Source organism: Anas platyrhynchos, chromosome 2 (assembly GCF_047663525.1).
Source record: "Anas platyrhynchos isolate ZD024472 breed Pekin duck chromosome 2, IASCAAS_PekinDuck_T2T, whole genome shotgun sequence".
In the NCBI taxonomy this organism is placed as follows: domain Eukaryota; kingdom Metazoa; phylum Chordata; class Aves; order Anseriformes; family Anatidae; genus Anas; species Anas platyrhynchos.
In genome coordinates, this window is record NC_092588.1 from 37,360,877 (window position 1) to 37,432,965 (window position 72,089).

At 38.1% G+C, this 72,089-nt stretch overlaps 1 protein-coding gene across 2 annotated transcripts; it reads right to left on the reverse strand.

Annotated features, from left to right (window-relative positions):
- Positions 1–32,971: 32,971 nt before the first annotated feature.
- On the reverse strand, positions 32,972–55,062 carry YTHDF3 (YTH N6-methyladenosine RNA binding protein F3). Of its 2 annotated transcripts, none has more exons than XM_027452283.3 (5): positions 54,901–55,062; positions 53,135–53,159; positions 47,871–47,956; positions 45,086–46,678; positions 32,972–33,940 (listed from the first exon to the last, which is right to left on the reverse strand). In XM_027452283.3, the coding sequence occupies exons 1-5, from the start codon at positions 54,922–54,924 to the stop codon at positions 33,917–33,919; spliced, it is 1,752 nt and encodes a 583-aa protein (XP_027308084.1). In that variant the 5' UTR covers positions 54,925–55,062; the 3' UTR covers positions 32,972–33,916. The 2 variants fall into 2 exon arrangements, with proteins under 2 accessions (XP_027308084.1, XP_027308085.1); XM_027452284.3 differs by lacking the exon at positions 54,901–55,062 and adding an exon at positions 54,487–54,726.
- Between the last annotated feature and the right edge of the window lie 17,027 nt (positions 55,063–72,089).

Here is a 72,089-nt window from a genome sequence, read left to right on the forward strand (position 1 = left end):
TATCTTCACACACACACAAGGACCCAGAAGGGGATCCCACTAGACCCCCAGTAGTTCCACCCATTGGCTGATCTTTGATACCATACTTCACCCAAAATCAACAGCCCAGACCTACTTCTGGGAGCAGGCACTTGCACCCTTTCCTTCCTTATGGAGGAGAGCTCTCCCTTATTTCTGAAGCACTGTAGAGTAGGAAAGAAGACTTCCTGTCTTTTGTGGAACAGCTCAGTGATGCATAGTTGTATCAGGTTTAGAGTGTCATCACCACACTCAACGTGGGCTGTAGCTTACCCTCTACCCTGGCCGCAGAGACTATCCTACACAATAAAAAAAGAATTAAAAAGTAATGGAACTAGAGAAAGAGGTAGTAAGAATGGAATTGTCTCTAGGACATACCTGGACCTTTCCAAGGGAAGGAGTTTCATTTGTGTTCCATTTTAAACACTTTACTTGGTCTTCTGAAGGAAACCTTACCTAATGAAAGCAGTCTGAGGTTTTCCAGTTTCCCATGTGTGTCAGGCCCAGATCCTCAACGAAATGGAGAAGGACTACATTGCACCTTATATCGCATATTACTCCTGAACCCTATCTCTGTTTGTCACATTGCTGCATCAGCGTTACAAACAGGAGATAAGTCCCCTGGGAATCTGTATCATTCGTGATCCTTTCAACAGAGAAATTTGTGAAAAGAGTTTGTTGCTCCCAAAAATATCCTGGAATATATTTTTACATTAGTGTTTCCTCTGTAGATAAAGGGGCACAATTAAACCTTTTGCTTTCCAGATATGTCCCTTATATGGAAATTACCACCCAACTCCCAGGATAGCAATTGTGTTCAGAGGCATATTGTTCCCAAACCTATTGCAAATATGTGAGGTAGATGAGATTAACTGCTTTCCTAACCTTGTCGGCTTCCTAATCGAGGTACTTACTTCACTGCATAGAGAACACAATTAGTGTTGTTAACTTTAGTTTTGTGGAAGTAATATATAGGTTTCCACATTACCACTTGGGAACTTTAGAAACCATTCTTGACTTGTTTCAAAGTAACCTTAGGTTTGTTCTGTCTGTGCTCCAGACAAATCAAATCAAATCATTGGAAATCATATAGTCCTGTTGATATAGGATCACACCTAGATTAGTAAACTCTGAAACAAACTGCAAAAGACAACCCAGATATCCCTTAATTTAGGTTACTACTAGATTGTTATTAAGCTCCTTGACTTGGACATAGCATAATCTTTACCATTTAGGGATGAATATCACTTTCAGTCCTAAAGAGTGCAAATCACAAGTTTCCCCATAATATGTTTGACAAGGCTTGGATACTGCATGAGGCAGTAGCAAAAATCTCACATTAGGAATTTCCTCTCTTTTTATACCTGCTGCTGTTCACCACCAACCCTGGCCAGATGAAAAGATGTTATTTCATAGGAGGTTGCCAAATTTTGCTGATTTTGCTGAAGCTACTGAAATTGGCTTATGTAATTTTGATCTTTTTTTGCAAAGCTAAAAATACTAAAAGGGAGGGAAAGGGAGGTGATGAGGGAATTATGCTGAGAGCTTTAAATATATAGAATAGAACCAAGAGAGCAATACTTGTATTTAGTAGCTGGAGGAACCTTTCGGAGCATGGGGGAGAAAGAGAGAGACAAAGATTTAAATTCAATTCTTTTCTTTTCCTATTATGCAGTACTGCAGCATCAACAACCAGCAATTGAGAGAAGAGATACATCATTAAACTTATTTATAGCATTAACTACTTTGCATTCATCCACACAAGTGAAACTGTAAAAAGAAGAAAAAATTATAAAGGGAGTGTGTGGTTCTTTCATTAGCTTGTCTGTAATGTTGGATTGGTCCATAAATTAATGTGTAAAAGAGGACAGAAAAAAAAAAAAAAAAAGAATTCAAAGCTTTGCCATTGTAATTACAGCTCTTTAAATATCAAAAGACACAAAGAAAGATTCCTTTTGAAAAGAGTACCGATTCTCTTGGCAAGCCACTATTAAATACTTGCATAAATCTACAGTCTGTATCCTGCAAGTTGAGGTGACATTACTATCATGGCTTACAGGTTTTTGCATGTGACTATTGGTGCACTTTGGGATTATTTATTCATTTTATTAGGACACCTTGATGGGATAAGACACCTTCCTTCTGTTGAGGGTGAAGGGCTAGGAAGCAGCAACTGAAGTTAACAAGAAAAAGGACCTTGATCAAATCTCAGCTAATTGACTTGAGCTGTTCCAGATGCAGACTGAAGGAGTCTTTGGTACAACTCAGACATCCAGGTGCAGTTTCATCAGATTTACCAGCAGCTCCTTCATAGCATGGTCCCTGTACTGGTACCGTGTCCTAGCAGCAGATACATAGCTGCATCCCTCTGTGTTTGTTTTTTTGTTTGTTTGGTTGGTTGGTTGGTTTGGTTTGGTTTGTTTGCATCTGGCTCCAGAAAGTCAGCAAAGTTTGCAGACAAAATGTACTAGTTACACACCCTGTAGCACACACAGCAGAGTGGATCACTAAGCATTACCATGTCTAAACGAAACACTGCAAAGCTCAGCTCTTAGCCCCCATTCACTCACTCACTCACTCACTCCCAGGAAACCATTCCACAGTGTCCCATAGAGAGAGGCTCTGCCATCCAAATGGTGCTGTGAAGAAGAAGATCTCGTACTTGACACCTGTCAGGAGAAATCAATGCCCTTCAGTTCTATACATTTCTCAGACTGCAAACTTACCTAGGTCCAGTCCCATATGAGAGCAGCAGCTTAGGGTATTCCTTTTAAAAGGACAAATCCTACACTGTACAATGATTCCTAGATGAAAATGGAATCATAGAATGGTTTGGGTTGGAAGGGACTTTAAAGATCATCTTGTTCTGACCCCACTGCTTTGGACTGCAATGACACTCACTAGGCCAAGTTACCCAGGGCCCCATCCAACTTGGCCTTGAACACCTCCAAGGATGGGGCATCCAAAGCTTCTCTGGTAAACCTGTGCCAGTGCTTTACCACCCTTGCAGTGAAGAATTTCTTCCTGATGTCTAATCTAAATCTGTCCTCTTCTAGTTTAAGAGCATACTCCCTTGTCATATCATTATCAATATAAGAGTCCTTTTCCATCCTTTTTATAAGCCCTCTTTAGGTAGTAAAAGGCCACCATAAGGTCTCTCTAGGGCCTTCTCTCCTCCAGGCTGAAAATCTCCAGCTCTCAGCCTTTCTTCACAGGTGCTCCAACCCTCTGATCATCTTTGTGACCCTCCTCTGAACCCACTCTAACAGCCCCACGTCCTTCTTGGGCTGGGGGCCACAGACCTCAGCACTCAATTTGGGGCCTCACGAGGGCAGAGTAGAGGGGGACAATCCCCTTCCTCACCCTGCTGGCCACTCCTCTCTTGATGCAGCCCAGGATGCAGTTGGCCTTCTGGGCTGCAAGCACACACTGCTGGCTCATGTTGAGCTTTTCATCCACCAGAACCCCTAAGTCTCCCTCCGCAGAGCTGCTCTCAATGAGTTCTTCCAGTCTGTGCTCACGTCTGGGCTTTCCCCAACCCAGATGCAGCACTTTACACTTGGACTTGGTGAACCTCATTAGGTTCAGATGGGCCTACTTCTCAAGCTTGTCCAGGTCCCTTTGAACAGAATTTCTCTTCCTTCTGTTGTATCAACTGCAACACTCAGCTTGTCATCTGCAAACTTGCTGAGGGTGCACTCAATCCTATAATCATGCATTGCACATGAAATAATTCAGAAGCAGGATTTTTTTTTTTCTTTTTATGAAGCTGAACAAGTGTTTCCTCAAGACTGAGGTCAATGTCTGTGTGAGCAGCTGCAGCTTTTAAGGGTTTTTCAAGGGGCCGGTTGTTTCCCCACAGCTCTCAAGCTGCCAAGCAGAACTTGCCTTATTGATGCTCAACAGCCACAGCTAGACCCATGTGGAGCATAGCACCATTAAGCCCTGGTAATAGCACAGCCTGTCCTCTGACTTGACACTTTCAAGCAAAATACAGGGCACAGCTCATCAAATACGCAATGAAAGGCAAGAGTGCTTTCATGAAACTCAGCATCTTTTCCCCAGCTGCTACAAAAGTAAGCCAACTCTGAGAAGTAGAAGTTTGCAGGACAATTTTCATGAAGTTGGTGGAACTGTTTGCCTAAGTGCTCTCCTCATCTTCATCCTCAAACATGCAGTTTGAGTAAAACAGATGAGGTAATATCCATCCTAACACCCAGGTATGTTTTAAAGGTAATCCAGCTGCAGGGAGAGAAGCACAGAGTACCTCGGTTGGTCTTCCAATGGGAATGACCTGGACAGCTGGATGGAAGCAGGTGAGGATCACATCAATATTCACTGCTGGGACATGGCTGAAATTGAGAGCCCATAAGGAGAATGGGACACACCACAGAGGACTTCTTCACATTAACTTATTCTCAGATACTGTGGGTGAGCCAGCTGGTTACCAGGTGCAATAAGTTTGCAAACTCTGCTGCACAGCTTGGGCAGTATCTCTTTTAATGGCTCTTATTTGAAGCAAACTGGCTTTAAGATTCAGTAGAAAGTAGGGAAGCTCTTGTCACGTATTCTCTAAAAATCATAAAAAATACAGATTTTTTTTTCCTTGCTAGTGACAAAGAAAAGGTTTAAGAGGAGATCCTTGAGGTACTCTGTACTGGCTGCTTCTAGACTTGACACCATTTAGTACAACCTATGTGCATTCTTCTTTGCAAGCTAACAAGCCAATTAATTATGAAAGGCAACAGGTTTTGGCCTACAGCCAAATTACAATGGTGTCATTAGTCTCTGCTCTGTAACAAAGTGAAGAGTCCTGCCTGGATTACATTCTCTGAACTCTTCACTTCAATTACGCTGTTCTGTAGGACTCCAAGTAGGTGCAGACACTTACACACATCCTTATAGTAGGCACAATGATAGTAATAACAATGCCGTATTTGTAAAGGTCTTTTCACATTTAAATATTCAGAATTTCTTTGTAAGAAAATGACCTAAAACTTGCAAGCCTCTTCTGTTCGACTACCTACCCAAAGGGACCTCACCTAGGGTAATAAATAAATATAATCCTGGAGGCTGCTCACTTTCCAGCAATGCTCCTATCCCAACCCATCCACCCAGAGCCTATTACTGCTCTCAGTATAGCCCCTATCTCCGAAAGTCCTTGCCTCTGATTTTGCATGGATTAATCCTGAAGATTGATTGCTCTCAGGTTTAATTTCAAGAATGGTATTTTTAGAAAACTGGTAGAGGCTGTACATACGCACACCAAAAAAAAAAAAAAAAAAAAAAAAAAAAAAAAAAAAACTTATATTTAAATTAGAATATTATTCACACTACAAAAGTAGATCTGATTGGTTTACAATGTACATATGTAAACTATACACAATAAGAAAAGAAGAAATCAGTGAAGTCTGAAGCACAGACAATTTCAGACACGATGGTGGTCCCCTGAAGATTTTGTCCAATTTGGCTGCACCTCTACCACAATACTTTTAGGTCTCCCTCCTGGGATATCTTCTCTTTCCACCCCATTTCATCCCCCAGCACCACTGTGCCCCTTCTCTCCCCCCCTCCACCCCCCCCCCCCCCCCCCCCCCCCCCCCCCCCGAGCTGCTGGCTGAATTGCTGAGCAGGCTGGAGAAGCTGCCACGAGCCTCCCAGCCAACTGAGACACAATGCATGGCCCACTGATATAAGCGAACTGGCTGCTGCAAGCCAAGCAAATTGCTTTATTCATAAATTGTGAAAGCTGCATCTAAATTTCATTCAGTATTATTATAAAGTGCCATAGTTTAAGCCAGTAGGATCAATGGCTCATCTAATCTGATTTCTGTATAATGGGAAACAATGGGAATTCACCCCATGACTTCTATGTTGCTATTGCTACTTCTGATAAAATATTATACAAACATATTAAGGAAACCAATAGAAAACACCTGAGATGTCTATCTATGTTAAAGCTTTATTACTTCTGGGATCTCAAAAGGCTTAGGAAACATCACTGAACATTGTTTCATACGTACTTGTGAAAGGGTAGCATAATAAAAATAGGTCAAACAATGCCGAACATTAAATTTAATGTAAAGTATGTAAGAGAAAGAAATACAGGAAGTGTCAAAAGAATTATTAAAAGAGGGAAGAGCAAATAATTGTACCTGTGATTGTGTGCATATTTTTGCTGGCAGACAAAACCATTTTACCTCCAAGGAAATATACAATTAATTTTCCTTTTTTTTTTTTTTTTTTTTTTTCCCCTAACAAAATTTGGAGCAGCTGAGACTATGGCTATTTCTAACCATCTTTAAAAATGGACTTATAATGTTGCCATCTGTTGGCATATGACAGATATAGCATCCGTCGATTCCAGACAGAGTCACAAAGACACAGAAAATTAAAGGGACAGATGTGAGGAATGCATGCTCTCATTTGGTTTCAGTGTTCACATCTGTTCTCCTCAAAGATTTTAAAATCATATAAATCAATCCTTGGAAGCTAGTACCTTGAAATGTTATGGCATTTCTGGTAATAATAAAAAGCATATTCTAGTAGAGTTTACTACATTCCAAAACATCACTGCATTCATAAAAACTGGTTTCTGTCAACAAGATACAGAATACATAGCAACATTATCTGTCTAGTTAACTTCCCTCTCCTTCACAAATCATGAGCAAAAAGGTGGGTGATCGATGCTACTGTAACAAAATTATAAGCACACAATTTCAGCAGTTAACTGCAGATACTTTATTTTTACACATCACCTCAAAATGAAATTGGTATCCCTTTCTAATGGTCACTGCACACTAGACTGTCCCTGTGAGGCTCATACAGAGCACTACTCCTGTTCTGCTGGTGTAATGGCATTTCTTTTCACTGAATTGGTTGCCTGCTGTTGCTAGCACATCTGTCTTCATTCGCAAAGTCACTCATTTCACTGTGCTTCTGCCCCTCTACTCCCACAACACCAGCTCTCTGTGGCCCTGTAAGACCCTCTCTGAGTTGGATGGCCTGACACCCCCCCCCCAATTCTCACAGATGAAGTAACTACATAATCAGACATACTTTTTTTTTTTACTCTTCTTTTTCTTACCTTCATTTTCTTTTCCTGTTATTCCTTGACTCCCTTTGGAATTGAACTTTGCATATCATTTTCATCCAACAGGAATTAGAAAGCACATTTTTTCACCATTATTCTGTCAGTTGGAGCGGGTGCTGAGGGTTGCTGCATATTTGTGAGATATGCATGTGTGCTTCTATGGGCAAACATGTACCACCACTTTCTATTCATCATTAAAACCTATGTAAATAAGCAGAGTCTGTGAATGACAAATATTTTTATTTTTCTTTGCATGCAGTGAACCCTTTTTCACCTAAAGTACAGCATACCTCCTTCTTTGTAACACACTGCACAAATTCTCTCTCAAAATGGCACTGCCATCAAAAATTAAAAGGCATAGAACAAAGCAAACAATATTGGAGCTACATAATCATGCTGATAATTCACATGAACAGTTTTCAGTATTTACAGAAAGCATTGACTGATACAGTTCACTGGCCCCATGAGCACTATGTTAAATCATTAAAGCGTGAGCAGTCTTTATTTGTATTGCAATAATATTCCATATCCCCAGCCCAGAACCCTGGTGTGTTCACTGCTGTACAAACAACCACCAGATCATGATCTGCATTTGTGCATGATTTTTGTCTTTAAAGAACTAGTTTCATCTTTGATAACTCTTCATTTTTCCACACAATTTCAATTATTTTGAAACAGAAAATGACCTGCAGGCTACCAAGTGGAAGTCAGAATTCCTCCACACAGTTCTTACATTAAACGTTGAATTAACCTGAAGAGCCTAACTATTGCATGTTTCAGAAAGACCAGTGGCCTATATGAATTTCAAAACATGTGAATATGTACTTCAGAATACATGCTTGGCTTTAGCTGATAGGAGCTACTTAGCAAACTGACTGTTTGGTGCCACTTACTCCCCAGGAAATTAAGTATGAAACTGTAATGGAAAAATATTTCCCCCGAAGCTTCTGATTATAAGACATTTTATTTTATTTTTAGCAGCTGGTACTTATCTGTCTTTCTAAACATGCTAGAAGCCTTAAAAAAAAAAAAAAAAAAAAAAAAAAAAAAAAAAAAAAACAGCAGAAATAACCATGGCTTCTTAAGTCTCAAGTGCCAGTAAGCAGTCGGACCAGTGATTCAATATATTGCTTCTGTGGGTTGACCTCATCTGTGGCCACATCTTGTGGACACACAGCAAGTGCCATAGCTTGTATTTCCATGAGAAAAAAATACAGGGGATAAAGAAAAGACAGTAAAATTGGGGCTATTATGTCTAATGTGGAGTCTCTCAGAAGTATTTTGTCTCACATCTAACTACATTTAAAAGTATATTATATTTACGTGCTTAGTGCAATTCAGAATGAAAATGGGTGTAGCGTAGGTTTTAGTTCAGATTAACATTTCTCTGTAATATGTGGCATGAAGTTTTCAAATACCTTTTCCTTGTAGATAAAGTCAAGGTATTTTTTGGCAAGTTAAAGGAAGAATATGTAGGAAGAATGTATTTTCAGCATATTAAAGGAAGACTATCTCACCTATGTCTTCTACAGAAGGGAAAAAAAGAATACTCATTAGCACAACTGCCTCCTACTTGAATTCCTTAATGACATCACTTGCTGTTTCCTTCCCAGTATACCCAGTCATTTTTTCCAGTTCCTAAAAAGATTCTTCTTGCAGGTATTTTGACCTCACTCACTCAAGTCTTTGCCCCATCACCCCTCTGCTGAACTTCTGGTCCCTTAATTTGAATATCTTCCCTACTTTTTCTCACCTATTGATTTAGTCTTTTTTTTTCTTGTATTCCCCTTGTATTCTTGGTGATAGCTTCACAAGTTGATCTCTGTTTAGCCATTTCTCATCCATTTTCATGTTTTCATCCATGCTGATAATTCTCTGCAAGTCCTTTCACTTGAGCCAATTACTTTTACTACCATCAGTCTTTGCAGGAGATGTTTGCACATTCCTGAGACCTGAGCCATGACTAGAGACAAAATCCTTCTTTCCCTCCATTGACAAAGCAGCGAGCTGCTACCACAGGTATGGTGATCCTCAGTTGATATTTTCAAGAGTTTTTGAAAAATTCTTAATGCAATTCAAGAGTAAGGTATTAAATAAAGAGAGTCATCATGACATCAGACTTCAGCTGCATTAAAAAGAAAAGCAGAAGCAACAACTGGATTTATGAGGCACCCTATTCTGTCAGCTTGTGTTAGTCTCACATCTCACCTGCTGTATCAGGGACGTAAGCAGAGAAACACTCAATTTTCTGAATCCTGAAGGAGCTCAAGCACAAGTAAGATACTGGGCTGCTCAGAACATCCTGAACTAAGACAATTCTGGCCTTACACTGCATGCAATTTTATCATTTTTAACTAACATCCAAAAATCAATAAACTTTTAGAGCTCAGGTATCTTCAATTTTGGAAAGCAGTTGAGTAGGGGGGTTGAATGTGGGGCCAAGCTACTTTTTGGTACATATACGTTGACAGGCATGACTCATCAGCCGAGTGTATTGGTAAATAGGCACCCCCCCCCCAGCCCTGATCCGAGTGTGAGGAGTCAGGATCACATCACAGGAGATGGAAGCAAGACCCAATTCTGGTTGTGCAAACCATGGGTTAATAGCTCATTATATCCTCCTCCAATAGAGCCATTTCTGATAAATGCAGAGTGATGCATCATTAGAAATGAAAAAAATATTTTTAAAAAGGTCAAATTCAAATCCTGCATCATGGCACAAACGGATAATTCAAAAACTAACTTACAAACCAGAAAGCTGTCACCTGGCTATTTACAAAAGTTAAAATGCTTAAAGATACTTCAATGCTTCTGTGTCACTAGGGAAAGGCTGTGTAAAAATTATTTCTGTTTATTATATTAGCATCCATCTTCATTAATACCCAATATGGTATCATTTCATACACTAGAAAAAGTAATTGTTAAAAATGTGATTTCCAAAATGTATCAATTGATCAGAAAGTCCAAACAGGATTAATCAACTTATGCAGACCAAGGAGAATTGTTTTCATAATCTTCTTGCATGTCTAAAGAGAGAAAGTACATAGTTGTAGCAAAGACCCTTTCTTTTTTTTTCTTTTCCCTTAAACTATGTTCAAACACTCCTACACCACTGCCATCTGCTGGCAAACAGGAAATAGAAGTTTTACTTTAAAAAAAAAAAAAAATTAGTAGGGTTTAACCATGATGTTATAAGGCTAGAACAGGAAGCATGGCTGGAAGTAAGGCACCTGTAAGGTCCAGGTCTGCAGCAAGGCACTTGCTGTCACCACACTGCTGGAGATTCCCCAAGCTTGAAAGCACATGAGCTTCTTCTGCCAGTGGCGTCATCAGCATTAACAAATATTGCTGTTTCCTCTTCAAAAGTATTTTCTTTCCCATGAGAAAATCAAGTCTTAAAAATGACCCTTCATGAAATACACAAAGAAGTCCCACTTGGCTGCTGTGGGAGCTATAGGAAACATAACTCTTGGAGAACTTTTTTCTTTTTAACTGTGAAGTTGTATGATCAGAAGAAGAAACAAAAAAAGAAAGACAAAGCACAATACAAAGCAGATACATCCCAACAGTTTCTTCCTCTTGCTAGTCAGTTTAGGTTTAGCATGAAATGCAAAGGAATATCTTGTGACAGGCACAGCAATACATGACAGAGAGCTCAACAGGCTTTTCTGCTACCTTCCTGAGTGCCAAAATGCTACATGAATTACAACAAATATTTACAGCATAAGTGCCTTGTGATTTGCCCTGGCCAAAGGGTGGGTCAGTTGATCAAAACAAACTGGAACAAGAGCAGCAAGCTTTTATAAGCATTTGATTGGGATTAACTGATGAGGAAGACAAACATTTGGTTCTGAAAATTCATCTACCAGCAACCATTCCCCTGCACCCCAAGAATCAACATCCACCACAGCTCTAGTACTAGTTAAGACTTCTCAATAAATGAAAAAATATTGAGCTTTTGGATAAAGGTATTTTTAAAAGGTTATTATTATTAGTGAAAATTTAAGATAAACTCTGGGACTGTTTTGGGAAAGAATGTAGATTTTGTGATTTAAAGTTTTCAGGATTTCAAAAAGAGCAAGATTGTGCCTTAGAAACAAACAACACCCTCAAAATTTTAATCTATGCATTGATATATTTATATTATTGATATTATGAAAGCATCCAGAAGACTTGGCCTTGGACCAGGACTCCTTTTAACATTAGGGCACTGTAGAAACTCAGATCAAAAAAAAATATATAGATAGATATATATCTCCTTGCCTTACCGTGCAAGGTTTCTAAGGTAACAGAAGAAGAAATACAAGGAAGTCACAAATGGCGGAATTAATCCATCAGTTGGCCAGGAAGTTATCCTGGTAGCTACATCAAGAAGTTCCTCTGGGATGTCTTGAGTTCACATCTCAGAATGCAGTGAGTCATCCTCATAATGAGATGGTAGAGAGGTGGGCTGGAAAGAATATCACAAATTTCAACAAGTCCTGCACCTGAGGAGGAACAACCTCAATCACCAGCACGTGCTAGAGGCCACCCAGATTGAAAACATCTTTGCAGAAAAGGACCTAGAAATCCTGGCAGACATCAAATTGAACATGAGTCAACAGTGTGACCTTGCTGCTAAGAAGGCTAACAGTGCTCTTGGCAGCATTAGGCAAAGTATTTCTAGCAGATTGAGAAAGTTGATCCTTCCCCTCTATTCAGCAGTGGTGAGGCCACAGCTGGAGTGTTACATCCAGTTCTGGCCTCCCACCCCCAGTACAAGAGAAACCTGGGCGTTCTGGGAAGAGATCAACATAGGGCCACCAAGATGATGAAGGGATTGGAGCACCTCTCCTATAAGGAAAGGCTAAGAGCTGGGACTGCTCGGCCTGAAGAAGAGAAGGCTCAGGGGGTATCTTATCAATGTCTATAAATACCTGAAGGGAGGGTGCAAAGAATAAGGAGCCAGGCAGTTCAGTGGTGCCCAGCACCAGGACAAGAGGCAATGGGCACAAACTGGAACACAGAAGGATCTATCTGAACATCAGGAATCACTTCTGTGATATGCAGGTGATGGAGCACTGGCACAGGTTGCCCAGATTTCCTCCTTGGAGATCTTCAAGAGTCACCTGGATGTGGTTCTGCGAAGCCTGTTCTGGATTACCCTGCTTGAGCAGGGGTGTTGGACAAGATGGCCTCTAGAGATCCCTTCAAACCTCAGCCATTCTGTGATTGTGATGTTGTGCCATAGGTAGTAGGCACTAATTACAGACAACAACCTTAAACTAGACAACTGAAAAAAAAAATAATCCAGTTGAACCTCATCTCATGTCAGAGGAAACACAAGGAAGCAAGGTGCTGCTGTTCAGCATCAACTTTACTGGTCATAGCATGTAACAACCCTACATAAGGGCATAGAGGAGATGGAAATTTTGAAGGAGAGTATGAAGATTACTTAGTAACACGAGAAAGCACAAGGGCGTTTACTTGAAAAATTAAAAGAAAGAGAAATTGGCATCTTAGGCTACTTCAGAAGTAGTTGGCATATTTGCAGTAAAAGTAAGAAGGTGGGTAGGCTGGGAAGGAACTGTGAAATGAGGCTTGAGTGTGATGTGCTAAAGAAGTTATAGAGTCTAAGCAATGGCCTTGAAAAAAAGAAAATCTTTTCAGACGTGTCCTGCACAGTTGAGTAGACCAAAATTGCATTTCTCATGGCCAGATAGATGTTACAATAACTGACACAGAAAATTAAAAAAATGCTACTTACGTAAAATGGACTGAAAAAATGATCAATCTTGAAAAAAACTGCAACAATTGGCTTTAACATGCAGGAGAGGGAAACATGACATCCAAAGATATACTTTTATAGGTCTGAATTAAATAAGAAAGCAAGGTTGTCTTCAGAGACAAAAATAGGATGTGAATGTGTGAATATATGACAGAAATGGAGGACTGTCTCCTTTTTATATATGTATGCTTTGTATATATGTATGCATAAAATAAAATGTGTATCCCTCTATATGAAGTCTATATACATGTATAAATAGCCCTTTTGGTGACATGAGTTAATGATTGGACATTCTTGAAGAGATATCACGAAGGTGGAATGAGAGTGGATTTTTTGAGGGTGGAGGTAGCTTGACAACAGAGAATAGGATTGCAAGTGTAGAAATAATAGTCATCCAACAAATACAATTCTGAGATACAGAGAGAGAAAGAAGATGAAGCAAAAAGGAGAGAATAAGAACCCAAAAGATACAATGAGGGAGAGAAGCAGCAATTGACAGAGGTATAAAAGTTAAACCAGGTTGGATTTCCAAATGACATGTAGTCAGCCTTAGCACTTCTAAAAACAGACGTAGTGAGGAATAATTAGGAGCTTGTGAGAGTCACATTTGAGAGGTAGATGGAAAAGAGGCAGAATAGGAAATAGCATAGTGCAGAACTGGAAAATAAAAGCAAAAGGGGTAGCAGGCAGGACTTTTGGTGATTTTGGAGAAGCCAAAGCAAGGATGAGAGATAAAAACACAAGAACTGAGAGCAGATGAGGAAATCAAAGCAGATTAATTGACAGAGAATGAGCAAGGGAGAGGTACCCAACAAGCAGTACTAGGGAAGACTCCATGATGGCTGGAAAGAGAAAATGAGGCTGGGAGATAGAGGGGGACAAGGGACAGGCTGCTAAAGAATAAGATAGGTAAACGGTCTTTTGAGAAAATTTTGGTTTGATCTACCATCTTGTTTCAAAATGTAAGAGAAAGGAAGCATGTAACCATCAGAGTAGGTACTCGATACTGTAGTTAAATCTGAAGTACTAATTCCCATTTAAATCAAAGAAAAACATATCTATGGATTAGTTTTTTGGCCTATGAACTAGGCAATCTCAAGAGATCAAGCCTTCTCTTTGCCCAGGAGCCCAGCTTCCATGATCAAATATTAAAGCATGTGTGGAACATAACTAGATAAGTGGAGCATCATAGAGAAGTAAACAAGCAATATGGCATTGAGCAGAGATCTTGCAAATGAAGGAGGAAAAATACCAGCACTTCCTTTCAGTTTGGGTCTAGAGTCTATCCTGCGTTTGAATTAAGTGTCAAGATCAAATGTGAGTGTTGTAAATTATTTAAACATATGATGCTTTGGGGGAAAGCCTTGTTTTTGATAATTTGTGACTAACTTTTAATCTTGACTTTTTTTTTTTTTATTAGTGTCTTTTGAATCATATTTTAAGTACTACATCCTGTGAAGTTCCCATGAGCTCCAATTTGAGTGTGGTAAATAACATGTTTTGGAGCTCAGAAATAATCTTCCATATTCCAAATATTGTCATCTTAAAAATGTTTTAGCCCATTTTTTTCTCCTTTGTGCAGTTTCTTACTCTTCTTTTGACCATGCAAGATTTTTTTTTCCCCTTATTAGTGTCAAAGCAAGTATGGAATTTGGCTGATAATTTATTTCTAATACTGCTCATTGAGGGATTAGCTCACTCCCCAAACCATTATGCATTGCCATTTCCATTGAGAAAGTGGCTAATCTAAGGCCTAAAACTGTTAAATAATAACATGATAGTAAAACTAGTGTACAAACTGCACCTGCTGACTCTTCAGCTTCTAGTCTGTCCATAACCTGACATCCAATGGGATGAAACTGTAGTTTTTTCACCCCACTTTTCAAAAGGTAGTGCCCTATTGTTCTAATAAAAGATCCCTGGATCAAGTATTTAGGAAGCAGTTGTATGTGATCAGAATCCTTTTTCAGGCAAGTAGTGTAAGATAGCAATAGTAAGTACCATAACAATAATTAACATCAGGTGCATAATAAACTCTTTAACAGTAGCTGGTTTATACCTATTATTTGTAGTTATTCTGAGAAAGAAGGTGAAAATTCTCATTCTACGTGTGAATGTACTGGGTATGGCTGGGATGGAGTTAACTTTCCCTGCAGCAGTCTGTGCAAGTGCTCTGCACTTGTAGCTAGAATAGCACTGATGTCACACCAATGTTTTGTGTATTGCTGAGCAATATTGGCACAACATGAGGACTCTCTCCATGAGACTCCTGATGGTCTCATGAGTGTACATTTACCCACTGGAATAAAAATGCCAACAAGCATGGAGAATAGTCAGACTTGTTAGCGTCACTGATAAGCACTGGCCTTGGGCAAGGAGGGAATTGAGCAGCTTTCTTCCACTTATTTCTTATGCAAACTTTGTGGATGGAGGTCTGAAAGCTTGGTGTGAGAGACTGTCAAAGGAGGGAGTCTTTCAATGGTGGGATGGCCCTGTTTTGGTGGTAGAACAGGTCACGGTGCCCAGAGTGAATTTTTTTTCTTTATTATTTATAAAATTAATATCAAAGTTAACACACCTATAAAAAGCTTAAAATTAACACACCTACAAAGAGCTTAATGAAGTAAGTGCTAAACATATACGACTATAGTACTTGATACTTCACCCAAATCATGCCAAACATCACTCGAGGGGGAGAAGGTCAGGATATATAAAGAAAGTGGGGAAAAAGTGTTAATGCTAGGAGTTAGTATTAGCATTAGTTACATAAGTATAGAGAGAAGTTAGAAAAGAGAGAGAGGGAGGGATAGGAGAAATTGGAGACCTAGAAGAGGCTGTGCTCCTTCTCCACCAAGAAAGGAACACTATCTTGGAAAGCTCTGCACCTTCAACTTTTGGTGAGGAATACCTCAGATAAGATTGCTGGTAATCTCATATTACATTAGCACTACTGCAGTAAGTGTATTCATCAATGGCAATTCCTGATCTGTTATATCTGTACTTGGGAAGGCTCTGAAACAGGCAAACACTTGACTCAACTTTGTGAAACTGTCTCAGCAAAAGTCCTTGGCAGGGCTCTGAAGCAGACAAGCGTTTGACTACCCTTTAACATGACAACCAGTTAAGTTGTTTATCTCTGGGCCCCAACGGCAGAACACAGCTATGAAGGTCAGACATTACATTTGCAAGAAGTGACAGAGTTTCAGCATCAACTTCATAATTTTAGAAGCTATAACTGAAAACTATCTAGACATCTGAAAGGCAATAAGGAAGGACAATTAAACATGGGAAGATCAAGGTCATTGCAGTGTATAATACTACACTGTAGTGCATATTACTACATGACAGTTGGAACCTAACAAGGTCAACCTGTCACCAAAAAAAAAAATTAAGAAAGTAATTACAATGGACAGAGATGCCAGAGTGCCCCAGCTTTCACTTGATGCTCAGTCTAGGAATTAAGAACGGCATGATAAGTTTGCAGAGAGAAAAAGTATTAACTAAATACAGAAGTCAAAGGAAAGGTTAGTTATACTGTTCTATACTAGAAATCTATGTATTAACCTAAATATTGTTTAGAACAGTCACCAGAATTACTCATTCTGTTCTTCTCATTTATAACCTGGAAGATTATTTATTCAATATTGGAATTTATTAGGTTTAAATTAATTCCAAGTTCTTAGAAATTCAGATTAGATTTTTGCATTTTCAGCTAAGCAGACACTTTAAATCAATATGAAAAAAACCTGTAGACAATAAACAATTACCATAATTCAAAGAGGAAGATAAAACACCCAGCCATCCAAAAAGATAATTCAAATGAATGAGAGTGGGTGCAACAGTGAAAACAAACCATAAAAAAGTATGACGTTTGTTTTACTTGAGGACAGTTTTGCATGGCATAAACCTACATTAACCTAAGAAGATTAAAGGAAAAAAGAATTTCTCTTTCTGTAAGTCTCATTTTATTTGCACTAGTAAAATAAAGGCATCAAGAAGATGACAAGTATCTGCTGCTTGACTTGTAAAAGGTCTTGATTGCTTTGTGAAATAAATACACTTCCTAAATGATACTCTAAGTTCAGGTGTTATACATTGAAACTATATACATCAATAATTTTAATTAAAGAATTAGCTGGTGTATAATATTACTATAAAGAATGTAAATTTTAATTTTTATTCAGTGTCTTATTTTGCAGCTAAAAAAAAAAAAAAAAGAAAAAAAAAGAAAAATAAAAAGTCCTTAATCTGAAAATTGAGTTCCCCAAACCTCTGCACATCCATTTATATGAACAGCAGTAGAAAATCAAAAATCTGTCAATCACAGAAAGGCTGGGGTTGGAAGAGACTTCTGGAGATCATCTGATCCAACCTCCCTACTGAAACAGGGACACCTACAGCTACATCATGACAATTTTTGAACATCTCCAAAGAGAGAGGCTCCATAACCAGACCTCCCTCCTTAGAATAAGTCCGCATACCACCTCCTTACAGTCCTTTTATCAAACTGCCGATGTGGGCCTTGTCACAGATGCAAGTGACAACAACATGGTCAGAGGCACAGGTCACTATGCAGGTCACAACAGCAACCCAAGTAGAAGCACAGTCTGTGGAAACTCAGACACCAGGAAGCAGAAGAGGATTAAAACAAATGTTATTTTAAAATATCCCTTTTTTACACCATCAAGCTCTGCACGACAAGCCTTGAGGGCACAAACACTACATTGCATATACAGCACAATTTGCATAGGTCTGGAAGCTGCAGACAGTAGATTTGGCTGTACTATGCACTCCAAGAAGCTTACAGTATATATAAACCCTTTGGCAGCTTGGTTTCCCATCTAACTTTATATGGTGTAAAACCACTGCCAGAACAAACATACAGGGATTTGATTGCTGGACAGAAGTGAGAGGATCAAATCTGTCCCTCCCTTACATACATTTAGTTCTATAGATTGCATTGAGGCAGAAATGCTAGAGTGAAAACAGCGCTGGGCTGTCATGTTTGTCATCAAATGATTGGTAGCTCTAGAAGGTACACAAGAACACCTGCCAAGGTAGGATGGCAAGTAAAGCAAGAAATTTAATTTTCCCTTCACAAAGATGCAATTAGTGTTGAAATATTGAATTTGTATTGTACCTTAGGTATTTTCATAACAACAAAAAGGAAAGAGAAAAAACAACCATGGAACTGAAGAAAAATACCTGCTTTTTGATGCTGATATGTATTCAGCATATAGCTAAGCAGGAATCACCATGAAGAATGTACATGTTACTCCTCCTACTACTATTCAAAACTAGAGAACAGGCATCCTGTGATAATGAAGTCCTGCTGCAAACAAAATGCAATAAGCATGCAGAACACTGTTTCTAAGACAGACATTATAATCTAGTTCTAGTTTATGGGAATAAAGATGCCTGAGGTAAAGTCACAGTTGGCATCAGGCTGCTCTAGGCAGCTGATTTCATCTTCCCACCTCTGCTTTCTCACCCCACGTCACTGTTTGTGCTCTCCTGTTTGACTCAGGGAGCACGTGCCTCCATGTGTTTGTGGATACAGTGTGTACAACCATGAGCTGGCATTTTTTGCTGTCATTTCTAGCAGGTAAGAAGGGTAAAGAATAAAAATGTCCTTTTCTTCTCACCCATTTGCCACAGTCTATTTGTTAATACAGTTTTGAAAATATGGAAACACATTTTGTGCACATATATTTTGCTTTTGGAAACTTCTGTTAATGTTCCTGCAAAGCCCACACAGCTCCAGGCACTATGCAAACATATGGGAGTACATAGAGTGAAGTAAATATGGAACAGTAGAAATAAGGCTAGATATAAAAATGAGGCCACTAATAGCACAGACTAAAAATAGCTCAGGTTTATAGTATGGATTTTAATAAACAATTTTTCACATTCTAGTAGGGAGTGCATGCATGTAATTAATATCATTCATTGCTCCACAAAATTGAGTTCTCAGAATTTATTTAGAAAGCTGCCCAAAACACTAATATATTCAAATCTCCGAAGCACATCAATGCTGCCAGTGACCATACTGTAAAAGGTATTGAACTGTCATGGATTTTTTTCTCGTATTCCCATATTGAAGGGAAATCAACTTGATTTTTTTTTTTTTTTTTTTTTAAGTGAAGCAAGCATACCGAATCTCAATGGCTCCCTCTGCTGTCTTGTCTCAGAAGTTTCCGGTTCTTTTTTCCAGTCAACAAATATCTGGTGTTTTCACATACCATAGAGTGCTCCATCTCTGGAGAGCCAAAGAGACCTTTATTCAAAAGCAACTTCCTCAAAGTGCGGTGAAACCTCTGCTTATCAAGGCTGGAACAGCAGCATCCCTTCAAGTTTGCACATCAGTATCAGGAAGCAATATTTATGAATAATTTATTATCTTTGCTGTCAGCTTTGGGATCCAGCTGGATTTAACTGCTAACAGAGAGATGGATTTTGCCACTAGTGATGCCAGACCACTTTGCATGATTCAACTGTACCAGAAAATAACAAAAAAAAAAAAAAAAGTATTTCAGAGCTATGGAAACAGTCCTAGAGGCAGAACAAAAAACAGTCCACAGCCTTGCCAAGCAGCTTGCGATGACTGGCCTGCCTCTCAGCATTTAGTTTAGTGACATGTACTCCATCAGAGACCTAACTCTAAGCCTCAAAAATCAACAGGTCCCTCAGAAGAGCCAGTACTTCACCCAAACATCTGCCAGTTTTCTGCAGCACTCAGTCGAAACCCGGCAGTGTAAAATGAAGAGGGAAGCAAAATACTGGAGTACTTCACTCTTGACCACCTCTGAAAACCTTCTCAGGCACATCACATGCATACAGAGCCAGTGGAGGGGGGACTCATCCACCTCTCTCCCCAGCAGTGCTCCCCTGATCTCAACAGTCCAGCAGGAATAGGTGATGCTTATAGACACATCCTGCTGTTGTTCCCCCAAAGCATATTTGGCATGCGGTTAATGGAATGACTGCAGGGAATATTTCCATGCTAGAATTTGCCCCAATTGCTTCTGTCTCCCTTTCACTCAGAATCTGATACCTCCACTCCAAAACCGGGAGCTATATTTACCCATCACACACTGCAGCATCTGATGGTCTCATGGTTCTAAATTAAGCAGCTTCTGTCATGCCCAAGACCAGCCATAGCTCTTCTCTATCGACTCTCAGCATCTGCATTCTTGGTGCATTTGTCTAAATCATACTTAGATGCATGTACTTAAATAGCTGGCGGGCATCTCACTCATCTGATCGTGAAACTGAGATTGCTGGGTGTTGTACTTACACCCCTTTTTATTTGGTATGCATTTAAACTAGTGGAAGGCAGGCTTTCTCTCCTCAAATAGCATTAACACAGCTAGTCTAATTTTGCCTAAAAATTATTCCCAGACTCATCTTTGCATCACCTTCTCCAGGAAACACAAAAATCATTGTGTTTCTACTCTTCACACATCTTTGGCATAGAAAAATTTCCCTCTAGATTTCAACTTTTGTTTTGTTCCATTTTTATTTTTTCTCAGAACATTTTTATCATGGCAGGCTAGTTCACTTCCAGTAAAACAAGTCTAGTTTATATTTTTTGTAAAGCTATATAAGCATTACTCATTTATTACTACCTCTGAGCATGAAAAGGCCATGCTCTCTAGTTTCAACAAGCTAGACTCACACATTGAATTCTACCAACACAAATTTAAATATTTCTAACACTTCAGATTTAGCTTGGAGGGGAAGCATCATAATCTGACAAGAAAAAAAAAAAGAAAAAACTTCTGAAATATTTCAAGTGAAGGATGCCCAAGTAATATTGATATATTTGCTCCATATTTAAAATAAAACTTTCCAGTTATCTCCCCAATGCCTTCAGTTTACAGTCATGGTTATCAGCAATCCAAATCTCATATCCAGTGAACTTAAGTTTGGTCTTATTTGCTCAGATGAAGCTTATGAAGTCATTTGTATTTGCAGAACTAGATACTATATAATCATATAGTGAAAACATATATATAGTGGTATGTAAGCATCAGGGGAAAAAGTTAACTTAGAATATTCAAAAAAGTTAAAGTAAGATTCATCATAAGGCATCTTGTAGTGTATTGAATACACAAACACAACAGAGTGGTCCACCTTTACTTACCCTCCAGATTAAAACTTTTGACATTCATGTTTGTATGTAGTTGCATCTTTATTTCCTTTGGTTCAGTTTGAATGCTGCACGCTACCAGTAGACTTTCCTGACTGGCAGGGTTGGGAAGACCAATTTTCATGCAAGAACTGCTGATATTACAGCAGTTATTACAGATTTTTTGCAAAGGAAAAAAAAAAATTGGTACACTTATACCCTGACACTTCAACATACTGAATGGTGGAAGGCAAGGGGGTAGAAGAGGAGTACAATTAGTTAATGCAAGCAGTTAACAAGACCATCCTCCGTGTTTTTTTTAGAAACCAGTGAGAATGTAGCCTCCAAAAGCTCCTCTTGCATCTATTCCAAACTCTGCCTACAGAGCTGTAATAATTATCCTGACTCGGGATCAAGTGAGCGTCAGAAAGGCTGAAACAATAGAAGCTCATGAAACTTATCTTTAAAGAATTTGCATGCATGATTAATTTATTTCCTAACCCCTGCTAGGTCAAGAAGCCTCTACATTACTAACATGAAACCAAGGCATGAAGATAAAAGGATGTTTGCTGTTCAATGTCTGATGCACTTTTTTTTTCCTGTAACGCTCTCAACCAGTGAATTAAGCCAGAAAGTTGTGGATACCAAGTCTCCTATCACACTACAGATACACCTGCTCGTTCTGCATAGTTATCAGCTGAAGTGGTCATTTTGTTGGCTTGTATGGTGGAGGTGGACTTGTGCAATTAGAACTACCATGCTCCAGACTTGCCAGATGTGATCCAGCTGCAACTCAGAAGCTTGCAGCAGGCTGGGGTGCTGCTGAGCTTGCCAGCTTCCTTGAAAGCAAGGTGAGTAGCAAACAACATTACTGTGGCCCAGAACCATGCTGATCCTTCTTCTTCAATAGCAGGTAACTCGCATGGGGACAGCTTCTGGCCAGGAGGAGCAGGGAAGCATGTAGCAGAGAGGCACAATGAAGTTTATGACCAGGTGATCATTCACACAGATAATAACCTATGACATCAATGTCTAAAAATTACTTTTTCCACACTATCCCTCACTCTTTCACAAGCAGTTGACTTGGATAAAGATATCTTTATAGGCATTAGAATAACCTTAGCTATGCCAGAATTCACACAGAGCTCTTGCTTGTGTTTCAATCTCTTCCAAAAAGGCTCTACCTCTGTGAAGAAGGCTGAATACTCAGGTTAAAATCTGCAGCACGGAATAAGTAACATCCAACAGCATCTCAGCCCTTTTCTGGAAAACAGACATTGCTGGAAGGAAAGCATAGAATTCAAAGCATGGTTTCCATATTTCAGAAAGTATCTCTTCCAGCAGCTACAGTTCAGCTAAAAGCAAAGGAACTGACTTTCACCTGGGAAGAGGTTTTCCTATGCTAATTTCCACATGCACTGCCACGAGCATGAGGGAAGAAGTGAACAGGGAAGAACCTAAACCAGTAACTAACCCAACATCAAGCACATTCTGTCTCTGTACAGGGACAGGAGCACTTGATTCAGTGGGAGTGCAGCACCTGCCCCCATCTAACTGCTAAATTAAGTCCTCCTGGAGGTTGCTTTAGCATGCTTCCTCTGGAACACCAAACATTTCAAGCTGGAAACTTCAACCCAATTCTCTCCCAAGGTAACTCATTGCAGGAGTGCTGCGGTATTTTTCCAGGGGAAAAGTCTGTGCAAAGTCTGTGGACAGTCCATGTAGACACATCTATTTATTAATTGAAACTTTCTAAACATACTTCTGTCATATACAGTATAGATTTAACTTTGCAAAGCAAATGCCACTTTGCCTGGAACTAACCTTCAATTTATCATCTTGATATTTTTCCTATTTGTTTAAAATTTCTTTTAATGGAGGAAAATCACACTTAATGTTCAACTTAATCCTTTTGAGAAAGTTCTCAATGGACTCTTTTGTTCTTAGCTGTCAAATGAGTCATGCTCTTACTGCAGATATATTAATAATAAAAAATGAAGAATATAGAATTTTCCTTTTAAAGGTTTTCTGAGTCTATTCAAGCTGCATTGAACTATTTATATAACTTGCAAATCATAAAGCAACTGAACAAATTCACTGAAACGAAATTCCAGAAGAGGTCCTGATTTAGAAAATCCCAGCCAGCTGGAGGCTAGGAGAGCAAGCAAGAGGCAGCTTATGCTGTCCTTGCTCTTCCACTGGTTTTTAGATGTTCACAACCAGTTGTGGTCAGAGGCGGGATATCATATTAGCTAGGTCTTCGGTCTTTCGTATCCATTCTTATATGAAGCAATTTGTGGGAAGCTTTTCATTGTAAAATATCTGCAAAAAGGGCTGGATTTAAATTCTAAAAATATTTTTGCATCAAGCTTCTTGAACTTCTTAACACAACAAAATTACCTTCTCATACTTTCTGGATATCAGCTTAGGCAATATTTATTTACATGTTTCATGCATTTACTTGTAGGATTTTTTTTTAGCACAATGTTATGAACACTAAGATGTCTAAGATGTGCAAGTGTTGAAAGAACTTTGATTTAAAAAGAAATCAGGAAAAATAATGAACTGAGCAAAATTTAGTCTTCTTACATGCTACACTTTAATTCATGTGTTTAGTTGATGGGGTAGAACACTCCTACACATGATTTTTTAGGATTATATTGTGGTAAGATTTGATATGATCTGCATTGGGTACTAGCACTGGTGACATTATTGAACAGGGACTTTAGGCTAGAACTAAGTCTGTGAAGCTTTTTGCTTGAAAAGAACATGGCCCCAGAAATTTCTGCAATATTAATTCTTCCAATACAGGTTGTAAGAATCACAAAATTGGAGCCCAATCTACCAACACTTTTTTTTTTTTAAGTGATGTGACAGAAGATGGCTGCAGCTGTGTTAACCTCTCCTGCAAAATGTCATACCAAGGCATAGTCTCCCTTGAGGGTCAGCACTCTGTGTTTGAAAAGCTGCAGAGTTCTTTCTTTACATTTTGCTAGCAAATTAGTGGATAAATCACTTACCGGCCTGAACATTTCCCTTGTGACTTCCCTCCTCAGGTAGGGATTCCAGGTCAAACTCTTACCTTCGTGCAAAGTTGCAACCATTGAACAAGCGCAGCCATCCTGAGAGCAGGGACCCATGCTTTCAACTCTTCCCTCCTACACATGTGATGCAATGCCTACAGTGATTCCCTTCCCCCAGTTCACTCCCTCTTAACACTGAAAAATTCCCACTTACTATCAACAAGTTTACTTCTAAATCCTTTGTGTTCACTTCCACACCCTCACTATCCATGGTTCATTCTGCACCTCCCCCACTACACACTTCTCAGCCCTCAGTACTTTTTTACTGTGTTCCCCCCCCCAAAGGTCCATGTACTATGCCTCTACTGGTTCTTAGTTAACCCTCCTCCCACCACCCTCAGAAAAATAGAGTAAAATACTTGCAGACAGCACATTTTCTTCAACTGTCTCCATTTCCTCTGTTTGTCTTAATTACAAGTTTTCAAGTCCAGGGACATCCATTTCTGAAGTGTATGGTGTGTCTCACCCTTTGCATGTTTCTCAACTCTACTAGTAGAAAATTACTAGTAGAAAATGTGATTTATTGTAATAGGACTATTACTTTATCAGTTAAATATAGATGAGTTGATGCCTGTCAATGGTTAGCTAGGTATAAATGGGAAAATTACTGCATTACATTTGTGCATTTTAGCTGAAGATGTTTCTCCAGAAGTACACACAGCAGAAGTTTCTGTATAACAATGTTTGCAGGAAAAAATGCTTTGAACATCATAATCAGGATTGTCTTTTGAGTGCAAAATGAATGACAATCAATTTGTTTGATATCAGAATTAAGAAAATAACCATTAGCTAGTATTTTTAAATTGATCTTACCACACTGAGTGACTTAGAAGTACAGCACAATAAGTAGCTATTCTGATCTATCCACCTTATCACACAATTGTCCCAGCACTGTCCCACAGCACTGTCTAATCAAATTTAGGCTAAAAGTTGAGTAAATATAGGATTTTCTGCAGTTCATTGTATTAGATGTGCAGAATATTCCAGAGCAGCTAAGAACCGATTCAACTCTCTCAACTGAGGTTTCCCACTTCTATTCCACAAGAGTTATTAGCAAACTACCTTCTCTGATATGAGAATAACAAAAACCTGAAGAGAACAAATTTTGCAGTCAGCACTGATCCCTAATAAGGAGAAATAAGAGCACAAAGGATAATGTAATAAGTCAAAACTCAGAAGCCGACTTTGATTTGTCTCTAACACCTACACAAGGTGTTCAACTAAGAGTAGGTGAGGTTTGTTAATTCCCAATCTGTATGAACAGGCTATTTTTCTCTCCTGCATATATCATTTCTCACACAATACTTGAAGGACAAATACTCTGCTACAGAGTATGTGTCTCATTTAGGGTCTCTGGAAAGTCTCTGCCTGTGTTACCTTACCATCTGAGAAACAGTTCAAAAAAAAAAAAAACCAAAACAGCTCTTTCAATCTGTCATCTGGTACAGCAAGTAGCTCTCTTTGAAGTCTCTTTTCCTGTATGCATTTCAAGAAGCAAGCTGCATTATTTTTTAGGGCCAGCCAGGCTAGCAGCACCTCAGACTGATGCTTCAATTTGTACATTGTTTCATGGGTTGGTAGATGGCCCCTAAGCTGCCGCACTTCCAAACTAATTTGTTCAAATATCTGCATTACACAAACTTTTTCCTTCAATGTTCATACCTTTTTTTTTCTTCTTTCTGGGGGATTTGAGGATGTGGAAAGATGGAAGGACTCAGAAGTACCTTCCAACTTTGAAAAGAAAATGAGCCACTTTCAATTTCTCCCAACTGAGCAGCTTTTTTTGTGATCTTTAGAACTGTAGATTTGAGTTTAGCAAACTCCTTCAATTAAAAAAGAAAAAACAAAAAAACTCCGTAGCAAACCAACCTACAAACACAGCAAAACATCATAGGGTACATCTGGAGAGTTTGTCCTCAGTTTCCTTTTACCTCAGACTTTGTTGGTGTGTTTGCTCCCTGCAGGTGCAAGCATCACACAATTCCATCTGTTTCACATTTTCTTGAAATATTTCCCATTATCCCTCCCACTTGCTGCAACTGAATAAACCAACAGCTCATTGTTCTTTTACATGCCATAGGAATGATTAACATAATTATGAGGAAAATATCACAAGAAAAAAAAAGGTAGAAACTTAAAGTGTCCTTTCAAGTGCATTTTCTTGCAGAGAAAGCAGGTTCCCTGAATGCAATTCATGTTGCAAGCTTATTCTTTGACCTGAAGACACTAAGTGACAAACTCCATCACAGTGTAACACTGCAGAAGCATTTAGACAGTTTTCAGCCTACTGAGCCTGAGTGCCATTAAGACAGATTTGAGACACAGAAAGACAACTAGGACTTTGAATAGAAGTGGTGAAAGTGTTCGTAATACATGTTTAGGAAACCTTCCGTATTTTAATATACCTACCATAGAAATCACTTCACCATATTTCATTATCCTGTTTTTTTTAATGAGTATGAGGTTAAAAAAATAACGCAACTTACCAATATAACCTGCTCCAAAGACTAGCAATTACCCACAGAAATAAACTAGCAATTGAATAGCTTGTTCAGATAAGCAACTCAAAATAGGTAAGGCTAGAAAAATCACTGGCCATGAAATTAGGTGAGGAAGTTTAGAAAACATCAGTGACTGCTCCTTGCAGAAAGGGGCAGAGGTGGAATGGGGACAGGACCTGACCTATGCCGAACAATCAACTTCCAAAGCCTCAGTAAAAATATGATTTATTTAAAGAAAATGTGAAGTAGAGAATTTTATACTGGAGTGCAAATTAACTCTAATACAATAAACTGACACAGAACCAACAGCAAAAATCGTGTTAGGAGAAAAGTTGAAGTGCTTTAGGAGAGAAATTAAACAGGCCAGCAGAACAAATTGGGAGCTCTACTGGAATAAGGTGTTCTGTGTGCATAGAAGTACATGCATTTTAATGCTTTACTCAAAAATTCTTCTGGCATCTGAGAAGTTAAGACTGAAGTGCAAGTGAAGAATCAATCTCTCAACACTATCTTAGCTAACATCCTTTGTCTTGAAGAGCAGTCAGTTCTCTTTGGTACTCCAGTGCTTCATCCACTTCCCAGGACAAGTCTCCATCTTTGGCCTTTAAGTTTTCCAAGAAATCATTAATAGTCACTAGAAACCCAAAAGGGCAGATAGGATAGGTATTTATTAACATTTAAAATAAGCATAAATTTCAGGAACTAAAAAGTTCTGAATTGTTCTTCATGTAGTATTGTTGAAATTAAAGAAGAAGATCAATACAACTGAAAGACTAAGCATTATAATGAAATATGAAGTTGAATGGAATACAGCTCAAGTTAATAGCAATTATTTTACATTAACTTGAAGAAATTAGTTTTACACATTTTCTGATGAAGCACCACACTCACAAGACCCAGTGAAGCATCTCATGAGAACTAAGCTGCAAACCAATTAAGTAGTTGTAAAATAAATTGGCAGCCAATTTAAGTTAAAAAAATACGGAAGTTGTAAAAATTTAGTAGCAACATTTTCCAGAGGACTAACTGAAGAGGGATAGATTCAACATCCAATATATTCCAGTCACACAGCACAAACATCTTAATTTTAACCAATTTAACAATTCTGTATTATTGTAAAAAGATCTCAGTCCTTTCATCCTCTACTTTACATAGCTGCTACACTGAACTGATGGAAATACTTGAGAGTCTTGGGTATTATTGAACAGCAGCTGCAGACATTAATGCCTGCAAAATAATGTTTTGGGTTTTTCTTTTTTTTTTTTTTACAGCAGATATACAATTACAGTAGATAATGAAAGACCAACAACCTTCTATCTTACCATTTTGTTGAAATGCATTAGATTATCTCAAACTGAAGCTAAACCTCCATTTAACTTGCTCAAATGCTTAGTTTGAAAATTTTTATTCCTGTTCTAAGCATAAATCAAGGATTTGTTTTTTTTAAAAAAACATCTGAGGTTCTTTCAGATGTTTGCAGAAAATGAAAGATGCATAAATTCGGAGTTCAAGATTAACGTGTAATCCTTCACGTATGAGGGCACAAATAAAGACAGCTTGTTCATTTGAAAGCCCACAAGCTCCACTTGAAGTACAATCATCAATCTAGAGCATCTTGTTTCACATTACATGAACATCCACTTCATTCTCAAGATGCACATAAACTTCTGCAGGCAGTTGAAATGTTACAGTCTGAGTGGATGAAACCAAAGAAAAAAGTTCCTCAAGTGTTATGAACTAATCTTACAGGCAAAGGAAGTTAAGTCAGTACTAAGATGACAAGTCTAAATGCACACAGGATATGCAAACAGCTTTTAAACTCACTGTTAACACATCAGTTATCACCACCACCAAATATCAGAGGAACACCTAAAGCAGATCCTTGCATGTAAATAACTATGCCCATTAAAATTCCAAAGGAACGATGCACCTCCACATTCTGAAAGAAAATGCTGTAGAGTAAGGTTAAAAAGATTGGCCTAAACCACGTGAGAGACTCAATTCATTGAGTTCTTAAATCCATGCTCCTCTATTTACATTGCCAATTCCTGTGGCAATCAGGCTGAAACAGACCGAGACAAATTAAACTGTCACAAATTTCCTCCATCCAGAAAGGGAAATCAGTGGTATCAGAAGAACAACCCATTCATGCTCTACTTGCACTATGGCAGAACAGTTTGTTGTGAAATACAGAGGTAAACTGATTGGACGAAAAATCCAACTCATGTCTTTCTTTGTCAGATACCTACTTCTGAGGAAAGACACAGTCAGATAAGAGCAGGTAATAGAAACATTATGCATAGAAGGGTACATTAATAACAAGTGTTGTATGTATTATTATTAATATTGGGCTTACAGATCCCTGGACACTGAGCATATGTTTCAGGATTATGGGAAGAAAAATATTGTCAAAAACCTGGACTAGGTACAGATTTAACTTCCTGTACTGAAAGGCCTGTATTCATAATATTAAAATGTACTTTATCAAGTACATAAAGTAAAATAAACAGTACAGATGCTTTGATGAAAACATGTCAGTTGTACACTTAGTTTTAAGTGTGGCCAAACTTACTTACAAATCCTACAACTCAGTCTCCTCTCCCACACCAAACTATGGCGGACATGCCAGACTGAAAATAAGGATGTGAACAGGTTACTTTTGCTGAAACTTTCAGAGATTAAGATCAAATTGTCAATTCTCATGCCAAAAAACTTCATATGTTACTGTACTCTGATGTACATAAAACCAAAGTTTAAACCAGATTTTGCTGCAACTGAAAAGAAAAAAATCTTCTCTTAATCTCTTAATTTTATCAGTAAATTATATGGATATTCACCTGTCAAAAGAATACACGAGACATTGAAAACAGGTACGTATTTCTGTAACACAAAATGGTAGCAAAAATAAGGTTAAATGACTGGAAGTCACATGAAGGCCATTTCTTCATGAATCGTAATTTGTATTTGAGTACCTGGAATTAAGTTAAAAAATAGTGCAGTAGAAAATTCAAACAGTCCACAGAGGATTTCAACAGTGTGTGGAATCATCTGAAGTATTTAGATATCTTCTGGTTAAAGAACTACCAGTAATACTGAAAACTTAGCTGCAATAGGGCCAAAATAAAGATAACTGATACTTACAGAATTAAAAATACTGTCACTTCATTGTTTTCACTTAAATTGCCAGTTTCACATAGGACTGAAGGGCTGGAGCACCTCTCCTATGAAGGAAAGCTGAGAGAGCTGGGGTTGTTCAGCCTGGAGAAGAGAAGGCTATGGGGAGACCTCACTGTGGCCTTCCAGTACCCAGAGGAACTCCTACAGGAAAGCTGAGCAGGGACTCTTTGTCAGTGAATGCAGTGAGAGGACAAGGAGTAATGGTTTTAAACTAAAGGAGAACAGATTTAGTTATTTAGAAGAAATTCTTTACTGTGAGGGTGGTGAGGCCCTGAAACAGGTTGCCCAGAGAAGCTGTGGATGCCCCATCCCTGGAGGTGTTCAGGGACAAGTTGGATGGGACTTTGGGCAACCTAGTCTGGTGGGAGGTGTCCCTGCCCATGGCAGAGGGGTTGGAATTAGATGATCTTTAACATCCCTTCCAATCCAATCTGTTCTATGATTCTATGAAACATGTACTGACAATTGTACATCAATTTTTTAAAGAATATTTTACAAGTGTGGATACCCTTGTACACTACAGAACAAAACAGTTCAAAACAGAACTTTGACTCAACAATGAAAAATATTTAATATACGTCCTCCTAAATACCCATTTTTTTGCACCTGACCAAAAGCTTACCGTATTTGGTGTGACAGATTTGTCTGTGATGAATATCATTTTGGCAAGGGGCTTTTGCATCTCAACTTTGTAGAGTGTTATGAAACTGCTGGAGTGTCAAAGAAATAGAAAAAAAAGAGCAAGATATATAGAAAGAAGGCATTTGATAAATTAAGCCTGGTAAAGCAAAAGACATGAAACAGTGAATTTTACCTAGTTGTAAATATTGAAGTTTTCCCAATCCAAATCTCCCAAAAATAAAGTAGCACGCATGTTTTGCATCAGCCAGCAACCTGAGCATTCAACTGACAGAAGCTATTTCTTGTTAAATACCAAAAATATCCTATGTTAAAGATGCTGACATTACAAAGTCAAGACGCTCAAAGATTAGCAAAGCTCAAACTTTAATTTGTCCCACTTGATTGCTGAAAGGCTTGGCCTGCCTATACATTTCTGACTTCTCAAATCTGTGGAAAAAAAGTGAAAAAGTACTCAAAATGGAAAATAGCATTTCTTCCCTCCTCCTGGTATCACTAAACATGTGATACGTTATTTTACAGTACACTACAAAAACCTTACACTGAAAAAGACATCTGGTGGTGTGTTTTTTTCCTTGGGGTGCCCTCTCCTCTGCAGTTTTCACAATACTACTGCATATATGGTTCACCAATTCGAAAGCATAGTTACAATGCAGTTTAGCCTGTGCAACGGTGCTCCTGAAAGAAACTTATATCCTTCCCTCCTCCCACCACCTCCGTTGCAAACAGCCAACCTCACAGAACTGCCCAGTTTGAGAAGTTTTCTGCTGGTTTAACTGGCTTAGGATGGATCACAGGAAAACTGATGCTGACACAAAGGAGGTGGAATCACGAACAGAAAAAGGGTTCTAGCAACTCCTTCTTTAGCAAGCAGCCATTATGACAGCTTCACTGTGTGGAAAAAAACAGACCCAAAAAAAGTATTTCTACATTTATTTGAGATATTAAGCACCATTCCTTTTCTTTCTGGAGGAAAATAACTCGTGCATAAGAAAGCTGAAGGCTAGAAGTGTCAAGTGTCCATTAACCAGTACAGGACTCCATAGCTGATTTTACAACATTATACACTGTTTTTACAGCACTTTATATGCACATAAAACTCCTTTTCATTTCAGCTGCACATACTAAACTCTCAGCAGTCTGCAAGTCGGTCACAACATGACTAATACCACCAGCAATGAAACTCTATTTGTAGAATTGCTAACAATTCTGGAACAGCACAAGAACTGTCACAGCTTTCTAAATGTGATCACCTCCTTCTCTTACAATCCTCTCTCATTTTCCAAGCTTTCCAAGTCTGCAAAGTGACAAACCCATTTTATACTAAACCTGATTCAAAGAGCAACGCTTATGCTATAGAGTAAAAGAGGCAAGGGGTAAAGCAGGAAATACTTTAAGCCTGCAAAAATATGAATACTGCAGTGGAAGCAAACTAAGGTTGCACATGCAATCAATTCCTGAATACCTGACTAACAGCAGCTTTCTTAACTGGAAATGTCTTCGCATTTTCTGGAGATATTTTTGCAACAAAGAAGTAGAAACATGCTGATCCCTTGAAAGATCATCAGAAGGACTACATTCTTTGAACTTACAGCATTGGTTTTTGCCACTTCAAATAATTAGCTACAGTTGGAATAACAGGCAGTAATCCATAGGTCAACCAATAGAGGGAAACAAATACCTACAAAATCTGTTAGCAAGAAACAGAAAGACATGGAAGTAGAAATTTTGGGGCTCAAGCCATGTTTCATAGGGTTTGGGGCTTGCAACCTTTCTCTCCTTGTCTCCTCAGGTAATAAGCACTTAATTTTCCCTTCCTTACCATATTCGCATTTAAGTGAGATTGCTTTTCTCCAAAATGGAAGCCACTCCCATGTTTTGAGCTTCCAGAATCCAGTCAGTAAACATTAAAATTCATATCTGCTACTCCTCGTTATAAAATAGTATTTTAAATAACAAGAAATAGCATGTACTGAAGGTTTTCTGTATGCGAGGTCAGAAGAGAGCAAGGGGCTTAAAAAGAGAAAGTAAAATCCAGCAAAATAGCCAATATTCAAAACAAAGCTATAGAACTTAAGCTTCAGAACTTTGTTTGCCAGAATCTATAAATGAAAGGCTCGAAACACAATATAAACATCTGTGTTGGACATTAAGACATGAAACGTTCAAATATGTGGTATTGCTATTTTAAGCTATAACATATCTGACTTCTACAGTGCCGTTCTAAAAAGAGAAAGCTATCCCTGGAGTTTGGTACAAGCTGTTCAGTATTTTGTACAGTCAATACACCTGCTTAACATTTTTCTAATATTCCCTTCCAGCAGACAATGCGCATGGCTATACAAACTGAAACAAAAGACATAATTTTGAGAAGTTAAAAGCTAGTATAGCATTAATCACTTTAATATGCATTCTAAAACTTACTGAAGGTTCTAACAAAAAAAATCTTGCTAAAATGGCTACAAATGTCATCCCCATGTATTTCTTTCAAAATGTTTTCAATATGTGGGAAAAAAATAGCTGAACACTGGGACAATGAAACAAAAGATTTGAGAAACAGTATATGCTTGCTAAACAAGAATTATGTTTATTTAGCTAGTGAATCACCTAGAGGAGTAAATTTTCACTTTCATGATAGCAATCTGTCAGGCTTGCAAACACCCAGAAATAGGAATTAAAGATTATTTTAAATGTAGTTATAAAGGTCATAAAAAGTCTGATTTAGACTGAGGTACATTTACTCAAAACTGAGATTCATTGAGTGGTAGCAAACAAACAGTTCCTCAGACAAATGCACTTTTTCAGTATACATGTTACAGAAAAAAAAGAAATGTGCATTAACTGGTGGTGTCCACCAAGCTGCATATTAATATTCTCTTACACCAAACAGTTTGAAACAAGGGAAATGTCATTCTAATATAATTTTATGTTACGTTTCATTTGGCTAAACTGCAGCTTAAAGTTGCTTTGCCATATTAAAAGATTACTACAATAATTTCACATGAACATTTAGACTTGAGTTTTACTCCAGGACTAAATATGGCATGATTTGCTTTTAATCTGTTGAATAGCTAAAAACTGACAATTAAAAAAACTACAACAAAGAAAAAAATTAAGTTGAAGCAATGTGAATCTCACATCATTGAACCACTTCTAATGGTTAAATGTTAGTATTTAACAAATTCAAAGAGTTAATGAATCCTTGCATTCGTTCGGTCTCCTGTGCCTTAGCTAGGATGCATAAATACAAAAGACAGCAGATACTGGTAAAAGCTTCAGGACAGAAAGTGCTTGACGAAGGTACAGTTCTCAAGTGTGTTTGGTGAGAGAGTATAAGGGCAGATGCACTGATGAGAACCATTACAAGAAGAGTCAATTTTGTGTTAAAGTGTTCAAAGATGTCACCTTAAGCAGAAAAAAGCTTTAATAACGTCTTCTTAGACATATTAGGCATTTCCAGAGTCTACATCATTAGTGTTGTAATTCTAGCAGGACATCTCCATATAGTTATTGTTTGTTCCTATTCCTCTCCTGAAAGAAAGCAAAAACAAAAAGAAAAATAATGTTAATACACATACATGAACTTTATTTGCTTTCTTCTCACTAGAGCAGTGGCATTGATTGTCATTTCTCTTAAATCAAGCAACTAGCTTTAAACAAGTAAGGGTTTTTTTTTTCAGAAATCTGAAGTATTTCAATCAAGTCAACTTTTTCAAAATAAGGCACACAACTATAGGTCAAATTAAAACACAAAGATGCTCAAGAACAGCTATCAAAAAACAAAGGTTTTGTAACATTACTTTTAAAAGACTGAAAATAACATATTGCACAAAGTGAACTGGTTAAGGAATCCGAAGAACCTACAAACAATACAAGACGTAAATCTTCTATTTAATTTGTCAAAAATCTCTAAATTTATTTAAATATTATCTGTCCACCAAATACCTTGAAAAGTGAGGATCATATTCCCAGGTACCTTATTCAAAGCCCACTATAGTAAATGTTTCCATGTGCCTAAGATCAAAAGGTAAAGGAACAAGTTGCACCAATACCACCACCTCCATGCATCATAGTGTTGAGAGGGCAAGTGAAAGACATTTAAAAAGCCATTCATACATTTGTTAAAGAGGTACTTTTACCAATAAAATTCAAAAACATCACAAATAGTATGGGGAAAAAAACAAACTTGAATGCATGCCTGAGTTGGAATCAGGCTCATATTCAGTACCAAGCTGCCGCAGCATTATGAGGTGTAGCCTTTAATGTAAAGGAAGACAATATACAACATCATATGTAATAAAAGAAACAATGAACTATAGTTCTATAGTTAAAGGCTAAAATACTAACTGCATCTCTAACAGGGACAAAATGTTTCTCTATTTTAGAAGACTAACATAGGAGTAACTTTTTCAATGCTTTTGTCACCAATTTTCTCTACTTTGTTAAACATACAATTACATATTATGACTTATAGGAAAAAAACAATGAATATTTATTCTTTTCTTCATTATGTATCGTTCTAACTAGACTGAAGGACACTATTGCTTGACTTTAGGAAACTAAGAAGTTTTCTTCCAATAGCATTTTCTTATAAAAAATATGTAAAACTGAGAAGGCTACATAAATGTTTTAAAACGCCTGCATGAAGATGTGGTTCCCTCCCCCATTTAAAAGAACAGAAGTAATTTGCAGTGTTTTTTATTATTATTGCATTACACAGTATGTTATAAATGGAACAAGCGTAGCAAGGAAAACCAAAATAAACCAGGAGGTATTTGAACAATTTCAAAACCACTATCTGGTATCATATTGAAACTTTATTATGCCAGAAACTATTTAGAAAAAGCAAAATTTAGCATGCAATCCCAAGTAAACTGTTCCCAGAAGACATTATAATGAAAGAAAAGTCTATGTGACACTTAGATTGGTTATTAGTGTAGAGATGATGCTCTAGTCTTCTCCAAGACAGACTCCTGCCTCAAGAACAGTTGCTTCAAGATGAACACAAAAAGAGTAAGGCTTGCACAAAGTTCTTGGTCACAATAATAATCCCACCATCTCAGCAGCTGTGTGACTAAACTTGTACAATCTACAGAACTTCAGTATATTTAAACAACAACATCTGCAACTATTATGCAGTATTTTTCCTAGTTCAGAGACAAGTGACCAATATTTGCATAGCATTTTTGAAGTGAGATTGATGCTATCAGTCATTAATATAAATTGGTATGTTAAGAGCGTATCTCCAGGCTAAAAGCACATGAGCACTGGCCTCATGCCTCACAATGCATGTAAGGCATGCAAAAATAGCCTGCTCGTGTACATCTTAGATTATTGCTGTACTATTAGCAGACATAACTGAAAGGGCTGCACAAAGTGCTGAAAACCACTACTGCAGTACTGTGGTAGCCTATGAAACTGCTATGTTAAATAATGAAGCAGTATTTAAAATATTGATATCTATACACAGGTAATACCATTAGTTGCCATCCATTTGGAAGTATTACAGATGTAAACACTTCAAAACATCTACAAAGCTTCTCTGCATCCCAAACTGCTGCACAGTAAGCTGACCAGCCTTGTATTTCACACAGCCCTGAACCAAATGCACTTCAGTTCATAACAATTCACTGCAGAAAGGGAATGATATCCTGACTACCAGCTTCCAGTGTGTGAAATAAGGGAGGCTTTACTATTTTTAAGTCCATTTTGAACTCCAGAGAGGGGAAAAAAGGCTTTAAGAAAAATCAATGCACCTTTCCTGTAGTCTGAAGGTTACATTACTACACGTATAGTTAAGCACTTTAAGCAGACTGACAAACCTGACATTTTTCAACATGTGCAAACACTGTCTTCTTCAGATATATTGGTGTCAGTGACATTTGGCACTGCGCACAGCAAAATGAACTGAGACAAAACCTGATTTCTTCAAAATACAAGGACAAGACTATGCTCAGAAGCAAACTCAAACCCTCCCCAGCCCTAAGTCAGATCACTCACTAACAGCTTCACTTCCTATCTCAAAAAGTATTCCCCTTTTTCTGCATAACCAGTGATTATTAACATAATAACAGAAGCCTTTATATCCCAAGCAGCTTTCCACCATCAGCACAGAGGAAATTTCCGCTGTACTCTCTGGATTGTACCACATTTCCCTTTCACAAAGCATCTCTTAGTTATTCTGTACATTCAGATGAGCACTATCTTTGCCAAATCTCTCCTCAGCATCCTAGGGTAAAAAGCTTCTCTAGTCAATTCAAGTTGCCTGCCAAAGGCCAGCACAGCCTGCTTCACTTTACAATTTGCCAAAGTGAGGTTATTCAGCTTTAGGTGGAGTTTATGAGCAGGAGTGGAAAGTAATTAGCCATTTGAATTAGAACTATGTGGGAATGCAACAGCTGGTTAGCACTAACTGCTAGCTATAGACCATGTGGTGAGCAGATTGCACACAGGCAAACAACTTGCTACACAAACTGAAAAACCAAATAAAGGTGAACCTAAAGAGGCTCAGGCATTAGGAAGATGTCTCAATCTAGAGTAAATGAAGGTACAAAATGAGCAATGCAGCAACCTGGTCTTAACTGTTAGGTTGACTTATTTCAAAATTTCAGTTCTCTAAATTCAGTGCATTAATTGAATGACCCCGGGCTGAAAAGCAACTGCAGTGTAATTTATCCTCACATTTAACAACCACTGTGCCAATAAAATTTCAGCCTTCTAACAAAATATGTTTTCTGATCTGAAAGAAACTGCCAAGATGCATAACACTGGTTTCTAGATTTTGATTTTGTTCCCCCAAAAAGAAGGGAAATGAAAAAGACTGATTTTTAGTACCAAAAATTTAAGTCATGACCTAACAAAAAGCTGCTACAGTCCTCAGCTGCATTTTTTCCCCCAGGGTCCCACAAACTGAAGCTTAAAAAAGGTGACAGAGTAGACCTGAAAGAAGGGCCTGTGCTTTTTTATAGTAGTTGGAGGTGCAAGCATTTCAAAGTGCCCATTTTGAAATCTGTTCAGGATTGCAAACTTGCACAAGCAAATTGCAGATAGCTTCCCCACACGCTCACCTCCAGCACAATCAACTATACTTGCAAAACAAAATTTTGCTGAACTTGTGTATCTTGCTGCAATGTTTAAAACGTTCGTGCCTGAAGATGTCTGCTTTGCCCCTCTGTCAAGTGTAGCATTCTTAGAGCAGCTTCAGAAGCCAGCGTGTGGCATCTCAGTTGCTTCGATGCAAACTTTGATTTAATCTTCATGTTCATCTGCAAAGTAAGCTAACATGTCAGACCGCATTTCTGAAGTGAGGTGCTCTGCCAGCTCTGCTGCGTGGGCAGAAACACCTGGCAGAGGCAGAACAGACAGCTGTAGAGGTGGTGAGGAGAAGCCACAGCAAAGTTCATGAAATCTCATTTACTGACGCCATCAGCCATAAGCTGCAGTTTATTGCACCCCGGTCTGTCATTATAGCTGTAACAGCATAAAAATTGACCTTAGTGCTTCAGAAACACAACAAAGAACTGATTACTGAGAAAACCGAAAAAACACTAAAAATAGTTTACCCCATTTACAGCAAGAATGTCGTCCGTTGTTAACTAAGTACTTTACCAAAACTTTAAAAACTGGCTGAGTACCTTTTGACTTCTCACTCATCTTTTAAGACAGATACTACCTCACAACTAGATAAAATAAATACATTTTTCTGAGTAGTACTTCTAATGAATTCTGGGAATCTCTGAGGAAAAGGTCAGATGAAAAGGATTTCCAGACACATTACATGGACCCAGAAGTTTATGTGGCAGATATCATCTCCCTTTTATTTCTTACTACAACACAAACTAAAAGCCACAAATTAAAAATCAAGCTCAAAGGAAGTCAAATGAGGCTTTAAAAACTCCAGAGCAATTCCTTCTCCTGGTAAGCCCTATGAACTAATACTCATGACACCTCGCTGCTGCAGATGATTTCATGTCCAGATAGTAAATAAGGCTTTCTAGCATATAAATATTAAGAAAATCTACAAAACTTATTTATCTACTCTTCATATCAATTTTGATGGCATTTTACTTTATTTCAACCTCTGCAACACTTAGCAACAGCAAAACTGAAAAATTACAATGGAAATGGTAAATACATTTAAATTTGAGCAGAGCATTGTTAGTTGAACAGACAGATCATATTATTTTGTTATACTTAAAAAAATTGAATCTGTATCTGAATTTCCACAGCACACTAAAGAGCAGGGTATGAACACAGAAGGCAGAGGTGGGGAAAGAAACCTAACTAGTTTAAAGATACCATGTGATGACAACACGGAGGAAGGCTCTGCAGAAATCATGCTTGTACTAGAGCTAGCAAAGTCTTTCCAGCCTTGTTTTCCCAGATGGATATTTTCAGTGATGGATTGGTCAATTCTAACCAGCAGTAGCAAATGCTTCCCTCCAGTGCTGTACACATTGGAATATCAGATGTTGATTAGCAACAATACAGCCATTTCAGCAAGCTCATTAAAAAGTTGTTTTTTAAAAAAAATCCAGTTTCTAGTTCCTCATTACTATTTAACAACATAAGCAGTGCAATATTGACTTTTGAAGACTGACAACTGATAGCTTTCAAAACTGCATCCATAGAAACTGCATCCACTGATGATTACAATCACAGTGAAAGGAGCAGAAAGATGACTGACACCTCTGTTACTTCCACTCAGAAGCCCACAGACAACAAGCCCTTATTTTACTGCTCTGCTAGGGAATCTAGAGTACCCCTGGAAGGGTTATGACATTCAATGCAGGGTCTACAAAATATACTGGGGTAGAATTTCTCAGGCATTCCTTAAGCCTCACCAATCTTTGCAGATGTGTAACTCAAATTATAGTCTGCCTTGAGGAACCATGACCATTTTTAATCTTGCTTTCTCATTAAATTCCATATGAAACTGGAATTACCATGCAAGTTTGTTTACATTTTCACAACTGTAAGCCTAAGTAGAGAAGCATACAATACTACTTCTGTTTATTAAGAACACTATCAGACCCCTGAAAAGTGTTTAAACCTAACTTGGCTCTAACAGCTCTTCTTTCAATTAAAAACACACTTTGTAACAATATAATTTCATAATTTCATATAAGTCTCTAAAGGTTAAAGCCAATTAATATTTATACAAAACTTCAACAATCCTAGTTCAACTGGATGTACAAAACAGCTTGGCTAGATATATAAGCTTTGTATGGTTTTAAGCTGACATGGTTTTCCAGCAAAGCACCACTAGCAATCTCTGCTTGATTTTCTCCTAACTAGTCCATCCATGACATGAAACAATGAAATACAGCTGAAACAGTTTAGAAAGTCATGCAGGCTGTGATTACCTTATGCAGACATACTTCTTCCCACTTCCTGCAAACAGCAGGAAAAGCACTGCTGTTCTAGTCAATTTGTTTTGAGTGATCTGAGGAGATGCAGCAGGAAGCAAAAGGCTGCTGCATGATTTTTTATTTTTTTTTTTTTTTTAACAGCTACTAACATATACTCAGGGCTCTGCTTTTGCTCTGGAAGAAGGGATTCAGAATTGTTCCTTCATCTTATAAAAGACTACTTAGACACAGCATTTAGAAATAGTAAAGTTAACACAGATAACACTCCAAGTTGAAATTCTTGTTTTAAGGATCTACCTTCATATTCAGGAACATCAAAGAATTAGGTTCCAAAAATACCTAGTCTCTGAACACTAGGGTAAACCACTTGGTTGACATTCCTAGCTTTTCCAATAGGGGTCCCTATATTACAGGAGAAATTGGTCATTCCAGTCCTAGACTCAGAATTTAACTCCCCTCAGTAAAAATGACTCTGCAGTCTTCATCCTGCAGGCAGCAATTTCAAAAAAAAAAAAAAAAGAAAAAGGAAGATCCCTGTAAGTCTTTCTAAACTCACGTGTGAGTTTGCTTAGATTCCAGCTTTTTCATTCAACAGTCCAATACTGGACCTTCTCTGCTGCAGCACCTTTTTCCTTACTACAGGAAGGCACACCACTACCTAAACTCTTATTTAAGTCACTCTGACACTTTTTTTTTTAATACTCAGACCTCTCTACACCATCCCCATCCTGTAAGAAATTCTAAACACAAGCAACGATCTCAGCCACATGCACAGAAAACACATTTTAAATCTCTATGTCCACAAGAAAATTTGTAGGTCATTTTTAGGTACTTCCAAGTGACTGAAGATGCTGAAGCAAATGAAGATCTGGGAACTATGTATGTCATCATGGGATGAAACTTCTGTATCAATGTGTAAACTAACCTTGCTCCAAACAATCCTCTTCTCCCAAGACCAGGGGTACACATTAATCTTATGAGTATCCAAAGGAGCAAAAAAAATCTTGATAACACTTCCTGAGTGTTTTTCTTTCTTAAAATAGACTTAAGAACTGCAATATCACTGGATTTACAAAGAAACTGTATGTATTTAAGTTCAAGCAAATCGTGAGATAACTACCTTTAAAACCTCAACAAAAGCATATAGCACTCACAAGATATTAGAAACTGTTTTATTTACCATTTTGAATGTCCTTTAGACATACCTATGCGAAGTTCAGAAAGTAGTATTACAAAATAGTACAAATATCATTTAACTACATTAAAAATGTCGATCAACTACCTGTTTTCCTTGACTTGTGCAAGGATTGTGTGTCTGTATCAGAATTTGACATTACAAAATAGTAACTGAATGGGTCAGAGGAGGAGGGAAGAGTCAACAGTTTCCTCTTAATGGATGTTTTCTCACTTCCCTTCAAAATACTTTTAAGAAATACCGAATCCAGCATTAATACACCAATGTCCTAGAGTAGAAAGGAGATACATAACACTGTAGTCTGAAATGACACAACTTATCAGAGAAACAGAAGTTGCATTAATATCAGAATGAAGGAGAAAATAGGAAATGAATCCACTTAAATCAAAGTTCAGCTGTATCTGCATCACTCTTACAAGATATGTAGTACAAGAAGAAAAAGCTAACATTTTAAATATTTATTGACCTTCCATTTAAAGGTTTCTTGAAAAGTTAAAAATCAAATGCAAATTAGATAAATACAAACATACTGCATTTCCTTTATCCTTCCCTATGGATAACAATCAACTATTTTCAGGACTATTACATTAAGACAACAATTTCATGTTACAGTTACTGTGTCAGCATTCCACATTTACATGGGACCAGGACCTTGTTTCCATCATATTCTACAAAGAGCAGAATTCAAGAGGTCCTCAGACAACAGATAGTTGTAGTTTAATAAGCCACCTCCTGTGGGTGATAAAGACTATTAACAATCATTTGATTGGTTTTTGTTGTTTCTTTTAGTCAAATCCATGTTAGTTTGTTAGTATCTACATGTTACTATGTTAATATCTACATAGTTATGCACCTGATCATCAGTAAATACTGTTGTTTTGCAAGCTATTTTTCTACTGTAATTATGCACTCTTAAATTGCCTTTTTCTGCTCCTTTAAAAAAAACTTTTTCTAACTGGTTTCTGTTGAAAGACAATCCAACAGAGTTTTAAACAATCTGAATGCAATTATGCACACTTACACCCCAAAACAGGAGTTCAAACCACAGACTAATGCAATTTCAGATTTCAACGTACTATTAACAGACCTTGCAAAAAATGGGCAAGATTTCTTTGCTCCTTAGGACTACAGCACTTGCACACTTAAAACAGGACACTAACCTGAGCCATACAAAAACTGTGACTGATTACTGGACAAATTAGTTTCCAATCCCACTTTTGGGAACACTACCCACAGCAGGATCACATCAAATAACAGTACACACTCCAGCTCTAATATTTAGACTTGAAATGATTATTCACAATCATTTGGAAGTAACCCTTTTCAAATAGCAAAGTTAAGCAAGTTTAATGTTCAAGACTATTCACTGCACTTTTACAAGTATACTGTCCTATTTTAATAAAAAATACTGATAGGTCATATTGGAAATTAATTATTGATTCCCCTGAGCTGTTAAGATTAAACTTTTACAACCAATTATTTTAAAATAAGTTAGCTGGAATGATGAACAGTTATAAAGCAAATTAAATCCATAAATCACATGCTGTTATGTTTAGATCAGTGATGGATTCAAATTTTTTTACCACCTATTTAACAACAAAATATTAACTGAACTTGAAGGAACACGCAAGTGACTACTGCTGTCTGATGCACTTAATATTTTATTAAGAGCCATTAGCACATTTTTCATAACAAACACTAGAAACAAAATGATCCCCACAGCTGCCACAGAAAACATTTTATACATAGAATATACAGTTTTACTGGCAGTAGAAAGTGCACTAATTTATATATAGCTCCATAAAAACCTAGATAGCACTAGGTAAAGGATTACTCAATTAACCATAAAACAGAGCTTACAATAGTAAGTAATTATTTCTGAGCTATGTCTGAATCATGAAGGAGTTAACTGTATGTTTACAGGTTGAGGATAAGTTGTTTATATACTGTGTCATAACAGAACAAGAAGCCTAGACGTTTTAAATCAACACTCACATGTAAGAGAATGAAAATCATCTCAGTGCCTAGCATTAGTTTAATTTGGACTTCATACATTTTAAGTACATACTAATTTGCTCAAGGCACATCTTAAATCCATCGACAGAAGAAATCTCACTAGATATCCAGCACTAAAGTCATTATTTGTTTAAGAATTGGTCACAAAAACAAGTTGTACAATGCTGGAGAAGGATCAATGCCTCCTGTGCAAGTATCAGGGCAAGTATGTTTGTTCTCATTAGTGCTGGGAAAGGCAGCTGCTTCAGCAGAGAAAAGCAGAGCTCACTACTTGAGTCATATGGATAATGCGTGCTTCACCAAGAAGATTACAGGAAATAGCAATGTTCCTTTATTACACAAAATATACATAACCTCATTGTCATCTAGAGACCCACTAAATGCTGAGTTTAGTAATTTGATTTTTAAGTTTATCATACACAGAAACACTACGAAACCCATGCTCCCTCCCCCCCGCCCCCAATTACATTTCATGGCTTTTAGCTACTGCAGAGGAACCAAAACCACAAATAAAGCAGCTGCTAGGGCATGTCTGAATTATGACTCCTTTGACAAGTTCTTTCACAGAAGTATCAGCTTTTGAAGCAGCCAAGGTATGTGTGAAAGTGTCTTAAATAATCAGAAATAAGAAACCTCTGAAACAGGAAGGCCATAGAGAAACACTATAATCCTTCTGAAACATTACCAATAATGTTGTATTAAAGCCCGAAAAAAATCAGTTTTCCCCATACATAGTATATTAGATATGAATGTGGCCCAATCTCCCATCATCAAGATGGCACAGAAGCAACAATACTGATTTAGGGCCAACTCTGTTTTTAAAAAGGAAAAAAACAATACGTATATTTAAAAGGCATTACCCGTACAGATATTCATCCTGCCTACAAATAAAAAACCTCCAACATAATTTATTGCAAAGTTGTGCAACAAAACTACAAAGTTGAATTTGGGTATACATGACACCTGTCTAGAGGAGATGCCAAACATATGTTGAAGGATTAGGTATGTTCAAGGGCTAGAATCACTAGACACTATCAGAAACCTAACAGAAGTAAGGAGATAGTGGAGCAGGTAACACAGCCAGAATGGTGGCAGCTTCAAATGAAAACAAATTCAGCACTTTACAGCCCACAAGTTTCCTAATTAGCAAAACCCCTAGAGTTTTGGGGTTTTGTTCAGTAGGTGGTGCAATGGATGAACAGAAAGTACTACCACCAAACCCCAGTAATGCAAATTCTCACTTCTGAATACTTGCACACCAAACTAGTACAATAGTTCCACACCCCTGAAATGCTTCTCACCATGAGACAAGTCATGTATTTACTGTTACTAGCAAGCCTGGAAAGAAAATACAGTGAAAGTGAATATTGAGGCCAATAGTGAATAGAAGTGTTTTTAGTAGGGGGGGGAGTACGCAAGACAAACAGAAGTACTAAAAGTAATTTAACTTAAATGCTTTTTTCTCTTCCCCATTTTTCTCAAATACTGACCTCCAAAACTAGTTTTCTCTACAGATTTATCATTTTTTTTCCTCTACAGATTTATTATTTTCATCACAGAAATTAACTTTAATTGCACTATCACCATTGTCCAAAAAATAATTCTGACGCTGTACAAAATCACTGTATATCACATTTCACAAACTTAAATACAAATTAAATCGGAAGATCTTTTTCACAGTAATCTTGCTGTTAAAATTTTGCTAAAACAACCTGAACTGAAATATTTTGTTAAACTTTTTGCAATTTCACATTTCAAATGACATCCAAAAAAAGTAAAAATCTAAACTAGAAAACTTCAGTTAATACACTCAATTCAGGTTTTGTTTACTTTGTAAAGTAAAACACATCTGAAGTCAGCTAATGCCCACATTAGTACTGTGGTTAAATACGTAATTGTTGTGTTAACGCAGATATAAGAACTTAAATCTTTTCATTAATAGGTAGTTACATCAAGTACATACACTTTGGGGGGGAGGGGGGGAAGCACCACTTTCTGATTCAACACTCACACCCAGAGATTTCAGTCATATGAAATAACAAGCTTACCAAAAGTAGAAAAAACAGGAGAGCTACTATAATACTGATTTCTTACCCTACGCATGGCTTCCTCCTCCTCTTGACGCTTTTCATAATGTGCAAAGTCATCAAAGATTGAGGTGGTATGCTTGAAAGTAGCAATTATTTTAAGCACTTGCTTGGCTTTTTCTAGGGGTACTTCTTGAGTGTCCCTCGAATTGGTAACTGGTTTGTTGTCATTGTTTTCCAAGCGAATATGCCGCAGTTGGTTATTGGGAACGTCTTTGACAAAGATCCATTTGACATCAAACTTGCCCTTCCACTTATCCTGAGACCAGACACCAGCATATGCATTGTAGTCCACAACAGACTTCATCTCAGCCACTCCACAAAAGTGTCCACTGCCATTCACGCTGAAGAGTAAATAGAGTGGGCCTTTTCCATTCAAGGAACGGTAAGCAGCATCCAAGCGCTTATTACCATGTTCAGTACTACACCAGATAGAGTACTTAATGGAGCGATGAATATCGTCCTCTGAATAACTTTTGATTATAAACACACGTCCATTCTTCAGGTTCCAATCGAAGTCTTTGGGATTGTAGTTGTTTATGGCCTTTAGTTTCTCCAGCACTGGGTGCACTTCCACACCAGAAGGTGAGGAGCTGACAGATACAACACCTAAACCAAAGTTTTCAGTACCAGCTCCGTTGTTCTGGCTGAAGCCCACCCCCCTATTACGAGGCGCTACCCAGCGGTTTTGCAGCTGTTGCTGCTGCAACTGGTGAGGCTGGGCCTGCTGCTGAGGTCCTTGTTGCTGTTGTGGTTGCTGTGGCTGAGGCTGCTGTTGAGGCAGTTGGCTTTGCACCAGTGGTGGTGGTTGAATTAATGGCTGAGGCTGCTGGATTATAGTCTGAGGAGGCAGTACTGGTTGGGCTGGGGGTGCTTTTACCACTGACCCTTTGTCATCCCAAGTTCCAATATTCATGTTGTGTTTTATAGGTGGGGGTGGTACAGCAGGGCCCCCAATGCCCACGTTACCTTTAGGCTTGAGTTTTGGCTGAGGTTTAGCAGGCTTCCTTGCAATGGCAGCCCATGAGGTTGGTTTAGGTGCTGAACTGCTAACTGGGGGCACGCTGTTGGCTGCAATGCTTGTCATACCTGTACTGCTCAGAGCTGAACCTACAGTTTTTGTTACAGCAGCCGTCATATCTCCACCGATTTTCAGTCCAGTCATGCCTTGCTCAATGCTGCTAATACCAGGCACCTTGCTCAGAGTATCGCTGCCAAATCCAGCCTGTCCATCTGCTATGGCTCTCCCAAGAGAACTAGGTGGATAGCCATAGCTGCTGCTGTAAGCAGAGCTTTGCGTTGATTGTCCCTGAGATCCACTCGTCCCCCATGTAGAGAAGTCTGCATTCCCAGGAAAAAAATTAAATCCATGCTGCCCAAGAAACGGAGGGGTATTTCCTAATGCCCCAGGTTGACTAAACACACCATCAGGTATGTAATGGTGTTCACCATTACTCATCTGTCCATAAGTTGTCAAGTATGGCATTGGAGGGTCACCTGCAGTTGACCATGCTGCTTCGCCTAAAGAGTACGGAAATCCAATGGATGGAGCATAATAACTAGGCATATATGGGTCTGACATTGGTGGATAGCTGTTACTCTGCAAGAGAACAGAACAAAAGATCAGCAATATAGACTATATCCACAAGCCAAAAAAATCTCTAATACCATCCAAATGTTTTTAAGGATTACATGAATGAAATTATACTTTCACCACTGCTCACAGGTAACAAACACGAATACCTGTTAGAATTGGCCACTTTTTCCACAAACCATTTTAAAAACGGAGTCATAACAGTAGTTTCATAAGCAGAGAAGCATATCTGCAACTAGGATTTAAAGTTTTGCTATTTTGTTTTTTTTTGTCAGATTTCTCACTTTTAATAGGAGACAGCTGCAGGAACATGATGGCAGAAAGGATGTAAGGATGTCTATTTGTTCCAGGAGGAACAATACTCAAACCATAAGCTTTCCGTTAAGTATAATTTGTGGTCTTGCAGAACAAAGTTTACTGGCTAAATTCAAATATCAAGATTTGCTGGAAATCACAACAGTTATTTCTTTATGTGAGAAAGTACCAAGCCACTTGAAAGACTACTCCCATGTAACTTCTGATGTTGTTTTGGAAAAAATATGGCACAATCATTATCATACCTCCTTAATATCACACCATTTGATTAAATGGGAAAGCAGGAAAAATTCTCAAAAGCCTTTTAATAATGTGTCCTTTCCCCATCTCTCATGGCCATCACAACATATAAAGTTAACTTAATGATTATTAACTTCTGACTAGAGACAACTCCCAGCTCTGAAAACAAGTCATTAACTTTCTGGCAGAAGTGTTATACCAAGCCATAGTAATATTAAACTTCAATCTATTATGCCATCAACTACAAGATACTATTCCTCCTACCAATGTCAAAGGAAATCATGTCCATGCAGTTAATATTTTCTCAGAGCCAATTTAGCTGTTGTTTTGAACTTCATCTAAAATATGATGAATTCATTGTAAATTTAAGGTGTAGGCTTTCACTTTGATATTTGGGTTTGTTTTATTTTAAGCTTCTTGTAATTGGATCTTTCTGAAGTCAGATACAAGATCAGGAGATATCAGAGCACGCTTATCAACTGAATCTTTTCCAGCATTTAAGACAACTTTACCTGTTTAAGATATGATAAGATAGAAAATTATATTTCAACAGGTACTCAGACAAGTAATGCTAAGAAGCATCAAATTAGGTCTGGAAGTCCACCGAGTTGCAGTTAAATTCAAGAAAGTAATATTCACTTACCTGATTTGTCTGACTACTTAGATATGGCTCAAAATCATCATCATTTACTGCATCCTTTTGATGAATCGAACCGTTTTGTACTGAAACTAAAAGTAAATCTGTATTAGGTATACTCTCTGGAAATCTATCACACTTTCCATCTAGGTAATGCTTCTTAATCACCTGTGCACTGAAATACTTATGCTTTGAGACTGAATATATTATCATTAAACACCACGTTGCCAATTTAAAGAAAATAGTTTGTTTTGTCTTTAAGTCCCCCGATTACATCTCAGGAGAGGCCTGGAAAGACTGCAACCAGAACAGACTATTCCTGTCTGTGGAGTTTCCTCCTTCCTGAAAGAGGAATTTTCCTGAACTCCACAGACAAAAAAACTACAGTCATACCTTATTTGCATGGGCAATAAATCCAGCGTTTCCAGAAGTACCAGACCAAGTGCATATGTACAGACCAACCCGACCACACATTCAGTAGGTTCAGGGAAAGTTGCAACATGCACCTTTCTCTTGCCAAGAATAAAGTCAGTAACCCACCAAGACAACTGGGAAGAGCTATTCCAGCTGTTTAATTTTGTAATTGCTACATAACTATTATACTATACTAAATTAGCAGCATCTATAGAGTTCATAGGGGACAAGACAAGATGTACGCAATAGCTGAAGTTCCCAAGGGTGATTACAATCCTTATGTGCCACTTCACACTGGAATCTCTACCTACCTGCTCTTCTTAGCCTTTTATTACTTTTAATTTCATCTAAGGCATTACACCTACCTGGGATTTTGCAGCTCCCAAATTATTTGAAGCATCTCTCAACTCCCCCTCCCAAGCTATTATTTAAACAAAGTCAAATTGCACAAATTTCTACTAAACTCCACTGTTTCCCATGGTGCAAAGCAGAACAGGCACTTAAATGAGGAGGCTGCTGATTTGAAATTATACAACTTCAATCTAAGATAAAGAACTTCTTCTCAAAAGTAGTGTCTGCTTTTCTGAATGCCTTTTTTGTCGTTTTTATTAGTAGGTTCAGTGAAAACAAGTTTTAGAGTAATCAATAAGGTACACTATGAATCCATGACAGCAGAAGTTCCAGGAGATTTTCTGACAGATGGAAAATCTGAGATATGAGTTGACTCCTGTTTCCTTTTTTTAGCAAAAGCTTCTGAGAAGTATATACAACCACATAACTAAACTTTCAGCTTTGTTGTAGCCAGTTTTTTACAGAAGGTTTTGTTGCTTGGTTGTGCTCCTCCCTCCCCCAAAGTTCACACTGCAAACCAAGCAGTACTTGGACCATATCACTTCCTAATTTTTTCACATTTGATTTCAATAACTCTAAAACAAACTATCCTCAGGGAATTAAACTAGATGAAAAATAACAATGGAATAGACAATCGTAAGAAATAACCAAAATTCTGGAAAAATATATTAATTTCAGACAGCAGTAACAAGAGCTGAAAAATCATAATTTAACACAGAACAATAAAAGATTTGTTCCAAAGCAAATACCTGGGGAGGAGGGAAGCAACTTGCATCTTGTGTATCTCCCTGGGGTTTTAAAAGTTAGAACACTTGACACTTCAGTTGCTACAAACTGGCACAGTGTGTATGTATACTAGCTGCAGCCAATTATGACCAGCAATAATGAGCATTATTAAAACAAGATATAAAAATACTTATAAATTAAGTAACAACTGAAGTTAATATTAGTGCTTTATTTTGTTTTCCCCATAAATAAGGAGTTTCAGTTCTAGTCATTAATCATCCCAAATTTAAACACAATGGAAACACACTAATGAGCTGGAACACTGTATTCCTTTTTATGTTTGGCCCAGTCACACCAGAGGATGATCCTCAAAGTCTTTTCTCCACACCATATTCATTGCTTATTCTTAACCAATTAGTATGGACAGTAAGATTTTCAAATACTATTTTCTTCTAATAGAAAAGTAAATGGAGGGAGAAGTGTCTTGAAAGCATGCAGCCACAAATAAAGGGATATACAAGCATGTCAGGACTGGAACCCTATCAAAATTAATCTTTTTAGCATCTGCCATGTTTGTTTCAGAGGTATCTAAAGATAACTAAAAATTATTTTTGGTCAGCCATGACACATAACAGAATGCTATTGTAAACTTATTTCCTTTCTTATTCATTCTGTATTGAGATCTTAAGTCAGAGACAAAATATTTCCACACTGCCATCTTTACTATTAAATGTATACATTCCCCAGTGAAATGGCATGACTGGAAGTGTTTCTTTGGCTTTCCATTCTAACTTTACATAACATGTTAATCATGAAGAATGTAACCCACACACAGATTTAACAAGAGCAAACAGATTAAGATGCATGCCTTATACCCCAAACCTCACACTAAGTGTTCCAACTGAACAGGGCAGCAATGAAAAACGCTAATGGAAACTAATCTACAGTTACTAAAAATATCTGTATCAATCCAACCCTGAAAATACTGTATGCTTCCGCAAACACTGCGAAAACATACAATGTAATTAAACGTTGTGAAGAAACATCTCATCAAATAAAGGAACTTAAAGCTTATGCTCTTTTAGCTGCCACTATCCTTTGAATAACCACTTGCAAAACGCGCAAATGATGGCCAAAGGCATAAGAATAAAATTTTCCTTAGAAGCAGCCATTATACCTTGATTAATGTGGAGAATGAGGCCTAAAATAAACAGGTAACATTTCATTCCTGCTTTAAACCTAATCCTACGTTTAAGCCTCCTACAAAACCAAAAAGATATACATACATATATGTAAACAGAAGTCAGCACTTCCCTATCATAGGTGTGATACACTGGCATGAACAAAAGAAAGGGAAAGAGGGAGCTTGGGGAACACCAGGTCCCTACCACCCCCATCTTAAGACATCATTTGGTTGTTATCATTTCTGATGTTTCATGTCAACAGTACAGCATTTGACAAACAGTAAGAAAACTTGCAAGATAATTTACTGGTTTAAGTCTCTGAAATACTGGAATTAAACATCCAACAGATTGATAGTACTGTTCTACGCCCTACAACTTCAATCCCACACATTCTGGTCAAAGGAAAAAAGCACGTTATACCAACTTATAATTAACTAGAACAAAGTGTTAACAACATTTTACTAGACAATACAGATCAGCTACTTCTATCATTTGCAGGCTTAGTATTTTTATTTCAATATGATAAATACTTTCTATTTACATGCATACACCCATTCAACTGCCTATTCTAAATCTCTCATATGCTCTATCAGCCCATGCAAACAGTAACCTTTTCACCATCCTTTTCAGCATCATCATTCTTATGTATAGAATCAAATTTAGTCTGTTGACTCAGACTAATCACATCTTCCCTCAAAGCCCCTTTAAGCTGGGACTATATCGTGACACCTGAAAAAGATTACTGTCTGCTAACATATGGATGGACAGTAAGGATTTATGCTACTGACATGCATCCTCTTGAATGAGTCGCTGATGCAAAGACAACTATTTGTGCTACCCTGTGCCACCATCTTCAATCTCCTAGCCCTTTAATCTAAGGCTAAATCATAAGTCAGATTCATATATTATTTGCTTTAATGTATATTTCACCAGAATTGAGCTGATTATTGGTTTGTTTCACTGCAACTTTCATTGAGATCATATTCTCACCAGCAGCCTACATATATATGTGTTATTTAACAGGATGCACTCCACAAAAATCCAAATTAAAAAAAATGCAAAAACCTTTTTATTTAGAAATTTATGAGCTGTATTTTGATAGACATTCTGAAGTATTTACAAATTACAGCACAAAAAATTGCTAACATTAGTCGGTAAAGTTGACTTGTTTTCCTTATTGAACAAACTGCAAAACAGCATCCAAAACAGAGATGCTTAATACTTCCACTCTCAATTCATATATATGGAGTACAGTTCAAAAAACTACTTATAAGATTCTCTAATAGATGCATCTTACTAACCTCAGAAAAAGAAACAGTGTAATTCAAAGAACAGGAAGCCACAAGCTACTTGCTAAGACAGAACTGACTTTTCTTCTCATTTAAGAGTAACATGGAAGAAAAACAGAACTGTTTTAGAGACACAGAAACAGTTAAAAGCTCCACAAGTACTAGAATATGAGAGAACATGAGAGCATGACCAAACTGAAAAGGCCTGAGGAGGCAAACAGGTTCATTTTTCTCTGAATGCATGTCACAATTAAAAGGGAACAGACCAAATTCAACAAGATTCAGGATCCACTTGTCAACACATAAGTGACATATACAATAAGCAGCAGATAATCTGCACACAGACAAGACAACAGAATAAGTAAACTGTGGATAACATTAAATGACAGTTCACTGAGAACAATTAGATTAGTTCAGGTAATGAACAGCATGGGCAAAAAAATGGTTCTTTTCTGCAGACAGAAATAACAAGCATATTGAATACATCATGCAGGTAGCTGCATATTATTCTACAGCCCAGCTTACTGAGCAGGTAAAAAATATAAACTGGCACAAGTGTACTGATTAAATAAAAATAAACCCCAAATAAATTTTGAGATCAAAGATAAATCCCAGACCAGAAATAAATTGTAAGATATAATCTGAGATGCTGTCTAGGACAGACTTGCCAAGTATTTTTGAGGGAAGAATATTAAGTAGTTAGCTGTTTGTTTCTGTGGGAGGGAAGAAACCCCAATGAGTATGGTATTTAAAAACTAAGATGTTGACAGAAATATGAAAAAGAAAAGCAAAGGGCCTAGAAAAACTAAGAAAACATTCTTGACTGACTAATACTAACATGAAAAGCCAAGAAATTTTCTGAAAATAAGGGTGATCTGTTTTGCTCACAGATATGAGTAACTAAATAGTCACATGGCTCTTGTCTCTCAAGCTGAGGAAGCTGTTCAAAGACTCTTCCTGATGATTCTAGTAAACTGATTCTATTCACTCTACAGAAAGACCCAAGGTATACTGTTAAAGAGATTATAGACATATCACAGAACATCAGCTAAAAATAAATAGCTATGTTATCTGCTTACTCGTGACATTAATCTTCATCTGCAAAATAAAACATTTTAAATTGATGTGCCATTGTGCAATAGTAAAAATGCTGGGAAATAATATTTGGCACACCATTTCCTGTCATCTTGCTCTGAAATAAGACATCCTATAGCTGCATTCTCTTCCCATAATTGTCTCAGGACACATTAACCTCCACAAACAACAAGATCAGAGACTTGCACAAAATTACAAGGAATCAACTTACCTTTATTTCCCTGTCCTTTAGGTCTCTGTATAGGAAAGGGAAGGGGGAAGCAAAACAGAAAAGTTCAGTTAGAATCCTCAGATGTTTACTTCAGGATATCTCCTTTTTTTTGCTAGTTCTGTTGTTTTCAATTTAAGTATCAATTCAAACTATTATAAAAACATGCTGAAACACAAACCCAACAGAATCGTTTTAAAATTGAAAGAATTTCACGGAAAACCATTAAAGTATTCTACAGTCTTTTATAGCAAGTGAAGCTTAACTGGTGGTGGAAATGCAATGAAATGAATTTTGATTGCCCCTCCTTGAGAAGCAGAAGCAATAAACATAGCATAAACTGAAACAGAGAAAGTTAGCTTAAGATTACTGCCAGTGCTAGAACTTCATTATGATACGTCATCTTTAGAATTGACTTATGGTTATTTATCAGAGAAAAAACCTACCATGTCTTGCCTTTTAGATATACAGAAGTATATAAAAATACACAGTAATACTGCAAGCTGAACTACAAGCTGTGCATTCCTCATTTAGGCAATTACATTAAGTCTCTACACTTTCACACACGGAAATACCTTAAGGAGAATTTTTTTTTTCCAGGATTAGTCATTACAAAACACTGTTAATCTGTCATGCACTAAGAATCACTGTAACAGTACAAATTACAGTATCCTTAATTCCTCTACAGCAAAATAAAACAGCTTACTGACAGAAACAACTATCAACCCTGAGAATTTAATTCATCTCCTCATATACGTACAATTAAGCATGAGTGGGTCTCCTGGCTCCATCACCAGCAATTTTTAGTCCTGACAGACTCAGTATTTACTGGTTTGAAAGTTTAGGGTAGGTTAGAGATAACCACCTCCATCTTGCCTTCACATGCATCTATCTCAGGGTTAGGTGCCTGTTTAACACAGCTCCATCTAAAGCTGCATTGGTTAGTCACTCCCCTCTCCTCAAACCAGAAAAAAAAACATCTGTAACATTAAAAGCCCCAGCTATGTCTTCTTTTGTGATATATCTCATCTAGGCACGCAAGGATCAACAAGAGACACGAAACTAAAAGAAAGTCGAGAAGCAGCAGCCCCCGCAGAAGCGAGGGGAGCAAGGAAAAGCAAAGAGACCACTGAGCTAGAAATAAGTGCATAAAAGGAAACCGGAGAGCATGCAGAGGGACAAAAGCAGCAAAACGCTACAAGGAAAAATAAAAGAGGAAAGGAGGCTGCGGGGAGAAAACTTTTGGGGAGTGGCAGAGGCCCGAGGAGGAAGCAGAAAAGCACGCACCGAGAAAGGAAGAGCAGCAGAGGCCTAGCAGAGATTAGTTAGGAATAATAAATAAATAAAAAAACAACCTGGCAAGGCCCGGGAAGGATCGCAGCGCAGCGACAGGGAAGGCACGGCGGGGAGCGGGTGGAAGGCGCGGAGGCCGCGGGGGAAGGAAGAGAAAGCGGCGAGGCCCGCGGGGAGGAAAGGTGGCTGAGGAGGGAGAGAAGGGAAGGCGCGGGGAGCGGGGATGCGCCGGCAGCAGCCCCGAAAGGCCGGGAGGGCGGCACGGAGCCGGCCGGGCACACAAAGCCGGCGGGCAGCGGGGCCCGGCGGGCCGGGGGAGGCGGAGCGGGGCGGATGGGCGGCTATAAATAGGGGCAGCCGGAGCGGCCCAGCAGCACGGGCAAGCCCATGGCGGCCGGGCCGAGCCGGGAGGGAGGCGCCGGGGAGGGGGGGGGGGTTTGTGGGGGGGGGAGCGGAGGGTGAGGGGGAGCCGGTACCTGGTCGACGCTGGTGGCTGACATTCTTCACGGGGAGCCGCGATCCCCTCGCTCCGCCTGGGCCTCGAGTGCTCGCTCGCACGCCGCCCGCCTCCCTCCTCCTCCTCCTCCTCCCTCCTCCTCCGCCTCCTCCTCCTCGTCGTCCTCGCCCTCCGCCGGGTTGTCGCCGCAGGAGGCGGGCAGGCAGGCGGCCGGCCGGTCGCAGCGCCGCTTCCCCCCCCCGCTGCTGCTGCTGCCGCTGCTGCCGCCGCTCCGGGCTCCGCTTGCCCACAATGGCGGACGGGCTCCGGCTCCCACTTCCGCTCGGCGGCGCCCTGACCTTCCGCTCCCCCTCCGCCGGCGGCGCCGCTGACCTTTCCCTCCCCGGCCCCGCCCCCATGTCACGTGATGGGGGCGGGGAGGGAGGGAGGGGGGGAGCGGCGGTGCGCTGCCAGCGGCTTAAATGGCGCCCGGGAGGAGGGGGGGGCAGTGCGCATGCGCAGGGCGCCTCCGTGCCCGCCTGGAGCCTTGCGGTGCGCACGCTCGGCGGGGACAGCTGGGGGGAGATGGTGGTGATGGGCTGCGCGGTACTGCGCATGTGCAGAGCTGGGGGGGGAGGGGGGAACAGGGCGCATGCGCGGGGAGCAACCAGTTGTGGCGGTTCATGTCCCAATCCCAGTCCTAATCCCAAACCTAGTCCCAGTTCCAGCCCCAATCCCAGGCAGCCCAAACCCTAAAGCCCCTCAGTTGAAGCACCTCTTCTGACAGGAGCCCCTGCTGCCAGTGGTGCTTCCCCCCCCCCTCCTCGTCGCCCTTAGCGGCAATGCCAAAATCTGGTGTGAGGGTGACCACGAGTTTAACACTTGGTTAAACGCAGTGTTATGTGTATGGCTACTTTTACCTCATTAATAAAGCACGCAGGCCTAAATCACTGTAAACACACATTCAGCATGCATAGGTGGTTCCAGCAGACAATCTTCAATAAACACCATTGCTCATCTGATAACGGGGAAAATCTAGCAATTATGGGTTTGAATGTGAAAATCTAGCATCGTAATTCAAACGTTGCATAGAGTTTTGGGGAGATAATGCCTTAAATCCTGTACCATTTGTAGTATAAACAGAGTAGTCTGGGCAAAGTGAAAGGTATATCACTTGCAGTCAGTTCCTTTTGCTACAGGGTGCACATCTATTTTTTCCTCACAAAGTAAGGAATGTCTTTTTTGTTGTTTGCTTTTCTCTTAGCAATTACGCAAAGTGATCCAAATAACTGGGTAAGCAACCATTCTGCATGGAAGACTCAGGTTAGAGTGGATAATAATTTCTTACTATTGTCAAAAAGTGAGCATTATACTGGACGTTACACAAAATTGGTGTAGTTATGACTTGAGTGCTCATGTATTCCACTGCAGTGCAGTCTGACAACCACCCATCAAGAAACACAGATGCTAGAGTCAAGAGAGAAACAACGAGGATGATGAAAGGTCTGGAAAATTGGTCTGAAGGAAAAGATTGAAAGAGATTACTTTAGTTGGGCTAGAAGAGAGAATGAGGGTTGACATGAAGACAGTCGTCAAATATTTTTATGTATATGTGCTTTTTTTTTTTTTTTTTTTTTTTTTTTGCGCATCACAAAATAAAAGGGATTTAAACTGTATGTGTAAAGTTGGTCTTCTCTTATGACACCTGGATGACTAGCTGACCTTTCCTGACAACTGAAGTTTGGATAGGACTACTTTAAAAGACCGTCAGAGCAAATAAGACTGCAACCCTGCCTCTGTAGCAACACACTTACAAAGCAGGTGAGACCCTTTATGTTCAGTCTTTAAAATCACATTTCTCTTTTTTTTTTTTTTTTTTTTTTTTCCTGTTTTCCTACTCCATAGGCTGCTATGACATGAGGGGTTTCTCACTGTTTGATGAAGTGGATCTAAGTTTGCATACAACAACAACAAAAGCACAATAAGACAGAGGAAAAAGTAAAAGTAACTCAAACAAAGAGCATGGGCACTTATGTGGGAATAATCCCCACCTCACATCTATCTATCTGTCTGTCTGTCTGTCTATCTATCTATCCAACTATTTATCCATCCATCTGCACCTTAGATAGTTTCCTTACCAGTAAGCTAGACATTAATTTATACATTTTTTCTCCCACTGGCATCTTCTATCCTTGTTTTATTTAACCACAATGAAATAACTTCAACACCAGAATACTTTTTAGTGTGGTGATTAGAATACTGCCACAATAAATGTGGGTCCTAATCTCTCTCCACTGAGGAGCTAATTCAGATTTCTCAGTATTTCAACGGGACTACTTGGCCTACCAAGGTGGATATTGAATATGTCACTAAGGATTCCAGTTTGGGTTTTACAGACCTAAATGTGACATTGGGAATACTAGATAGGAGTCTTCCGTAACAGTCCATTAGGGAAACAAGGCCAATGAATCAATTGGTTTTAAACCATCTTGCCAGTTTTCAGGGTTTTATCCCAAGACTTAGGAAGTGTATTTTTCAACCTCTTATCTTTGGAATCATAAAATAACATTGAGATAACAGTTTTTTAAATGATTTTGATCTTCCTGATGGACAAAAAGTTTTGGAAGTAAGCAGCTAAGAACTTCAAAAACAGGTTTCAGGGAAAGGAAAACAATTTTATTTTATTTTATTTTATTTTATTTTATTTTATTTTATTTTATTTTATTTTATTTTATTTTATTTTATTTTATTTTAATCTCATTGGATTTGACCTCATGTCATTATTGTTTTAAGCCAAAAATTATTGAATGTTCAGGGATTTAGGTATTGTTCCTCTTATACAACTAATGTGTTGCCTTTGAAAAAGTTCTGATTGCTAGTGACTTAATAGCCTCTATTCAGTTGAATATGCAATGTAATAGTGGAACAAATAAAGCCAGTAGGAACTTAGAATTTATTTGTAATGGTCACTGCAATGTGTGTGACAAAAATCCAATGTACCGCAAATATTTTCAATTTTTGATAAGGTTGGTATCTGTACTGGGAAGTGAATCTACTTTGTTCCTTCTTATCTGTATCATTAGGAATGTGGTAGAGTGAAAATTATTCTTAAAGAGAGTGCAAGTTCAGCAGGATTCCAGTCTGCATTGCAAGCTTTACAAAGTCTTAAGCTCAAATGAACCATTTTGATGGGAATAATGCACCACTCTGAGGACTTGCTGGAATGCTCTGTGGCAATTAGTTCTGTAACATTATAGTTCAAGTTCCTGCATTATGTGTCCCTAGAGACCTCAGAGGTATACACATTTCATTTTCAAAATGCTTTTAGGCCCCCTTTTTATCTCTTATTTTTCATCTTCTAATAGTTATCCTCAGGAAAATTGCTTGTGATCTGAACTGTGATAGTTTGATTCCATAAGCTTTTGCCGTCAGATTACCATAATGAAGATTTGCATCATCCATGCGTGTGATTTGCAGAGTTGGTGCAGTTAGAGCTATGTCTAAGTCAACGTACTGTCAATTCTCCAGCTGGACTTCATTGGACAGAGATTGCCAACCAACACTAACATTCACTTCAGGACTCCAATTCCTCATGGTTGTTTGCAACACATACCAAACTGATGTGGGCTTATGACTGTGAAAAGGTCTTACGTAGCTCTAGACTACTATGGAGCTGAGCAAGAGGATCCTTTTTTTAACTATGGAATCAGTAGGTCATTATCAAAGTCTTCCCCGTTACATTCAACAAACCCTTCTAGATTTTTTCCATTCTGCTTTCAGAAGTTTGTTGTCAAATTAATAGCAAACTTAAAGGGCAAAAGAATGACAGTTTACCCTTTTGAGAAACATTTTTCTCTTCAGTTTTTCTGGACAAAACCAGAAGAATATATATACATTAAAAATTAGGAAAACTTCATGGAAATACCTTATTTGAAAATGGTTGAGGTTTAAGACATAAATTTCTTAAGTTCTTAGAAAATGTAGCAAGAATTCTTTTCTTAGCATGTAAAATGTTAAAAAGACCAAGTCCTAATAATCATTTTTTCTCAATACATCTCAGAGGCTCTCACTGGACTGGAAAACAGGTGCAATCTTAGCTACAGATAGAAAGTGATCCAGAGAGTCTTACAAACTAATAATAGACGTCAGACAAACTGTAAATAGCATGATGCCTGTGTTTCTCAGTGTAGTCAAACAGCTCAAAAAGATTATGAAACCACTTGTTACAGAGGAAGAAGACGGATGCTATCAATGTTCCTCTATTTCTCTTTCCAGAGTGTCTCAGTTACTGGCACACCTCCAGCTGCACATTGGCATTGAACCTGTGCCCCTTGCCTCTGTGGTCAAGAGGCTGGGCTGCGTGTCTTCATCTGGCATGAAGGGTGATCACATCAAAACGCTGTCATTCCTCAAAACGCTGCCATAAATGAGTGACAACCAGCTCAGCCTCTGATAACTAAACAGTTACTCTCCATAAGTGAGATTTGATAGTTCTGAGCTATTAAAAATAGGAATATATTTATCACGTATAATTTAGGCAGCAGTAATTAAACAACTACATGCTCTGCATCCTGTGTGAAATACAATCCTACGCTGAAGGCCAGGGCAGATCCCAGATTCCAGCAAGCATTCTTTTCCAGGGTTTGAAAGGTTTGAGTGATACGTTATCATCTATGGAATGGTGAATTTCCATATACAGAGCAGGCATTCTGGAAAATACACTGACCATGAAAGAGTGATAATGTTGTATGATATGTTAATGTTGTTGATGCACTTCTTGGGAATGAGGAAATATGGGCTTGCATTTACAAAAAAAGTTCAGAGGAAAACATTGTATGAAAGGACTGCAAATAATCATAGTACATGTAAAATTGTAATTAATGGACAATTACACAGAATGTAATAGCCAATAGGTAATACTGAGACAGAGTATTGTAGCTAAGTTGGTGCATGTAAGTCTTTAAAAAAGAGATTCCATTGCTGAAACAACAATGATTTTACGTCCTAATTACTTCGACTTTATTTCCTTTGTTATCCAGAATATTATTTTTGGTGGGCTCTATTAAGTGGCAGCACAAGGTAAGACAGGAGCTTTCCACACTGGCAAGCTTTTTTCTAGGTATATACTAAAGTAAAGCATTGGTATATTTGATAACAATGTGTACCAGCTGTTTGGTTTAAGTGATCGTGTAATCACATATCGTAGTAGGCTGGGTCCATGACAATGATTAGTTGCTGATGGATCTTCTCATATTAGTTCTTCTTAAGAAAGACAGTCTTAAAAACAAACAAACAACTTAATTTCTTCAATTTCCTGAAACCTGTCCATCAGTCTGTTTTTTTAATCTAAATCTCACCTTTTTTCTAAAATGAGTATTTCCTCTTGCTGTCTTTGCTCCAAGTCACAAAGAACAATCTCTTTTTTTTTTTTTTTTTTTTTTTTTGATGCACAGTGTTGCTCATCTTAAACACTTTAGGGTGACAAAAGGGATGCATCTCCTTAAAAACATCTGCCTTCTGGGATGTTAATAAATCCTGATCAAGGTACCAGCCAGTTTCTCAGTCCTTGGAAGCACAGATCCTACTGAAAGACAAAGCTTCTGTATTTGTGTGCATCTTGGGTGCCATGATCTCTCACTGAACAAAACAAAAAAATGTACATTCATTCTCCCTGAGCAATATGAGAGGTTAAATTCAGCCCTAGTATCATTGTACAGTAGAATTGCTCCCACTGACACCAAGCTGAATTTGCCCATCAGAAATATAGAAGCTGCAGAAGGCAGCATTATGATTAATATAATATGTTATTTCTGCGTTGCTAAACAATCTTTACAATTTACCATTGCAGGCACAAAATCCACCCACCCACCCCTTTATCAGTATGATAACAGAAAGAATTAATCACCAAAGGCTAATAGAATTTAGTTAATTTCTCTGTTTGCCCATTTCCTTGTCCAAAGTATGTGGGAGAACCAGACCTATGAATCAGAACATTTGATATTTTGTACATGCGTCATTTTAAAACATTTAATGCAAATCTGGAGAAGGGGAAAGCCTTGTTTTCTTCAAAGTATGTAAGCTTTGCATATATCTTATCAGCACAGCCACACACCATCCCCAGTATGAATGTATTTATTTAAGTAGGCCCTAAATAAATGTGATACATATATTTATATCCAAATATTTACAAAAGAATATAATGAGCAAATATGCAGCAAACTATGATTCCCCCATTGTTACCTGTAGGAAGAGAGGAACTTAAATTTTGGTTTAAAGCAGAGATATCTTGTAATGTACCACATACAGACCAAAATACCTTACATAACTTCAAACCAAAGATAAAATTGTAATGATTAGTACACAGTACTTTGGTCGTTTTCATTCAGTCTACTAAAAATAACTACATTTCCTCATTAATGACATATTTTCTCTATTACTACTTGTAGCTCAATATTTCTTACAAGAATTAATCCGTTTTCAGTCATGCCTTACTGTAAAATAACAATACGGTGGTTTTAGTATAAAATGGGTGAAAAATACTTTCAATAGACAATACAAACATTAGAACCAATAACTTTTTTTTTCCTAAATTTAGACTAATTGAATAAATATGAGATAAATCCTACTGAACTCATTGCATGATGAAACCTACAACCCATTGTCTATTGCAATCCACTTTTATTTTAATAGTCTCATCAGAGAGACAAACAAAATCCTTATATTTCACTCGACACAGATGATGACCATTTTTTTGAGGCTTTTAATTAACCTACATAATAATTTCTGATCAGCTGCTGGATCAACTCCATCAGTTCTAGTCCACATAAAAGTGTTTCCAGGGCGGGGAGCTCGGGATTATTTTTTCTCAACATTGGTTTCTGCCCTCAGTTCTTTCACTAATTTCTGTTTGCCACTGTTTGATCTTTCAGCCATCACTAACTGCATCTCATAAACAGTTGTGCTGATTCTGGCACAACAGTACTTTATTGTTTTCTAATGACACTTCAAGGTATTTTTTTCTATTTTATATTTTAGTTGCCAGATCATGGCCATCTCTATTCCCTAATTTCACAAGGGCTATGCTGGCTAGCCAATATTAGATAAGGCATAAGTACTAAGTTGCTTAAGGTTTGGTCTCAGTCCTGAGTCAGAGTAAACTCAGTTTACTTCAGACCAACTACACATCACTTTAAATATCACAATTTTAACATTTGCAATCAAATCTTAGTTTCCTGCAATAATAGGTCTGAAATCTTGCTGAAAAATGCTCTTTGCAGAAAACATTTAAAATATGAATGACATACTTTAGTTTATGAAGCAATATTCAGATCAACTACAGAACTTAAATAAGTAACCATCCATCCATAATTGAATTAAAACAATGAAATCAGTAAAAGTATTAACAAACCTATTTATTGATTCTTGTGATATTATTTTTATTTTAGGAAAGCACATGGATAGAAGGCCTATCATGTGTCTCTGAACATACTCTGTAGTCATATTTTTAAAACTATATTTTTATATAGTTATATAGCCGCATTTTACTGACCAGTAAACAACATTAGGAGTACTTTCATTCTTTAGTTAGTTATTTTTCAATATAAAAATTATGACTTCTCAATCTCTCTCACTCGCTTTCATTTCAAAGGAGAACTAAATTTATTTTTTTTACTCTGGAAATTCTGATCATTAAAGGGCATAGCTCTTTTAATGTTTTGGTCCTAATAAGTTGGGAAGAGAATGTCTCATTCTGAAGCTCCATAAAAGCCAAATATTGACTGATGCTATTTTTTTCACTTTTATTAATTTAGTGTTTTTCAGAGATGTGACTTGTTTTCAACAATAGCTATCAAATAGGAACATTTAAAAAGGGTAAACTGAGAGCTGTCATTCCTACTTTCAAAAGCTAAAATATTTTGCTAATAGATATATATTTTTTTAAAGAGATCCACTAGGTGGTGCTTGAAATAAGCTACCCTGATGTTACTCACTTAACCTTGCCAAGCACATCTCAGAAATCCGGGGGCAACTGGGAATTAGTGTGGCTGTGAAATATTAAACTATAATTCATTAGTTTAATCTCCAACATGAATATTCCTGGCAACAGGAATAAGATTTCTCTCCAAGTGCTTGGGTTTCTCCTTTTCCAAAAACAGTTTTTCTATTTGAGAAGTAGACTACCTCTTCACCACTATTGAGGTGTACAGCTCTCAGTTATAAATTTCAGTGATTCTTCACCTCTGGTACTCTCAAAATGGTTATTTATTTATTTATTTTAGTAGATTATTTTCCATAGTATTTTTTACATTTGAAGAAGAATTTTGTCCCATTCAAAATGATTTGCATAAGTAGTTCTCTAAACATGTTATATAAAAACAAAGACTGGCATTACCAGACTGCTGCTCCGCTCCTGAAAGTAGTTTAACTTCCAATAAGAAATGCAGGAAGATTTTTGCCATGTTACTGAGCATGGCTGAGGCAAGGAGCAGGAAGGCATATATTGTATATTATACAGGTACAAATTGAAGATGCTGTGCCAAATTCCTTGTGGAGACCAAGGAGTGTTTTCTCAGACAATACTTTAGCCATTTGCTCCACAATCTAATTTCTAATGCAAGCCAGCATCCTCAGAGATTTGAAAAAATCACAGCCACACAGCAATGCCCTGTTCAGTTGCCCGATCATTCCCCTATCTTTCAATCTGTCAGTAAAAGCTTCTGTCATGATTACTTGTTCCTGACATTGCTCTTCTACCAAAGAGGGTTTTACTTCTGTCAAACATCTGTCCAGCACCCCCGTGCAAGCTCCACAGCAAGCTCCAGCTGCCAGGAGAAGCTGACACCACCTTCAGCCCTTGGGCCACTCTGATTTCCTCTCCTCTCCCTTGAGGAAACTTGAGGTGAAATTCTGGCAAGTCAGGTTTTCATTCTGTATGTGGTTTTTGAGGGAAGTGTCTCACAAAGAACATTTTTCATCTCTTTATAGACCCCAGGAGAACAACTCTAGTCCACGTGGACAGCAGAATATAGGCAGAGGAGAGGAAGGAAACAATGAATTTTTTAGATAAGTGGCCCGGGGCAGCTGCCCAGGCTGCATGGGTACATGTAGTGCTGGCACTTGTATGGCCTGTGCAAGACTTACCTGAGAAGCAGGCCAGTAAAAGCTGGAGCCATCAGAGAGCTCTGATTGACAATATAGGCCTGGGAGAGCATCAGGTTTGAGGTGAGGGAGCTGGGGAACTGAAGTGGGGGAGTCCAGAGGGAAAGCAAAGGAAATACTGGGGAGGAATCAGAGTTGTTACACTAGCAGCTGTAGAGAATTAGTATGAAGGTGACTGGAAGTAACCATAGCAGAACAGTTTGAGAGACACAGGACAAATTTACTGTAACCCAGGCTTCTGTTATTCATAGAAAAATAAATGTTTAAAATTAACAGTGAGGTTGGGTATGAAGGAAAAGCGTATGTAAACAGCCAGTGGAATAGCCTGTAGATAATCTATAATAAAACTCCCTAAAGGTTACACGTGCAAAACCAGAGAATTCAGACCTTGTTATTGATAAATGCACTGCAACAAAATGCAATGTGACATTTAGGAATAATAAAAAGTCTCTTTTGCTCATAGCCAAAGCACAAAGGCTCTTTTCACCAGAGTTTTTAGAATCAGAGATATACAAACTAGGGTGATGTACACAAGAAGCTAATCTTCCACTTTCAGAATGGGTACTTTCAGATGGGAAACACCTCATTGGGTATTTTTCATGCTGAAAACAGCCTTTCAATACTTAAAAAGGGATTGTAAAAAAGACAGAGAGCAACTTTTTGTCAGGAAAATAGTGATAGAAAAAAGGAGGATTGGTTTTAAACTAAAAGAAGGGAGATTTAGATTAGATGTTAGGAGGAAATCCTTTACTCAGGAGGTGGTGAGGCACTGGCAGAGGTTGCCCAGAGAAGCTGTGGATGCCCCATCCTTGGAGGCCAGGTTGGACGGGGCTTTGGGTAACCTGGTTTAGGGGGTGGCATCCCTGCCCATGTCAGGAAGGTTGGAACTTGGTGATCTTTAAGGTCCCTTCCAACTCTTTTTCTGTGATTCTATTCTACAATTCTATGAAAATAAAGTATATGAAGAACAAGCTTAAGAATATTGATCTCACATAGGAAAAAGGATTTGGGTCATTGGAAAAATATAGAGAAATTAATTACAAACTGAGATAGCATTTTGTGTGTAGTTGATTTATTGATCATGGAAAAGGAGAACTATTATCTGCAATGTATTTTGGAATAATGTTGACTCCGGTAATCTAAAATACGCAGATTATAAAATATTAATGTAATCCTCAATTAATATGAAGGTGACAGTTTAAAGTCTTCCTTTTTTTATTGTAGATCTGAAAAGGAGGCAGAAATTTTATATTTTAACTCTATTTTTCTTCAGTCTGTTATTGCTATTTAGTTTTATATCTGAGTATCTTCATTTTTCAGTATATCTATTGCCAAAAACTAACACCTTTTTTAAACCAAAACTCAACTGTGGGTTGATGGAGTTAGTTGATTTTACTGTTGAAGTATCACTGTTTATATAATACTGTTTTGTATTGTGTGTGATTTTATCATTTATGTATTCATTAAATTCATTTTTAATGGCCTAATTGTTATTTACAGCCTGTTTCAATTTCTTGGCTAAAGAGGAGACTGAAAATATTTGTTCAGATTATATCAGCGGCCAAATCACCAGAACTACCACTAGAAGTGCTGCACTCACATGCAGTTCTGGACGAGCTGTAAGTGGCCATTTCAGCAGGGAGCCAAAAAAAGAAAGAAGCCCTTGGCTCTGTGAGTCCTGAAAGGGGGATGGAGGGAGCTACTGTCTGTGCCAGGCTCAGTAGAGAGCATACTGAAATCCACATTCAGAAGGAACATACTCTGACCTCTGTGCTTTAACATTGCACATACTGTTATCAGATATAAGTTGAAGAGAGAGTATTCAAGTTCAAGAGCTGAAAAAGGACTGGATAGGTTTTACATGTCTTTGTAGGACCTCAGCTAGGACACGGGAAAAGGTTAGTTTCTATTTCAGTGAAATAAGGTTGTGTAAATTTTCACTCGTTTAAACAAGTGATTTAGCTCGGTTGTTATAACTTCTTGTAAGAACTAGGAGCAGTATGTTTCAAGATCAAAAGAAGAAAATATTTTTATTATTATTATTATTTAATGCTAAAGTAGGACAAATGATGTTTTCTTCAGTTTTTAAGTTTTCCTTTTCAAGCTAACCAGAAAAATGCTTAGGTTAAGTAAAGATTTTTTTTTTTCCCTGTCAAGTTCTGAAATTGCTATTAGTTTTAAGGCTAAATTCATTTATGGTGTAACTTCAAACGACTTAACAACATTACTGCTTTAGAAACATTTTCTGGGACAATCTGTGAGACAGACACTGGAGCTTAGAGAGAAGTCAGTCTGAGGACAGAACTGCAGAAGAGTAACTTGATTGAAAGCCAAACCAACACAACCTTTGTAAAGGGGAAGAAAAGTGCTTTGCTTGCAGGCTTTAGCCTGTGAAATAGCAGGTGAAGATGTCCTAAAAGCCGAGTCAATTTTGCACAGGATATCTCAGAGAATTAAGATGATTAAAGATTATGAATAAGCATGGCTTTTGCTATGAAATAAACATTGAGTGTGTGAGGAAAAAAAAAAAAAGGAAACAACAACCAAAAAGCTGGAGTGAATGGCAGTTTCTCAAAATAGAAGGAGGTTAGTGACAGGCCATCCCAGGGATCTGTGTTAAGACCATATTCTTTTCCTTTGGAAGCAAAACCTTTTACCCACTTGTTCTAAAAATAGGCTAATATGAGATGGAAATAGCTCTGTTAGAATCCAAAGATGAGATACCCCTTTGCAACAAGACAGAGTTGACTAATAACTATTCTGAGATAGAGTACGGTATGTGCCTGTTTTGTGGTTGTATTGGCTTCTCAAATATATATCAAGTCCAATTTATTTCCATGCAATTGTGCAATTGCTCACACTTTTAGGATTGTCACATCTGCTTCTTCCCTCCAAAACTTTTCTTACTAGCAACTGAAATACAAGTACGCCTTCCTGGCTTGTCTCACGGATGGTTAGCCAGCAAACTCCCCCCTAGCTACCCAACCCTTCTCTGCCTCCTCTTCAATGCCAATGTCATCTCTCTGCCTGTCATTTTGACTATACCTGAACACCTACCAGACTCCTTTCTCAATCCTTGTCCCTGGTTCATACCTCTTTTTCACTATTTCTCTCTGCATACCATGTCTAGGATAGAATTCTCACTGTCTGCTCACAGAGCTGTTGTTCTCATTCATGTTATCTCATTCATGTTGTCTCATTTATTGAGGCCTTTTTCTGGTCTTGTCAAATACAGTCTTGTCCTGCTCACACCTACCTATGAGGCTGCTGTAAAAATTGTTTTCAGTGTTGTCCCTGAAAGTGTTGTCTCTGTGCATTCTTATACTCCCATTTCTCCGTCACATCAAAACTATGCTGCTTCTTCAAATCAAAGCATTTTTTACTGCTAGCATCTAATCTATGACACCAGCTTTTCTGTATCAGTGATTTAAAATTAGGTGCAGACTCTCTTTTGCCCTCACTATTGGGAAAAGCTCCATATATGATAAAGGTCCTCTATTTTCTCCTTTCATTTCCAACTTGAAGCTCTTGTCTGGAATACTTCCAGGCTTCTCAAGACCTAGGTTGCAGGCCTGTTGTTTTGACTAGTATGGTCTTACTGTTTTGTTGTTGTTGGTTTTTGTTTGTTTATTTGTTTTATCCTCTGTCTAGCTCTGCCTTTTTATATCTTTTTTCATATGGAGATGCAGGCTGTCTGTGGTCAGGACCCTCTTTTTGTTCTATGCCTACATAGAAGCTCAGAGAAGAGGGTAATGCAGTAACATCAATAACAGTAATAACACCATCAATGCATACGTAATATTATTCTATGTTAGTGGTTTTTAGGAATCACAGGCACCTTTTTGGCTTAGCCACTTCATGAAGGTACCTTCTCTTTTCTCCTGTGCTCATGTCTTTCATTTAATTTCACTGATATCACAGCAAGTTCCCCTGCCTGGATAGCAGCAAGGACCTCACAAGGGTGAAGTCCTCAGTTTTTCAGTATCTAGGGACAGTTGTGTCCTCTGGCTACCTTCACACACTAAAGAAAGGAAAATGTTGGTAGGAGATAGCAATGAGTCTATTTTATCTCCTGTAATGATGCTGCTATAAAATCTCTGGATATGATTAGTATAGGCAATATAGACAGCATCATAATTCTTTTGAGTTCCATGAAGAAATTGTAAAGAAAATAAAGAATAAAAATGCTTAATTAATTTATTAACTCAGTTGATTCAGTGAATACCAACCAAACTAGTGATTGCCAACCTGGATTAAAGTTTATATATCATTCAATAACTCAAATATTGTTTTGCTTGGCAGGCAAAGGTTTAAGTAAACAGGTCTACCCTGAAGGTAGCAAGGAAAGATGATGCAATGTAGTTATTTATTAGCTTTGCTATTACTGTCTGGGAAATGGGCAAATAATGCCCTAATGCTTAGAAATTAAATGGGTTTAACTGCACTGCTTGGTCTCTGCCCAACTTCTTTATAAGTTCCTAGAAATAAGCTTCTCGGTAAACTTTATAATTTTCTGAAGAACTTTATTCTCTTTTGGTACTTTGTGACAGTTTAAGCTCTTTTAAATATCAAGCCATTCATTTAAGTTTTGCAATAAAACTACTCAGAACATTTTTTTTTTTCCTAGAAGATACTTCTCACTTAAACTCAAAGTTTTCATACAGATGTACTAATTTGCTTTCACAGAGATCTACCAATTTGGACTGAGTTCTTTCCTGAAATGTTCAATGTTGACTGTTTAGTCACTTCAAGTGTGATATCTAAATATACATATTTTAAATCCAAACCCAAACATTTGACACAGTATGCTCTCATAGTTCTTTTATTATTATTATTATTATTATTATTATTATTATTATTATTATTATTATTATTATTACCTTTTTTTTTTTCCAGTATAAGATGAAAGCAAATATTGAAATCTTAGAATAAATGGATGGTTCTCCTCTGGACAGGTTTAATTTTACCCCTAGCTTAAATTAGTTATTTGAAAAATATATAAAAACCTCTTGATCTCAGGTTAGGAAAAAAAATATTCCTTTAAAAAAACAACTTAACTGACTCAACTGGGGAAAAAAATACTGAGAGTAAGAGAGGTTGGAATGAGTTTCTCAGGGAAGTGGTGGTGTCACTACCCCTGGGAGTGTTTAAGGAAAGGTTGGATGTAGTACTTAGGGACATGGTTTAGTGGGTGACATTGGGGGTGGTTAAACCAGATGATCTTGAAGGTCTTTTCCAACCTTAATGATTCTATCATTCTGTGTTGGATTCTGTGTTTGTTGTTCAAATCTGCTTTCCATTTGACAAGGAGAAAATAATTTATGTAGTGGCGTATACCAATTTTACTTTCATAATACCCAATGGACACTAGCGTCAGATCTTTGCTGATAGTCACTCTGCTCACTTTCCTCTGCAATCTCTTTTACAACATGGTTATGAGTTGGAGTTTGCTCACAAGATTTGACAGTGTCAGTACACCTAAACTACCATGGCATAGAGTTCTTTGCTACGGAGCTCACATGCAGAAGTAATGCAAACCAAATGAAGATATTCCTTGACTGTGTCTTTGAAACATTTCACTGGTTATCTCCCCTAAAATATAATATATTTTAACTGACAATAGAAAATGGGAGATCCATTATCCAACATATATTCTTATTGTACTGAATTAGTGTAAAAACTTGCAAGAACAGTGCTTCAGTGTTAAATACTTGGCACTAATCTAAAGCCTTGATTTCTGTATGTCATTTTAGCATCAAGACAATACATGCAAATGAAGACATCTAACTTCAAAATTTTCAAGGTTTTCAGATATTATCATTGTTTTTCTGTAAGTTTCATAGAATTATAGACTCTTAAATGAGTGCAAAAACTATTGTTTACCATTTTAAACACAGCAAGTGAGATTAAGACTACTGAAGTGATACAGCAAATCCTATTAAAGTCATTTCTGATAGGACTTCAAAGTTGCTTAGGTACCTAATTCTCCTTTTATTATAGTTAAGATGAGGTGCATAAAGAAATTTGCAGCACTGCATCTTAGGGATGTTTGAAAATCCCACCCACCAGCACATGTTTTGCAGTTTTGCATCTGACATAGATCTGACTTCTCAAGGAAATAAATGTGCTTTATGTGCTCACATTGCCTGCTCATCTGTCTGTCAGTCCATCAGTCTGTCTCTGATCTGTCTCTCCCATTCAGAACTTTTGACTGACAGATAATTGTTAACTACATTTGATGAGAAGGCCCAAAGATACCATGTTCTTACAAAGCATAACGTCAGGGAAAATAACACAGACTCTATTCTGTCTCTCCCTAAGAGCTGCAACATGGACTCAGCTCTTGTTAGTCCCCTCTTGCCTGCCCAGGTTAACTAGTAGCACGCCTGCAGTTGAAAGCCACCACAGTCCCCCTGTCTCCACCAGCCTGAAGGTATGACCTTGGCTTTGGGAGCAAACAGTGCAGAGAAAGCACTTGGCACTGTTCTTCAGGGGGTGTTGCCAAACTTGAAACAGATCCAGGGTAAACCAGGCACCATGAGTTTCACCTGTCTAAAACCAGACATTTACTAACTTCAAATAGCCAACAAGGAATGGCAGCTTCTCAATACAGCTTCTGAAAAAACACTCACAAAAAAAAAAAAAACAACATGCATTTTCACTGCAAAGGCCATCAAGAGAACTTTTTAAAGTTCCTCTCTGGAACCCCAAAATTTTGACATCTTGCAAAGAGAAATCAATAAAAGACATGTCACTGGAGCTGCAGCTGTACTGAAGAGTTAACTTCGGTGACAACCCTGTACAAGGCTTTCCAATCCAGATTGGTGACATGCCACAGGCAGGAGATGAACTGTAATTTCATTTTGGTTCACATGGGTAATATTTCTTATCCTCCAGGTTCGCATCATCTTGATCCCATGTGACCAGCCAGCAGGACAGGTACCATGCCAGAAGGAAGCAATGGAACTCCAATCCACAGGTCTCAGATCTAACCTGAGCTCAGGCTCTTTTGTAAATAAATCAATGCCTGGGTCCATGAAGCTCTATGTCTTCAAGGCAGTGAACATGGTCAATAAAAGTACAGTATGAAAGCCAGTAGAGATGACTGAGCTTCAGCTGGAAACTGAGAAGCTGGTGTCAAATGAAATTAGGTCAATTGCTCATCTTAAAGAGTTGAGACAATACCAATTGGAGGCAGCATAGACCAGGTTTTAATCGAGCGTCAGGAAGGAAACATAGGGTAGAAGCTATGTATCTCACCTACTCAAAAGTATATTTATTAAGAGTATTTACAGAGAGTTGAAAATAGTTCTGTACCTATCTGGAACCAACCATTTTCTTTTCCAGAAAAGACGCACCATTTATCAGTGGCTGATTGTTGTCAAAATTTTTGAAAATTATTTTTATTCACCTAGAGTGAGGCAATAGTGCAATATATCCCTCTCCACCTCATAAACCTCTTTAGCAGTAGGAATGAGGCCTACTGGTTTGTTTACAGTTTGTTAAATTGGCCTGATTCTGGTCACAGCACCTATGTTTAGGCAATCCAAAGCTTGTCTAGGTGAGAAGAGGCCTGTTGTTTCAAATAAGATGGTGGCTTGCTAAGATACAAAACTAAAAGATGGGCCATAAAATGGGTCAGATTTTTGGTCAGGAAGTCAAAACCAGCTGTGGATACTTACTGTTTGTGTTTCCAAAGGCATAAATGTGTTCAAGGTGAACCTGGGTATCTTTTTGCAGTATCTGCAGGTGCTCTTTTCTATGTTAAGTTTTTAATCACAGGTATCAGCTTGCATATGATTTTCCCAGTGGCTCAGAGAATCAATGATATATATTCTTGAGTGAAAAGTAGGTTTCACTCCTCTACACAGAAGCAGTAAACTTCATAGATTTTTGAGGAAAGTGAATGTCTTCAGAGCTTCAGAACCTCCTCGGAACAGAATATACCATGTACTAATTATTTCCCTGGAAATTGCTTTTAGTAGTCTATGCATTACTATCTTATTTGCCAAATAAATAAATAAATATATGTCTGTGTCTCTGCTTACTAATAGATCATATCAATGAAAA

Excerpts from the sequence above, each read along its gene's own strand:
- YTHDF3 (XM_027452283.3), bottom strand. The coding sequence starts at position 54,924 with ATGTCAGCCACCAGCGTCGACCAG. Across the intron at positions 53,160-54,900 it reads CAGCCACCAGCGTCGACCAG|AGACCTAAAGGACAGGGAAA; the intron begins GTACCGGCTCCC and ends TTTCCTATACAG. Across the intron at positions 47,957-53,134 it reads TAAAGGACAGGGAAATAAAG|TTTCAGTACAAAACGGTTCG; the intron begins GTAAGTTGATTC and ends ATTTACTTTTAG.